General features: G+C 35.8%; 2 protein-coding genes and 1 pseudogene across 2 annotated transcripts; 2 read left to right on the top strand and 1 right to left on the bottom strand.

Annotated features, from left to right (window-relative positions):
* Positions 1 to 3,780: 3,780 nt before the first annotated feature.
* Positions 3,781 to 5,337, bottom strand: LOC103566415 (olfactory receptor 2W1). Its single transcript, XM_008542831.2, has one exon. The coding sequence runs from the start codon at positions 5,321 to 5,323 to the stop codon at positions 4,370 to 4,372; it is 954 nt and encodes a 317-aa protein (XP_008541053.2). The 5' UTR covers positions 5,324 to 5,337; the 3' UTR covers positions 3,781 to 4,369.
* A 35,645-nt stretch (positions 5,338 to 40,982) lies between these two features.
* On the top strand, positions 40,983 to 41,921 carry LOC103566416 (olfactory receptor 2J3-like). The gene has a single exon (XM_070583872.1). It carries the CDS (start codon positions 40,983 to 40,985, stop codon positions 41,919 to 41,921), a length of 939 nt encoding a protein of 312 aa, XP_070439973.1.
* A 14,392-nt stretch (positions 41,922 to 56,313) lies between these two features.
* Positions 56,314 to 57,250, top strand: LOC103566410 (olfactory receptor 2J3-like; annotated as a pseudogene).
* Positions 57,251 to 72,089: the final 14,839 nt, after the last annotated feature.

Below are 72,089 nucleotides of genomic sequence, written 5' to 3' on the forward strand. Positions count from 1 at the left end.
ATGCCATTGTTTCCCTTGGTTCTCAGGCTTTTCATCTGGGACTGGAAGCACACCGGTGGCTTTCCTGGGTCTCCAGCATGCAGAGGGCAGATCTTGGGACTTCTCATCCTTCATAATCATGTGAGGCAATTCCTCATAATAAATCTCTTTCTATATGTCTACGTATAGCCTTTGGTTCTGTTCCTCTGGGAAACCCTCACTAATGGGTAAACTTTAGTTACTTCTGTGGTATTTTATATCTACTCATAGTGGGTCCATGAATTTTAGATTATTTTTCTCATGTTAAAATGCTGACTATCACCATAAGAAGATGGCATTTTCCTTTAGGTTTAGCCAACTTTTCCCAAGGTCTGTATTTCTTGGTATGTGCCAGAAGAGTTAGGGTATGAGTTGCCTTTTATTTTTCAGATTTTGATAGCTCAATACATGTGATAACATGTATATGTTTTCCTTTCTCAACTGTTTCAATGGCAAAAAGTTCACTGAGGGATTTACAGTAGGGAACTGGGAAGTTCTTGCAAGCCACTCTATGAGAAAGAATTCTTCTTAGGGCATCTACAGTTTCTCTACATTGAGCACATAATATATTATTGTCATTTCAAAAATTTTTAGATTTTTATCATCATCATTTATTAAGAAGACTTAAGCCCCATTTACCCGATGACATATATCTGAGATAAAACTGAAGAGATTGTACAGATTTCTTCATATTTTTAAGTCTTCTACTAATTGGGAATGATTTAGAAGAAATTTTTCTTGAAATTTATATTTTCAGTCTGTCATGATGTCTGAAATGTTCAATATTTGGCACTTAATTTATTGGAAATTTAACATGTCTGAATATTTTGGTGCTTCATCATTGTAATATACACTTTCTAAGAAATATATCTACTAGCCAGATATGCTTGACTTTCTTTGCAAAGACAAAATAGCAGTTATGCCTGGAAATTTATGTCAGTCTAGCAGTTTGTTTATTTACATAATGTCAATTACATAAAATGAATTTCACATTGATTTTTGGATTCAATGTTATTGAAAGGCCATTGATTTAATTGTTTTCTTTTTTGGACTCATTTTCAGCCATAGCTACTTGGTTAGGGAATGATGGTAGTAGAAGGAGTATTGAGTAATATATTTCTTTCTTTATGATATTCCCTTGCTAAAGCGAAACAGTGGTTCCCAAATGTTAGCCATATAAGATTCAAACACATGAGGTGATTTGTCGTAGGGCTTCCACACAGTAGGCATTTCATATATATTTACTTATTGATTGTTCAAGCTGGTCTCCGTTTAGCAACCTACTTTTATTTCCTGAGGCTATTTACTTTTACTCTTTCTTCTAAAACCCATTCATGCTGGGTTTTAACCTCTGTGGCTTTGCCATACTCTTTTTACCTGGATATTCTCTGGCAAATTCAGATCTTAGAGAATCTTTAAAGTTCAACTCAAATGCCATATACTTCATGAATATGTTTTCAATTCCTCCAAATCAGGCTTATCCATTACTTTTCTGAAGAGCTTTTGCACTTATTACTAGAGCTAAGTAATTTAGCAATCAATGTTAGGTAGTTTTGGAGTAGATGCTCTCTAATTATATTATGTGATATTGTTTTTCCAAAAAGATAAAAAGCTATCACATTTGCTTGTATTTATAGTCCTCCATTTTCTTTATCATACACGGATCAGAAAGCACAAAATTAATTTAATTTTATCAATCAGAGTCATCATTTGCTTACCTTAAGATGTCTTTTGACTTCAAGTGAGAGCCTGGTATCCCACCACTATCCCATTGAAGAATGTCTCCCCCACCCCTCACAGCAAGAGATATCTTTTATTGTTTTTTTCTGGGAGGTTTTAGCCCATGTGAAAGAAAATATTAAGATAGTGAAGCTGAATTTAGTGAATCAGTGAAAGAGTTAACAGTAAAATAGGGAGTTCAGTTTTCCCGTTCGCCACCCCTCTTTCCACTAATCTCTTCTCTTTGTCCATGTGTTTGTTTATCTTCCACATATGAGTGGAGTCATACAGAGTTTGTCTTTCTCTATCTGGCTTATTTCGCTTAACGTAATACCCTCAAGTCCATCCATGTTGTTGTGAGTGGGGTGATTTTATCCTTTTTTATGGCTGAGTAGTATTCCATTGTATATGTATATACCATATCCTCTTTATCCAGTCCTCAGTTGATGGGCACTTAGGCTGCTTCCATGTCTTGGCTGTTGTGAATAATGCTGCAATGAACATGGGGTACATGAGTCTCTGAGAATTGCTGATTTCAAGTTCCTTGGATAAATACTCAGTAGTGGGATGGCTGGGCCATATGGTATTTCTATTTTTAATTTTTTGAGAAATCTAATAGGGACTTCATTTTAATAATCCATTTTAAATTTGAGATAACACAGGTTTAGAAATATTAAGTGATTGTTTCCTATAGGTAAATTTGAGATTCAAATTCTGGTCCTCTGAGTCCTAGTCTAATGTTTCTTTCTTACTTTTTTTCTCCTTTAACCATTTTATATATCTTCATGAATATTGACCCTGTCTTAGATGAGCTAGAGCATGAGCAGTAAATTCTCATGAATGTTAGTGTGAGACATTGGTCAGAAAAGCAACCTCTCTTTAATGAGAAAATTAGATTTAATTTTTATTATTATTACTTATCACTTACCTTTTCAAGTCACATATTATTCCACAATTCTGAGGTTAGGCTGACAAGCTTATAGAAGTACTGATTAGCTTATAGAAATTCAAGGTATTTTAAAGACTTACTATAATTTAATATAATGGTCTGAGTATATACATTTATTTTGGAGAAACAAAAGGGAGATTAAGTATTTAAAATGTTTGTTTAATTTGCGACCCTAATGTAAAGGAGATTTAAACCAAAGAAAAAATAAAACTAGAGTTATACAGGAAAACAAACAATTATAGGTATAAAATGTAATGTTCTCCCAAAAGTCTATTGCTATTGTATTTTTGGTGTACTTATTATTGAAGTTAGCAAATAACTTTATGTATCTTCTAATGTTATTAGTTATAGATTCTTGCCAAGTGTAAGAACAAACTTTTCAAATATAAGGGTGGAGTGGCTAGACTACGTACATCAGAACCACAGAATTTATGTTCTCTCTGTGGACATTGTTTGTAGGCTGGTGAGCTGTTCCTGAAGGCAACTGTAAAAGAGGTATTATGTGGACAATAGGATATTGACGATATCCTGTATCATATAAAATATATTTTATGTGAGTCATTACTGTGTTGTTCTGACTGGGAAAGTAAAAATTATCCAGTGGCTATTCCTCTTCACATTTCAAGAATTATGAAATGATAGAGGAGAAATTATTATACATCTAGATTGATTACAATTTGAAATAATGAAGTCTTTTAGAGAAAGGTATGGGATTATAGAAAATATCAAAGTTTAATACAAAAGTCATCCTATTTTCCCATAAAATATAAATACTATATCATGATAAATGGAAATAAAAAAATTTATTCATTTTATGAAATTCCACTACATAAAAATTCACAAATCTGCATTTCTAAAAATTCTTGTAAATTCCATGATTCCATAGATCTATATCAAAAGCCTAACTAATCTCAAACTAGTCATATTCTCCCTCCACTGAGATGAGACAATCATAGAATAAATGTTTCATGAATGAATAAGTAAAGAAGACTGCATTGTCACCTTTAAAACCCTTTAACTTGTGCCTTCTCACTCCCCTGCACCATGATAAAGAAGTAATAGACTTAAATAACGAATACCTTTTACATTGATACCAAATTTTATTGAACAAAGAGTGAATTGTTTCAGGTGGTACTTATGACAATTACTGTCTTATAGATTGCATTGTCTGCACCAAACATGCAGAAATGTTGGAACGGCATCACAAGAGATTTAGTGTATAAAATCATTGTTTGTATATTATTATTTAATATATAAGCTATAATATATTTGAAACCATTCATTCGGGTCTATATTTCTGACGATCCAAGCATTAGCATTGAAAATACAACGCTAGATAACCAAAACAGTTTTTACGGGGCTTAGAATAAACGAAATGCATTCAAGTTTATGTTTACATCCCCTTTGTGTTATATTACATGTAAAAAGAAGAAGTCCTGTAATCTGTTTTCCCTGAAGATATGCAATGATTAGAAGCATAGCAGAGCTAAGTATTATGGTTATAATGTTGTTTGCATCCACAAAATGTTTGTTTACAAGAATTATTATATCAATTGATTTCTATGATCTAAGAATTACTTGCCTTAATAAAAATGAAAGACAACTGGATAACCTATGTCACTGTCTTATCAAACTATAAAACATATTTCATTGCCTTATCCACTTGAATATTTTTATATGACTTCAAGTTCCCCTTTGATTTTGTAGTTTCATGGTCAACCTTACCATCTTCTTCAGTGCATCCTTCATGTCCTTATTCCTTAAGGTGTAAATGAGAGGGTTGAGACTTGGAGTGATGATGGTGTAAAAGAGGGTGAGGAACTTGCCCTGGTCTTTGGAGGCACTGTTACCTGGTTGCAGGTACATGTAAATAATAGTTCCGTAGAAGATGGACACCACAGTGAGATGAGAACCACAGGTATTAATTGCTTTTCGTTGTCCTGCTTTTGACTTCATTCTCAGCACAGCTTTGGCAATGTAGCCATAGGATATAAGAATAAGGCTGAGGGGTGTAAGGACGATGACAATGCCTAAAGCAAAGACAGACATTTCCACTGTTGTGGTGTCTATGCAAGCTATCTTGACCATAGCTGGCAACTCACACAAGAAGTGATCCAGAAGTTTGTTTCCACATCTAGGCAGATTCAGGGTGAGTGTACATAATACTACAGAGTTGGCCAAACTAATACTCCAGACCATGAGAATCATCTTGAGACACAGATGTGGGTTCATGATTATCAAATAATGCAAAGGCTTACAAATAGCTGTAAAACGATCATAGGACATAACAGCCAGGAGAAGACACTCAATGGAGCCCAACCACATATAAACATAGAGTTGAATGACACAGCCCACATAGCTGATGGTCTTATCAGGTCCCCACAAGTTAACCATCATCTGAGGGATGATGCTGGTTGTGAAACATAGATCCAGGAGAGATAAATTCCTGAGGAAAAAGTACATTGGTGTGTGGAGACGGGAATCCAGGAGAGATGCAAGAATGATGGCTGTGTTACCCACCAATGTAATTAGGTAGAAGATGGTGACAACTCCTGACAGGACCACCTCCAGTTTGGGATGGTCAGAGAAGCCAAGCAGAATAAAACCATGTAGAGAAGTATAATTGCTTTGGTCCATAGTCCTTCAATGCCCAAATCCTAGAATGATAAGAGTAGGAGGAAAGGAGGGGAAGGAGGATGAGGATGAAGATATGGAGGAGGAGCAGAAGGAGGAGGAGGAGGAGAAATTTGTCAACACAGACTTTCTAATTAATTTGATGAAATGCAGAACTAAACAAAAGAAGAGAATTTGTGTTAATAATTAAAAAAGCAATGAATAAAAGTAAAAAATACAGCCAAGTAATCTGATATTTGTTGTAGATTCCTTTATGGTATGAGTTTATTATTATATTTTTATCTAAGTGACCTTGGGGAGTTCACTCTTTAACTTAAGGTCTGAATTTTATCACCTGTAAATTTGGCAGTTAGGAATAGGTCAGATTCTAAAATGATGTGACTCTATGATTCTCTGTAAAGCTCGCTGGCTTGATGTAGTGAATTATTCTTGTACTTGGTCAGTGAATTCACCTAAAAAATATAATTATTTGGCTAATATCAGAATGAGAAAAAGAGTGTTCCTCTTTTTCCATATCTTAGTGAATAGCACCTTTGGTCTCCCAGTTTGTTATGTGTAGGATATCTGGCATTTATCCTTGGCACCTTTTTTTATTTTTTTATTTTTTTATTTTTTCCTTTTTCTCCCCAAACCCCCCCGGTACATAGTTGTGTATTCTTCGTTGTGGGTTCTTCTAGTTGTGGCATGTGGGACGCTGCCTCAGCGTGGTCTGACGAGCAGTGCCATGTCCGCGCCCAGGATTCGAACCAACGAAACACTGGGCCACCTGCAGCGGAGCGCGCGAACTTAACCACTCGGCCACGGGGCCAGCCCCTATCCTTGGCACCTTTATCTCTTTTATCCCCAACACCTAACTTATAACTAAAACTGGTAAATTTGAGTGCAAAGATACATTTTAACCATTCTCTCACTTTTAAATAATTTCCATCATCACTAGCCTAATCCAAACCACTATCATCTCTTTTCTAGATTCTAGCAGTAGTCTTCTCTCTTTACATCTAGTCTTATGCCTTTACATTGTTATAAAATTAATACAATCACATTATTCATGTGCTTGAAACTTGTCGTTTGTTTCCATTACATTTAAGAAGTATTCTAATGCTTTAAGATGTCCCGAATGGACCTGCACGAGGCCTCATTCTCATCTCACAAATCTCTTTACACGTATTGACTACTAGGCTTTCTCCTAGTTTGACATGTCAAACTCATTCTCATCTAAACCCCTTTGGAAACCTTGCTCTCCTTTTTGGGACTCCTACTCATTCAGCAACTCCTACTCATTCTGCAACACCTGCTCATTCTTTTAATCACCTCTTAAATGTTTCTTGCTTAAAGAGGGATTCCCTGAACTCATAATCTGTTTTTGTTTGATGTCTTATGTGATGCATACAGAGAGCTATAGAGGGCCAGTATAGTGTGGAGTCTAAGAGCACAAGCAGAGAGCTTTTGTTCATGTCTCTGCAAGTTATTTAGCTGTGTGATCCTAGACAAGTTACAGAACACTTTTGGGCTGTTTCCCATCTGTAAAAATGGGGACAATAACATTGCTTAGAGTTGGTGTGAAGATTAAATGAGTAATAAATGTAAGGTGCTTAGAACAATGCTTGGAACATAGCACATCTCAAAAATTATTAGTTACCACATTAATATAAGAAGAAATTATAATCATGTACTATGTAAGTAAATGTTTAACATGCCCCTCCCCAAAGTAGTCTACAGACTTTAAGAAAGCAGATGAGATGTTTATTGCTCTTCACTCTATCCATAATACCTAAAGCATTCCCACAATATATATATAATCTCCCATATGTATACATAATGTTTGAATAAAAGAAGAGTTGTCACACTATGAATAATGGTGAAAAATCACTTAAAGTTGTTTGTTAGCATTTTTTTCCATTAAAAACTTAGGCTGGTATTTTGTGAAGTTACCTAAATGGGATGATAGATGATGGCAGATGCAAGAAAAGATTGTGGTTTAATCTGTATAGTAACAATAACAGATTTATTCAGTTTGGTGAAAAATAATTTAAAACATTACTTTCTGTTGAAAGGGATAATAAACTTAGCATTATTCAGTAGTGTGGTACGGAAGAGTTCCTCTAGAGATGCGTGAGCATATCAGAGCTGCCAAATGTTTTAACAATTGAACAGATTATCAATAGTCCACCTCCAGAGTTTCCTATCACTGAGTATGAAAACATAATTTCTTACCACCTGAAGCCAAAATAACAACCAGAAAGCTTCCATTAAAAAATAATTAAGGGAAAATACATGATAAAAAAATAACAGTTAAATATCTCCCTGGTGCCTCTCTCTTCTGTAGAGTTCAAAAAGTTGTGATTTTTGCTTGTTATTCTACTTTAAATTGTGTTTCCTGAATATTGGGAGGAAATAACTTCAAACTGCAGCCATGATTCAAAAGTGGACTCTTTTAGAAGAGTAACTGAATATACTGTTTGAGATAGTTGTTTTGACAGAGTCATTTGGTGATTTCCTCAGAATTAGCTTTTCAAGAATCATGATTTGAGCCTGGGTTCTGCCATTGGCCAAATTGAATAGGAAGAAAAAAAAATAACTCTCTGAAATGTATTGCAATTTGTCACGCACCATTAGAGTTCCATAATGTCTCACCAGAAAGATGAATAAGTAATACTATTTTGATGGACATGTTGGTGTGTGTAATTGTGTCTAACTTCTAAAAAAGACAGAGCTTCAGTTAAAATTATATGAAAAAAAGAAACTTCTTTTAATATTAAAGTCAATATCACGCTGTTAATTCCTTACCTATTTCCATTATCACTGTAGCCTCCAAAGATTAATTCAGGAAGGGAAAAAAATCCTTGTGTCTACAAAATCCTGACATAGGAAATCTTCAAGTGATTTTTAATGTATTTTATGAGATTTAGAAAGGGATCAAAAAAATGTGACTCCTTTCTAGCTTCACAGTCTTCATGAATAAAATATTATATTTCAGTTCTGCATTTTCAATTTAGTCTACATTTCCTTCTTTTATTTCTGCTGGATCAAAATGTCTGAAATCACAAATTGAGACATAGCTTCATGTCCTCCTCTTATAATAGAGAATAAATTAATCTTTCCCTCATAGCATAGATACGGGAATGTCTCTGCAGAGATTTACAATATTTATTTATTCTAAGAATTCTGAAAAAAAAGCAGAAAAATCAGTCTGTATAAATCTAAGTTCCCTTTTTTTTTTCACTTCCCACAAGTTGTTTTACCAACCCAGGCATGCTATTTTCCAAGTGATATTAAAGATTAACATTACTGTGATCCAGAGAGTTCCCTTGATGTTCTGCTTCTTGGCCAGTGTGGAGCCGACGCTGTGGAAAATAGATCCTGTTAGGCATTTGCTCTCCAGGGCTGCAGCTCTCTCATGTTTCCCCTGCAATGTCACTGTGAATTCTGCTTTTCCCAAAGTGTGCTAAGATACTGATTCTTGACACGACTCCTCCTTCTTGACCATGTGACTTTAGGTAAGGAGAGGGAACTTGTCAGAAATTCTTACTACTTGTTCTGACTTTAAATCAACCTGCAAATAGGTCTTGATCCAAGAGATACATTATGAAAAGAACCATTAATTCAGAATAAGAATTGAACAAAATCTCCCAATGTTACCTGAAAACCCAGATCACCAAGAAAGGTTTTCTAAACCATCTATACTATATCCAATTGACTTCAGTAAAGTGCCATGGAAAAAGCCTGTAAATAAAACAGCTGGAGAATTAGACCATATACTGACATTTCACCAGGAGCAACTTAATAGATGCAAAAATTATCCAATATGAAGGAAAGCTATAGGACGGGGAAATGAGAAAAAGCATTTTCAGAATTTTTTTGTCTAGTTAGGGAATATATTACAAATAAAATTTGCTATTACGTAATATGGATTTCAACATTAGAATTATAGCATGAGTTAACTCTATAAAATAATCCTGCTGTTAATAGTACGCATATTGTTTTTGAAATAAATTTGCTCTGAGAAGACGTCATTTAAATGTTATCTCTAATAGTTATCTTTGATATTCAAGGTCAAAACAGTTCTCTGTGAAAGAGAAGATGTTTAGTCTCCAATGCCCTAAACAGAAAGTTGAGCATCCTAAGATTTATATTGTTTTCAGTCCTAAAGTGCCTTTGTTTGATACCACAATAGGTAATTCAAATACCTGTGTCAATGACAGTTAATTTCGTTTGTTATCTCAGAGGTCACTATTTAAACCCTATGTCCTGGAGGGAGTACTTATCTGAAGATTTTTAAGAGTTGTTTTATTATCATAAGTTATGAGTTCCCTTGAATTAAAAGTACATACCACTAATAATTGCTTTAATAAAATACATAAGCACAAATTGCCTTATGATACACGTTTGATTTGATGACTTCCATCACTGAGCAATAAAACCATTTTAGCTATCTGCTTCTGTATGATAATAATCATTGTATTCTACATTGGAGATATAATGTAGTGTGCACATTACATGGACAGTTTATAGGGCTAGACGTTCTAGGCTGAAATCCCAGTGGTTCCAGTTATCGGCTGTGTGAACTTGGGAAAATTACTTAACTTTTTGGGGTCTCAGATTTCTTATCTACAATGGGGAGATAGTAATAATATATATTAAAGGGTTAGTATGAGAATTAAATAGATTTAACATATGTAAAATATTACAATACTGGTTGGCACACAGTAAGCATTAGCTATTACTGTTTCAATCAATTCAGGGGGTCTGTATCCTATAAAAATATTCATTTTTGTCAATTTTTTGAGTTTGTACTGGTATTTGATAAAACATCTGGTAAACACTTTCCCTCTTCAACCACTTCTTTTAGGATTATATATATGTTGTAAATGTATATTTGGGCATGTATTCTCTCTGTATATCGTTTTTATTGATGATGATAAGAAATATAAAATCAATTAATGACTTTTTTTGTTGATCAACATTCTAAACATATGAATACTCGAAAATATTCACTTTGATTAAAGACCTCAATTTCTTTTTTTAAAAATTTTTATTGAGTTAATGATAGATTACAATCTTGTGAAATTTCAGTTGTACATTATTGTCTGTCAGTCGTGTTGTAGGTACAACCCTTCACCCTTTGTGCCCACTCACCACTCCCCCTTTCCCCTGGTAGCCACTAATCTGTTCTCTTTGTCCACATGTGTAAATTCCTCATATGAGTGGAGACATACAGAGATTGTCCTTGTCTATCTGGCTTGTTTCACTTAACATAATTCCCTCAGGGTCCATCCATGTTGTTGTGAATGGGACGATTTTGTTCTTTTTTACGGCTGAGTAGTATTCCATTGTATATATATACCACATCTTTTTTATCCAATCATCTGTTGATGGGCACTTAGGTTGCTTCCACATCTTGGCTATTGTAAATAATGCTGCAATGAACATTGGGGTGCATGGGACTTTTGGAATTGCTGACTTCAAGCTCTTTGGATAGATACCCAGTAGTGGGATAGCTGGATCGTGTATGGTGGTTCTATTTTTAATTTTTTGAGGAATCTCCATACTGTTTTCCATAGTGGCTGCACCAGTTTGCATTCCCACCAGCAGTGTATGAGGGTTCCTTTTTCTCCATAACCTCTCCAACATTTGTTACTATTTGTTTTAGTTATTTTTGTCATTCTAATGGGTGTAAGGTGATATCTTAGTGTAGTTTTGATTTGCATTTCCCTGATGATCAGCGATGATGAGCATCTTTTCATGTGCCTATTGGCCATCTGTATATGTTCTTTGGAGAAATGTCTGTTCATGTCTCCAGCCCATTTTTCATTGGGTTGTTTGATGTTTTGTGGTTGAGTTGTGAGAGTTCTTTATATATTATGGATATTAAGCCTTTGTCAGATATATGACTTGCAAATATTTTTTCCCAGTTAGTGGGTTGTTTTTTTGTTTCAATCCTGTTTTCATTTGCCTTGAAGAAGCTCTTTAGTCTGATGAAGTCCCACTTGTTTATTCTTTCTATTGTTTCCCTTCTCTGAGAAGGCATGGTGTCCAAAAAGATCCTTTTAATACTGATGTCAAAGAGTGTACTGCCTACGTTTTCTTCCAGAAGCCTTATGGTTTCAGGTCTCAGCTTTGGGTCTTTAATCCATTTTGAGTTTATTTTGGTGAATGGTGAAAAAGAATGGTCAATTTTCATTCTTTTACATGTGGCTTTCCAGTTTTCTCAGCACCATTTGTTGAAAAGACTTTCTTTTCTCCATTGTATGCCCTCAGCTCCTTTGTCAAAGATAAGCTGTCCATAGATGTGTGGTTTTATTTCTGGGCTTTCAATTTTGTTCCATTGATCTGTGCACCTGTTTTTGTACCAGTACCATGCTGTTTTGATTACTGTAGCTTTGTAGTATGTTTTGAAGTCAGGGATTGTGATGCCTCCCGTTTTGTTCTTTTTTCTCAGGATTGCTTTAGAAATTCGGGGTCTTTTGTTGCCCCATAGGAATTTTAGGATTCTTTGTTCTAATTCTGTAAAGAATGTCATTGGGATTCTGATTGGGATGGCGTTGAATCTGTAGATTGCTTTAGGTAGAATGGACATTTTAACTATGTTTATTCTTCCAATCCATGTACATGGAATGTCTTTCCATCTCCTTATGTCGTCATCCAATTCTCTCAGAAAGGCCTTGTAATTTTCATTATATAGGTCCTTCACTTCCTTAGTTAAATTTACCCCAAGGTATTTTATTCTTTTTGTTGCGATTGTGAATGGTATTGTATTCTTGAGTTCTTTTTCTGTTGGTTCATTACTGGAGTATAGAAATGCTACTGATTTATGCAAATTGATTTTATACCCTGCAACTTTGCTGTAGTTGTTGATTACTTCTAACAGTTTTCCAATGGATTCTTTGGGGTTTTCTGTATCTAAGATCATGTCGTCTGCAAACAGTGAGAGTTTCACTTCTTCCCTCCCTATTTGGATTCCTTTTATTCCTTTTTCTTGCCTGATTGCTCTGGGCAGGACCTCCAGTACTATGTTAAATAAGAGTGGTGATAGAGGGCATCCTTGTCTCGTTCCTGTTTTCAAGGGGATGGGGTTCAGTTTTTGCCCATTGAGTATGATGTTGGCTATGGGTTTGTCGTATATGGCCTTTATTATGTTGAGGTAGTTTCCTTCCATGCCCATTTTGTTCAGAGTTTTTATCATAAATGGCTGTTGGATCTTGTCAAATGCCTTCTCTGCATCTATTGAGATGATCATGTGGTTTTTATTCCTCAGTTTGTTGATGTGGTATATCACGTTGATTGATTTGCGGATGTTGAACCATCCCTGTGTCCCTGGTATGAATCCCACCTGATCCTGATGTATGATTCTTTTGATGAATTGCTGAATTCTGGTTGCCAAAATTTTGTTTAGAATTTTTGCATCTATGTTCATCAGTGATATTGGCCTGTAGCTCTCTTTTTTCATGGTGTCCTTGAGGTTTTGGTATCAGCGTGATGTCGGCCTCATAGAATGTGTTAGGAAGTGTTCCATCTTCCCTAATTTTTTGGAATAGCTTGAAAAGGATGGGTATTAAATCCTCTCTGAAAGTTTGGTAGAATTCCCCAGGAAATCCATCTGGTCCTGGGGTTTTATTCTTTGGGATGTTTTTGATTGCTGTTTCAATCTCTTTCCTTGTGATTGGTCTGTTCAAATTGTCTGCCTCTTCTTGAGTGAGCTTTGGGAGACTGTAGGAGTCCAAGAATTTATCCATTTCCTCTAGGTTATCCATTCTGTTGGCATATAGTTTTTTGTAGTATTCTCTTATAATCTGTTGTATTTCTGCAGAGTCTGTTGTTATTTCTCCTCGCTCATTTCTGATTTTGTTTATTTGAGCTTTCTCCCTTTTTTTCTTTGTAAGTCTGGCTAGTGGTTTGTCAATTTTATTTACCTTCTCAAAAAACCAGCTCTTTGTCTCATTGATCCTTTCTACTGCCTTTTTCGTTTCAATAGTATTTATTTCTGCTCTGATTTTTATTATTTCTCTCCTTCTGCTGACTTTGGGCTTCATTTGTTCTTTTTTCTCTAGTTCAGTTAGGTGTGCTTTAAGGTTGCTTATTTGGGATTTTTCTTGTTTGTTAAGATGTGCCTGTATTGCGATGAATTTTCCTCTTAATACAGCTTTTGCTGTATCCCATATGAGTTGGTATGGCATGCTATCATTTTCATCTGTTTCTTAACTTTAAAGTTCTTAACTTTAATGTATATTTATCAATCTTTTCTTTTATGATTGGTACTTTTTGAGTTCTACCTAAGAAATACTTGCCTATCTCGAGGTCATGAGGATACTAGTGTTTGTGTTTTTTTGGGATACTGGATTGTTTCATATTTGGCTCTATGATCCATCTAGAATTAATTTTTATGTATTGTGTGTGGAAGAGGTTCAGGTTTCATTTTTTTCATGTGGATACCCAGTTGATCTAGCACCTTATTTTGAAAATACCATTTTTTCTCTGCTGACTTGCATTGAAGACTTTTGACTTAAATTAGGTGAATCTATTGCTAGATTAATCTATTTTACTTTATTTGTCTCTCTTTGTGTCACCGACTAACTGCCCTGAGGAACTCAAGGATGGATTTGGCAGCATTTAATTGTTTTTCCAAATTGTTTTTTTTCCTTTTGTTATGTTAAGGAGATGCAATCACCAATCACCCTGAACCAGACCAAGCCTCACCACAAGAGCTACACCTATGACCTTTGCCTTATTTTTAACGCTCAGATCTCTCTAGCAGGAGCTTATGCTTTATTACTGTAACCTGCAGTATATGTGGAAGCATGTTTACCAGCTGAGCCTGTACAAACAAATACCCTCTTCTCCCTTTTGAATACTCGTTCCCCATCTGAAATAAGTGTCCTTGATTCCCTTTATTCTGGGAAACCATGACTTTGGAAATGATTTTGCATGGTCTGGTATTTGCTGCAAATACACTTTACTTTGTGAGACAACTACTCCTGGTAGAGAGTCTTATTTAACTCGCAAAGAGGCGAATCCACTTTGGTTTTGGTAACATTTGCAATAGCTCAGTTAGTATAGCTTCATAGTAAGTGTTGACATCTGGTAATGTATTTCCTCCAGGTTTGCCGTTTTCCTCCTCTCTTTCCCCTATTCTTCTTTCTCATCCTCTATATAGTCTGAATGTTTGTGTCCCCCCAAAATTTATATATTGAAATTCTAAACCTCAAAGATGATGGCATTAGAAAGTGGGGCCTTGGGGAAGTACTTAGGTCATGAGGGCCTTGCCTTCATGGGATTAATGCCTTATAAAGGAGGCTCCAAGGAGATTCTTGGTCCCTTCTACCTTGTGAGGACACCACAGGAATGTGGTGGCTTTGAACCAGAAAGAAGACTCTCATGAGAATGGGGCCATGCTGGCAGCTTGATCTTGGATTTCCATCCTCCAGAACTGTGAGAAATAAATTTCTGTTGTTTACAAGGTACTCAGTCTGTGGTATTTTGTTATTGCAGCTGACAAATAAAAATGGCAAGCAATAGAATATATTGGAGAATATGAGGAAGCCATTTGGTATAAACCTAATTCAGCCTGACCTTGTCTTTCCAAGAGGGCCTGACCATGGCTGTTGAGCATGCATTGTATATCTGCTTTAGATATTCCCTATGGCAAGAACAAAGGCCCTTGAGATAAAGGTGCAACTTCCCTCCCCCTCCTAACGTTGGCATCTCCTTAAGGATTAAGCATCTTTCCTTAGGCTAGAAACTGATTGCTGTGCTCACCTGTGACAGCCCAGTTCGAGACAATGGACTTGCCTCCACCAAGATAGCAGACCGACTACCTGCTGTGTCCATCAAACGCTGTGCTGACAGGGCAATCTTGTGACTATTGTGGGAGGGACATTTCAATCATATGTGAAACACCCTGTTTGGGGGTATATAACCACTCTGTGCACCCCACTTCTTCGGTGACCTTTCTTCCTCTGGCAAGAAAGGCCCCGGGCCATGGTCCTCAGATTTCAGCTCAGAATAAACTCACCCAAATTTTCATTTATAGATTGGTTATGGATTATTTTCGTCGACACGTTATTGGAAACTGGAGGAAAGGTAATTTTTGTTATAAAGTGGCAAAGAGCTTGGCTGAACTGTTTTTGTGTCCTAGTGTTTTATGGAAAGTAGAATTTGTGAGTGATGAAATTGGATATTTGGCTGAAGCTATTTCTAATCAAAGTGTTGAAAGTGCAGCTTGGTTTCCCTTGACTGTTGATAACAAAATGTGAGAAGAGAGAGATGACTTAAAGACAGAATTGTTAATCAAAAGGGAAACAGAAATTAAAAATTTGGAAAATTCTCAGCCTATCTATAGTGAAAGAAATAAGGAAATGTGTTTGGGAGAGAACAAGGGTGTGGCCCAAGGACTAATTGAGATTAGTTAGCCATCTAAATAGAAGCCAGGACCTATTGTCCTAGACAATGAAAGAATGGCACCCAAAGGCATTTTGAAGATCAGTAGTGCTTGTTCTCCCATCACAGGTCTAGAGTGCAAGGGCCTGTTGGGCCTAACAATTTCAAAAGAGGAGGTTACTGCTACCCAAAGCCACCTCATATCTGGGACTGGCCTCCCAGAATTCTAGCACTCCATTCCTCAACTGTCCTGGTGAGGCATAGGCTCTTGGGTAAATCTTGGTGGTGGGCAGAGTGCACAAGATGTGGGGGTGTGACTACCTTCACTTAGATTTCATAAGGCATCCCAGAGAGCCTTGGGGCCCAGGCAGGGAGCCCCACCCAGGGTAATGCCTAGTGGAGCTGTTGGGGCAGGGCTACCCTCATGACCCCAGACAAGTAGAATGGCCAGTTTGCCATTCCAACCCCAACTCTGGAGCAAAGGGCTCCAGCTTGTGAGAGTAGAAGTGTGGGCTGTGCCCAGCAGAGCCGTGTATGGGGGCGGGTACAGCAGCTCCAATGGGTTCACAAGGTGGGGTTTCAAGTCAAGAGGATTGTTATTGAAACTTGGAGTTTAGTGTTGTTTGCCTTGTTAGATTTTGGACTTACCTTGGACCTGTTACCGTTTTCTTCTTTTCTATTTCTTCCTTTTGGAATGGGAGTATTTATCTTATGCATGTCCCACCAGTGTGTTTTGGAAGCACATAACTTGTTTGATTTCACATACTCATGGCTGGGTAGCGATTTGCTTTAAGATGAAAGGTATCTTGAGTCTTACCCATATCTGGTTTAGATGATATTTAGGTGAGACTTTGGACTTTAATGCTGATGCTGGGGAGTTAAGACTTTTCAGACTGTTAGGACGGAATGAATGTATTTGCATGTGAGAAAGACATGAATTTTGGGGAGCCAGGGGCAGAATGCTGTGGTCCAAATATCTGTCTTACTCCAAAATTCGTATGTTGAAATCCTAACTTCCAAAGGTGATGGTAATGGGGGTGGGGCGGTTTTGGGAGGTGATTAGGTCGTGAGCCCTCATGAATGAGATTAGTGCTCTTGTAATAAAAGAGATCTCACAGAGCTCCCTATCCCCATCCACCAGATGAGGATACAAGAATCCACCACTTAGAAGAAGAGGGCCCTCATCTGACCCTGTTAGCATGATGATCTTGGACTTCCAAACTCCAGAACGATGAGTAATAAATTTATGTTGTTATAAGCTCCCCAGTCTCCGGTATTTTGTTATAGCAGCCCAAACAGACTAAGACATCCTCCTTCTTCTTTAATGTTGTCTTGGCTATCCTTGGTCCTTTACATTTGTCAATTACAGCTTGTCAGTTCCCATAGAAACTCTTCTTGAATGTTGATTGAGATTGCATTGAATCAATTGGTAGACCTTGGGAGAATTAATACTTACCAATATTGAATCTTCCAATCCATAAACATACAACTGTCCTTCATTTATCTGGGTCTCTCATATTTTTCTAAGAATTATTTTAGTTTCAACCATAGACATCTTACACCTCTCTTGGTAAATTTATTCCTAGATATTCGATTTTTTTGATGCTACTGTAAATGTTATTTAAAAAGATTCACTTCCATTCTATTTGCTAGCATATAGAAATATAGTTGCTTTTTGATTATGGACATTGTTTCCAGAATTTTTAGTAAATTTGCTAAATTTGCTATTTATTTAAAATCGTTTCAGGTTTTTTTTTTTTTTGGATTTTCTATGTATGTGCCAAATTATTTCCCATCTGCAAATGATCACAGTTTTATTTCTTCTTTTCCAGTCTTAATATACATTATTTCATTTTCCTTCCTTATTGCCTTGGCTAGTAATTCAATATACAGGTATACCTTATTTTATTGCTCTTTACAGATATTGCATTTTTTACAAACTGAAGATTTGTGACAACCTCCATAGAGGAAATTTATTGATGCTATTTTTCCAACAGCATTTGCACACTTTATGTCTCTGTCACGTTTTGATAATTCTCACAATATTTCAAAACTTTTCATTATTATTATATTTGTTATGATGATATGTGATCAGTGATCTCTGATGTTGCTACTCTAATTGTTTTGAGGCACCACTAAATATGCCCATACAAGATAGCAAACTTAATTGATAAATGTTGTGTGTGTTCCAACTGCTCCACTGACTGGCCACATTGTCTCCCTTTCCTCAGGCCTCCTTATTCCCTGAGACACAACAATGTTGCAGTTAGGCCAATTAATACCCCTACAATAGCGTCTAAGTGTTCAAGTGAAAGTAAGTTGCGTGTCTCTCACTTTAAATCAAAAGCTAGAATTGATTAAGCTTAGTCAGGAAGGCATGTCAAAATCCAAAATAGACCCAAAGCTAGGCCTGTTGTGCCAAACAGTTAGCCAAGTTGTGAATGCAAAGGAAAAGTTATTGAAGGAAATTAAAAATGCTACTCCAGTGAACACATGAAGGATAAGAAAGCAAAACAGCCTTATTGCTGATGTGGAGAAAGTTTCAGTGGTCTGGATAGAAGATCAAACCAGTCACAATATTCCCTTAAGCCAAATCCTAAACTAGAGCAAGGGCCTAACTCTCTCCAATTCTGTGAAGGCTGAGAGAGTGGAGGAAGCCGCAGAGGAAAAGTTTGAAGCTAGCAGAGGTTGGTTCATGAGATTTAAGGAAAGAAGCCATCTCCATAATATAAAAGTGCAAGGTGAAGCAGCAAGTACTGATGAAGAAGCTGCAGCAAGTTATCCGGAAGATTTAGCTAAGATAATTAATGACAGCGGCTACACTAAACAACAGAGTTTCAATGTAGATAAAACAGCCTTCTATTGGAAGATGCCATCTTCCATAGGACTTCCATAGATGTCTCTCTTCTAGAGAGGAGATGTCAATGCCTGGCTTCAAAGCATCAAAGGGCAGCCTGCTTCTTTTGTTAGGGGCTAGTGCATCTGTTGACTTTAAGTTGAAACCAATGCTCATTTATCATTCTGAAAATTCTAAATCCCTTAAGAATTATGCTAAATCTACTATGCCTGTGCTCTATAAATGGGGAAACAAAGCCTCGATGACAGCACATCTGTTTACAACTTGGTTAACTGAATATTTTAAGCACGCTATTGAGAACTGCTGCTCATGAAAAAAGATTCCTTTCAAAATGATTACTTCTCATTGACAATGCATCTGGTCACCCAAGAGCTCTGATGGAGATGTACCATGAGATTAATGTTGTTTTCAAGGCTGCTAACACAACATTCATTCTGCAGGCTATGAGTTAAGGAGTAATTTTAACTTTTAAGTCTTATTATTTAAGAAATACATTTCGTAAGGCTATGGCTGCCATAGAAAGTGATTCCTCTGATGGATCTGGGCAAAGTAAATTGAAAAGTCTTCTGGAAGGGATTCACTTTAGATGCCATTATGGATATTTGTGATTCATGGAAAGAGGTCAATATATCAACATTAATAGGAGTTTGGAAGAAGTTGATTCCAACCCTCATGGATGACTCTGAGGGGTTCAAGATTTCAATGGAGGAAGTAAGCTGACGTGGTGGAAACAGGAAGAGAACTAGAATTAGAAGTGGAGCCTGAAGATGTGACTGAATTGCTGCAATCTCATGATAAAACTTTGATGGATGGGAGGTACTTCTTATGGATGAGCAAAGAAAGCAGTTTCTCGAGATGAAAACTACTCCTGGTGAAGATGCTGTGAAGTTTGTCGAAATGACAGCAAAGGCTTTAGAATATCACATAAACTTAGTTGATAAAGCAGCAGCAGGGTTTGACAGGATTGACTCCAATTTTGAAAGAAGTTCTACTGTGGGTAAAATGCTATCAAATGGCATCACATGCTGGAGAAATCATTCATGAAAGGAAGAGTCAATTGATGCAGCAAACTTCATTGTTGTCTTATTTTAAGAAATTGCCACAGCCACCCCAATACTCAACAACCACCACCCTGATCAGTGAGAAGCCATCAACCTTGAGGCAAGACTCTCCACCAGCAAAAAGATTATGATTTGCTGAAGGCTCAGATGATGGTTAGCATTTTTAGCAATAAAGTATTTTTTTAATTAAGATATATATATTGTTTTTTTAGTCATAATGCTATTGAACACTTAATAGACTACAATATAGTGTAAATATAACTTTTATATGCACTGAGAAACCAAAAAATCTATGTGATTTGTTTTAATGCTATATTCTCTTTATTGTGGTGGTCTGGAACCAAACCTGCAGTATCTTCAAGGTATGCCTGTAACGTTGAATAGAAGTTGTAGTAGTGGACATCCTTGTCTTGTTTTGATAAATTTAGTTTTGGCTCCTGATTGTTTCCCATATTCCTGAATGCATATTCAAACTCAGCAATTTGCAAAATCTCCATACCTCACCCATTGAGTGGGAGCTATTATGGCAAGAAGGTTAATTAAAAACCTTGGAATGGCCTTTCCATGTGAAATAGTGAGTCAAAGTGATACCAAGTTCTTGAAGGGATCCCAGAAATTAGTACCACCATTGAGACTGGAAAAATGCAGGATAATGATTTCTATCACGTTCTCATTCAACTAACCTATTTGGCCTTTTTATAGGAGAGATCTTGAAGAATGTCTATTATTGTAATTTATTCAGATAACCCCAATTGCTGCTAATGTTTCAGATATGGTATCTTTGGTGGAGTATTCAACACACACCCTTGTACTTAGTAAGCAGTTTTTGATTGAGTGAATGTTTTTTCCTCTGTACCTTTTAGAAAACAACAGACCACCAAAGTAGTTTACTTTCATTTGGCAGGAACAGTGGTATACTGGCACTGCCTAAATTCAGCGCGCTGCTTTCAGTCATGATATAGCTTGCAGAGATCTCAACATTTCATCATTCTACAATGCTGGTCCGCTATATTGAAAAGATCTTTTAATTAGACTTCTTAAGCAGCAAGTAGTTAATACAGAAGTTCATGGACCTGCCATTTTGGTGATGTTTCCATGGGTCCATTAATCCCTTACAAGGTGAGGCGTAAGCTACTGCATTGGCACTAGCTACCACTGAGAAAGAAGCACAACATCCAGTGGGTCTTTTTGGATTTGAGGACACCATTCCACACTTGGGCATGCTCCTCTGATCTAGTTACTAAGTACCCGAAAGACTTCCACTTATAAAAGTCTTAGAGCCAGAGATGGCTTTGCAATAAGTTCTGGCTGCCAAGCAAGATGCTCTGTCCCTTGGGCCATATGACCAGCTGATGCAATGGTGCTCGAAGCATCTGCTATACACTTGTATGGATCCTGTACAGAGACTCTGGCTGCTCAAATAGAAGAATCACAGCATGTACACTTAGGAATTTGGAGTAATTCTTTTCTATTTGGAGTAATTTCTTTTGAAAATAACTATTTTTTCTTTTGAAAATCAGGTTCTGGTTTGCTAATGGAACCTAGTAGAGAATCATTGCTTGGCCCTGGTTTACCAAATTACTATGTATCTGAGCAGCCCTGCATGTACTGGGTATCATCTGACTACAAAAGCATAAATGCTGGTGGACACAGTGTGTATTTTCAGGTTTAATGGTTTGCCACAGAATTTTCCAAAATAGTTATATCAATTTATATTCACATGTACAGTGTATGAGAGTGACCATTGTTCTACATGGCTTGTACTATGTCCTTGACAATATTTCCTCTCAGTCTTTTTTACTTTAGATATTCTGGTGGCTGTATAATGGATATCAGAGTAGTTTAGAGTTTGTTTCCCTAATAACTAATGAGGCTGAACATTTTTTTTCCAACTTTATTGACTTTTTGGATAGTCTTTTTAGTGAAGATCCTGTTTGAGTTCCTTACCCATTTTTTAATTGGGTTGTCTTTTATTCCTTTGTAAGAACTCTATGTATATTCTTGATAAGAGCCCTTTTCAAATCATATATGTAGCAAAATCTTATCATACTCCATGGTTTGATAAAAAGAACTTCTTCATGTTAATATAATCCAACTTTATGTATACTTTTTATGGCCAGCACTTTTTAATGTCTATTTAAGAAAGCAATCCTATTATGAAGATATACTTCCATGTTACTCTTCTAGAAGCTTTATCTTTTAATTTATATCTGTAATTGAATTTATTTTGTGTATGGTGTATATCAGGTGTCAAGTCTTGTTTTCTTCCTATATTGATATTCAATGGCCTCAGCATCATTTTAAAAAGACTGATTTATCACTGCTTAGGAGTGTGCCACTTTTAAAATAGATCATATGTCCACATATGCATATGACATTTTTTGGACTCTGTATTCTGTTATACCTGTCTTTCTTTTGTTTAGCTACCACACCATCTTAGTTTCTGTAAATTTATGTTAAGCCTTGTTATCTGGTGAAGTATTTTTGCCTCGTTTTTCTTTAAGAGAGTCTTGTCTGTTCTAGGTCTTTGGAATTTTAATGCAAATTTCAGAATCAGCTTTGCAACTTCAACAGAAGATATCTAAGGGGATTGTGATTAGGATTGCTTTGACTCTATAGGTCACTGTGGAAAGAATAATACTGAGCCTTTCCTTCCATGAAAATGGCAGATTTCTGTATTTATTTTGGTCTTCTTTATTTATTCTCAATAATACTTTATAAAATTCTTTATAGAGGTTTTGTGTGTTGTTTGTTAGGTGAATTCCAAGATAGTTTATATTGTGATGCTATTTTAAATTAGCTTTAAAATTTTATAATTGTTTTTGGAACAATGCTTAAATGATAATTCATTCCAGAAGACTTGAAAACTTAGAACCTACACTTTTACATTAAAATGTCAATGTTTACTATTGGTGGTGAACATGATGCAGTCTATACAGAAACTAATACATAATAATGTACACCAGAATATATTTTTAAAATACTTTTTTTTGTTAGATTAAGGAAGTTCCTTCCAGTTCCTAATCTGATAATATCTCTTCTTTTTTAAAAATCATAAATTGCTGTTGTACTGTATCAATGCATATTCTACATCTATTGTTTGTCCCCTAGTAATTTTTTATTTCTGCATTGATTTCTTCAATGATCCAATGGTTGTTCAGTAGCATGTTGTTTAGTATCCACATCTTTGTGACTTTCCCAGTCTTTTTCTTGCGGTTGATTTCTAGTTTCATAGCATTGTTTTCAGAAAAGATGCTTGATAAAATTCCAATCTTCTTAAATTTATTGAGGCTTACCTTGTTCTCCAGCACATAGTCTATCTTTGAGAATGTTCCATGTGCACTTGAGAAGAATGTGTATTCTGCTGTTTTTGGGTGACATGTTCTATGTACATTTATTAAGTCCATTTGGTCTAGTGTTTCATTTAAGGCTACTGTTTCCTTGTCGACTTTCTGTCTGGATGCTCTGTCCAGTGATGTAAGTTGGGTGTTGACATCCCCTACTATTATTGCATTGCTGTCAATTTCTCCCTTTAGGTCTATTAACAGTTGCTTTATATACTTTGGTGCTCCTGTCTTAGCTGCATATATAATATATATTCATAAATGTTCATGTCTTCTTGGTGGAATGTCCCTTTTATCATTATATAATGCCCATATTTGTCTCTCATTATCTTTTTTATCTTGAAGTCTGATTTGTCTAAATGTGGCTACACCTGCTTTCTTTTGCTTGTCATTTCCTTGGAGTACCATCTTCCATCCCTTCACTCTGAGCCTTTATGTGAGTGACTATTTTTTAATGCCTCCTCCATTTTACACTTGTAAAAAGTAAACTATTTATTAGTTGTTTACATTGATATATAATAGTATGTATAATAATATAAGTATACATATAGTAACTAAGTTATTTATCAAATTATTGTCCCTAGAATAACTAAAATGCAGAAGATTTCTTAGATACAACTGGTTGGTGAGTTTGTAGAGTCAAAATGAAAAATCACAAGCCCTTGCTGCAGATTAAGCAAGAGATGAAAGACAGGTAAAGAATGGTGTGGGTTGAAGGTGTCACCCCAAAATTCATGTCTATCTAGAACCTCAGTGTAATCATATTTGGAAATAAGGTATTTGCATATATAATTAAGTTGTAAGTTAGGATGAGATAATAGTAGGTTAAGGTGGTCCCTAAATTCAATCACTGATGTCATTATAAGAAGAGACACAGAAACACGTAAGAGACATCAGAAACATAGAGAAAGAAGGTAGCCATGTGAAGACACATAGAGATCTATAGGGAGAACTCCATGTGACAATAGAGGCAGAGATTGGAGTGATGCATCTACAAACCAAGAAACACCAAAGATTGCCAGGAGCCAACAGAAGTTAGGAAGAGATAAGGAAAGATTCTTCCTTAGAGACAGAGAGAGAATGAACCTGCCAATGCCTGCATTTCAGGCTTCTGGCCTCCAGAACTATGAGAGAATAAATTTCTGCTGGTTTAAGCCACCAAGTTTGTGGTAATTTATAATGGCAGCCCTAGGAAACGAATATAGAAACTATTAACATATTTTATAATGTTGCTTAGGGATGACCATCACCCTACATTTATAATTTTTTCTACCTTCAAAGTTATTTTATCTGGATTCTAGGCTTACAGTAGTTGTATAAATTCTAAAGTTGGGCATAATTGGGCAAGTTAAAATATTAAATGCAATTCTTCATCTTAAAGATTTCATGAAGGATAATTCCTGAAGAATGTTGTATAAAATGACTATCCATAAAAAGGCAAAGCAAATCCACATATTGAATGTGTCTTGCTAATCATCTGCCAGAAATTCTGAGAATATAAATAGGAGGAGAAGCCATTTATCATACTGCCAGATACATAACCAAATTATGCAGAAGCACATAATAAGAATAGAAACATAAAAATCAGCCAATTTAAATCACTGACTAGAGAAATACCATATGAAGCTGTGTGCTTAAGATAAAATTATAATTAAATTTCACGGAAAAAAATGTACCTAGCATTATTATCACCTATGCTCTCCAATTTCTTTATTATTTTTACTTTTAACTGGAATATTTGCTATCATACAGAATTAATTTTTGCCCGTACAGTTTGTAAATGACCATTCTCTATCCTTTCCATTATGTCAGTGATTCTCAGAACCAGATGATTCTTTCGCATTAACAGAAAATTTCAATTTTGTTAGAAAGAACCCAGTGATTCTACATTGCTGTGAAGATTAAACATGATATTCTTTATTCTTATTCCCCAAAACATTAAACTTATTGTAATCAGTTACTAACCTGGTTTCTGGAGCCCAAGATTTTGTCTTTGTCACTGGCCCCACTGATTCCCTAATGTTTTAACTGCCTAGCAACTCAGGTTTCTTATTTCAAATCAACACGGCCACAGAACTGAACACATTGCTCCACTAATTTGTCACAAGAGTTAAAGAATTTAGTAGGTCACAAAAAATAATGCCCCTTTATAACAACATTTAAACAAAAATAACTGAAATGCCTTTTAAAGATCAAGCGCCAAAACTTTTGGTGGAGCTGGATCCAAATAATAACGGCACTGATAAAATCCAGGATAGTTTCCATTAGGTTACTTGGCTCCATGTACTGTCTTTGAGATAGTAACTTGGCACTACCCAGTGTTTCCTCACACACACAAGATAATGGTCTGTTGAAAAGTCAATCTATTTTTTTTTATGCTTGCCACCTTAAAAGTGCATAGTTTTAGATTTAGAAGACAGAGTAGATAAAAAATACATGGATATTTAAGTGTTCAGATAATGCCTTATGTGATTGATGGATGAATGAATCTAATCAATCAAAACAGGATTCCAGGGTTTTGGTCATTTGTATGTTTCTTGCCTTTTCCCTATCCTCTAAGTGAAAAGGAAACAGAGTTTATTTCTTAATGCCCTGAATAATTACCTTATTTACCCTTATGGCAGTTATGTTCTGGATGGGCATGGAGGAGTGACTGTGGCACTGTGGTTTGACTTATTGATTGTGGTCCTCACTATTTTCTGTGAAATTAGAGCCCTACTGCATTTGCTCATTCAATGTCCCAGAATGAGTGTGGACATCTTTCCAGACTGGGATAAAGAGCAATGCTTGTTGCTTAAAAGGAGAAAAGTAGTTAGGGAGGCTTTCAAAGTATTAATTTCTTTCTAAATAGGAGGGGGCACCCTTGGGATCTCATTAATGAGCTGCTGGGTACAGCGACTGATAGTGATGAGCTCATTTTCTCCAAGTCCCTATGGATTCTGTCACACTTGGAAGAGTGGAACTGATGAGATGTGTTTTATCCCCATGCTCCGTGCAGCGATTTAAAAGCTTCCAATGTTTCCTCTTAGTTAACATAGTGACATAATCTCTGGGTTGTCTTTTTTAGAGGAGAAAGAGACAATTAAGGAACTGTTCATTGTAGAAGGCTAAAGTGAGTCAGAAATCTTATGCCATGAACTCTTCCATTTGTAGACACCACTCAGAGCTATGATGCAGCACTGGGCCGTCACCTCAATATTGTTTTCACCTTCAATCCTCAAACATTTTTAGCACAATCAGCATCATCATTTCACGCCCTCAGAATGGCAAACACGTGAAGGATTGTTAGGAACGTCTGTGAGAAGTAGACCTTAAAAGGGGCATTTTGTTTTCGTACATTCCAGAAATAAAGATCACAATGATCTTTAATGCATAGTTATTCTGCTTAACAGGGGCTTGAAAAGACAAGATGCAGATGAATACATATAACATAATGCCATTCACTTTAAGTTTAAATATCTATAAAATTTTATTTAAATTATGTAAGGATACATTAATGTGTAATGGAATATAAATAAATAATAAGGACAAAACAAAATTCATCATAGTGATCACCTCTGAGAAGGAGGAATATGATTGAGTAGGAGTAAACATGGGCCTTCAAATGTGTTGATAATACTGTGCTATGTTTCTTAAGTTGAGTAGTGGGTAGGTGAATGTTCAAAAAGAATAAAATGGTGGTGGAGTCAAACCTCAGATTCAGTTAACAGTTCACTTCTGTGCAGACTCAATTTCAGCTTTTTACTTCTTTGTTAACTTGTCATAGAGAAATCCCCACGCCATGGGGCTCTTCCCATGAGCCTATATGTGTTGATGGAGGGAGAAGGGGTAAATCTGTAGGAGCAGATACCACAGGAGAGTGAGTTACTGGCACGTGTAATTTACTTGTATCTAAGAAATGGGTTGGAACGTCACACCCAAATGAATTATATATTGCCTCTGTCCTGCTCAGTCCTGGTCTGTGTATGATGTTTATATTTAAAAATTAAATGTGGCATTGTATGTCCAATTTATGATTTTGGTAGATCAGATAATACTATTTCGTCAGAGGCAACTCAAGTCATCTAATTACTTGGTGGCCAATCACGTTTTTAGTCTGACCAGAGATGTACAGCAAGCTAGAAACTCCTTTTCAAGTAGAAAATGGTTGTTAGCATGAACTCCAGTTCTCCACTGGAGCTTGCCAGAAGCTCCATATAGCATTCTTACTTTCCACAGACATTTCGTGTGCCTTGGATCTTTTAGGTGACCATATAATTTATCAGCTAAATAGGACTCTTTTGAGAGTACAAGGGAATATTATTGACAATTATCTATAAACTGGGACAAATATGGTCACCCTAGTCATACCACTCATATGGTGGGTCACCTTGTACTACAGCCTGGACTATTGTAGAGTCTTCTCTTGCTCCATTTCCCCCTGCTCCTACCATTCAATACTGACAGTCTTATGGGTTACCTAAAAATGAGTTGGCGCATCATATTCAAATTAGGAATTCATAAGATGCCTACCAAACGTGCCAATTATTTTTTAGTGTGATTTGTACAAAGGTAAGTGAACACACATTCTGATTTGCTTGGAACAGTAATCAAAACTATATAACTTTATAGTATCGTTGAAATCAGTAAGTGTGAGGCCTCCACCTTTGTTCTTTCTCAGGACTGCTTTGGCTACTCATGGTCTTCTGTGGTTCCATACAAATTTTAGCATTTTTTTCATGTCTGTTAAAAATGCCATTGGAATTTTGACAGTGATTTCATTAAAACTATACATGGCTTTGGGTAGCATGGACATTTTAACAATATTAATTTTTCCAATCCATGAACGTGGGATATTTTCCTTTTATTTGTATCTCCAATTTCTTTCACCAATGTCATAGTTTTCAGCATACTGAGAGATCATTTACTTCCTTGGTTAAATTTATTTCTAAGCATTTTATTGTTTTTGATGCTATTGGTATATGGTATTTTCTTTATTTGTTTTTCAGACAATTTGTTGTTAGTGTACAGAATTTCAGCTGATATTTGTATGTTGACTTTGTATTTCACAACTTGACAATTTGTTTATTCTAAATTTATTTTGGTGGAACCTGTAGGATTGTCTATATACATGATCATGTCATCTGCAAATAGGCAATTGTACTTCTTCCTTTCTGATTTGGATGCCTTTTATTTCTTTTTCTTGCCTGATTCTTCTGGCTAGAACTTCCAGTCATGTTATTGGTCCATTCAGATATTCTATTTCTTCATGATTCAGTCCTGGTAGGTTCTATATTTCTAGCAGTTTATCTATTTCTTCTAGGTTGTCCAGTTTGTTGGCATATAATTTTTCATACTAGTCTTTTACAATCCTTTACATTTTTGCGGCATCAGTTATAATGTCTCCTCTTTGACTTATAATTTTATTTATTTGGATCCTTTCTCTTTTTTTATTGGTTAGTCGAGTTAAATGTTTGTCAATTTTGTTTATCTTTTCAAAGAATACTGTTAGTTTAGTTTCTCTTTTCCGTTATTTTTCTGTTTTCTATTTGATTTATTTCTGCTCTGATATTTATTGTTTTCTTCTTTTTGCTAACTCTAGGCTTAGTTTGTTCTTCTTTTTCTAGTTCCTTGAAGTGTAAAGTTAGGTTATCTGAGATTTTTCTTTTTTCTTGATGTATGCATTTATTGCTATAATCTTCTCTCTTACTGTTACAGGCTCTTAGCATCAGCCCTGATATCAGTTCCCCCACATTGAACCCAGCATATAGGGGGTTAAAACTAAAACCCACCACCCCCTTTCCTGCTTCTCTAGCTCCACTCACATGTAAATACCTGTTTCTTTAAACTTTGACTCCTTGAGCTTTACAACTAAATGGGAGTCACAAATTGTTAAAAGTCCAGGTGGCCCGGAGTTGGAGGCACTCTGAAGTTTGGCTAATCATGTGTCCTTGAAGTTTGCCAGGAAAGCTGCTGTCTCAAGAATATCAAGGAGCGGAGGCTTCCCAGACCTCAACTCCTCACTCCCGGCGCTCCAACCCACCTCACACAGAAAGAAGAGACAACGGTGAAGGACGCCCACCTGCCATCCTCCTATCTCACCCTCCCCCCGCCTTGCTGCAAGCAGCCTCTCAAGGCCAAACCAGGCTGGTGGGAAAACGCCAGCCTGCACAGCTACATGCGCCCCCTCCCCTACCCAAAACCCCCAATAAAAATCCCTACCCATTCCTCATGGGGAGCTAGCAATTTTTGAGGCATGAGCCCTTGCTTTGCTCCCTGTGCCTGACATAGTAAAAAACTTTCCTTTTCCACTCAAGACTCTGTTCTCATTATTTGGATTGGCATCAGGTTCAGAGACCGAACAAACTTGTGGTTACATTACAACTGCTTTAGCTGTATCCCATAAGGTTTGGTATGCACATTTCCATTTTCATTTACATCAAAGTATTTTTTTAATTTCCTTTTGATTTCTTCTTTGATCCATTTGTTATTCAACAGTGTGTTGTTTAATTTCCATGTATTTGTGAAATTTTCAGCTTTCCTATTGTTATTGATTTCTATGTTTACACCATAGTGGCCAGTAAATATACTTGATATAATTACTGTCTCCTTAAATTTGTAAAGTCTTGTGGCCTACCATAGATCTATCGTAGAAAAAGTTCCATGTACACTTGGAAGAATATATATTCTGCCACTGTTGGAATGAATGTTCCGTGTACGTCTGTTAGGTCCATTTGGTCTATAGTGTTGTTCAAATCTGTTTCCTTATTGATTCTCTGTCTGGATAATCTAAACATTGCTGAGAATGGGGAATTAAGGTCCCGAACTATTATTGCATTGCTGTTTATTTCTTCTTTTAGTTCTGTTAGTATTTGCTTTATATATATAGGTGCTCCAATGTTGTCTGCAGAAATATTTACAGTTGTTATATCTTCTTGACGGATTGACCCCTTTATCATTATATAATAAACTTCTTTGTCTTTTTTTGACCATTTTTAGTTTAGTCTATTTTTTCTGATATACATATAGCTACGCTTGCTTTCTTTTGGTTACCTTTTGCTTAAAATATCCTTTTCCATTCCTTCACTCTCAGTCTATGTGTATTCTTAAAGCCGAAGAGAGTCTGTTGTAGACAGCATTTCATTGTATCCTGTTTTTTATTCATTCAACCATTCTATATCTTTTGATTGGAGAATTTAATACATTTACATTTAAAGTAATTATTGATAGGTAAAGACTTGTTATTGCCATTTCGTGAATTGTTTTCTGACTGTTTTGTAGATCCTTTGTTCATCGTATCCCCTGTTACTGTCTTCCTTTGCACTCTAATGGCTTTTTGTGGATGTATGTTTTAATGCCTTTATCATGATCTTTTGTGTATCTACTACAGATTTTTACTTTGTGGTTACCATGAGGCTTACATAAAATATTTCATATATGCAACATCCTGTTTTAATCTGATAACAATTTCAGTAGAATACTTTATACTTTCACTTCTCCTCCCTCTCATTTTTGGTTATTAATATTACAACTTACATCATTTTTGTGTCATGTATCCAGTAACAAATTATTGTAGTTACTATTATTTTTAATACATTTGTTTTCTAACTTTTAAACTGGAGTTGTAAGTGAATTATGCACCACCATTGCCATATTGGGCTATCTGACTTTGACTATATATTTACCATTACAGTCAGTTTTAAGCATTCATATATTTTTCCAGTGTTAATTAGCATCCTTTTCTTTCCACTTTAAGAATACCTTTTAGCATTCCTTGCAAAGCAGTCCTTGTGGTGATGAACTCCTTCCAATTTTGTTTGCTCAGGAAAGTCTTTATCTCTCTTTCATTTCTGAAGGAGAGCTTTTTTAGGTATGGTATCTGGCTTGACAGTTTTTCTCTTTCAGTATTTTGAATATATCATTCTATTTATTCCTTGCCTGTAAAGTTTCTGTTGCGATATCCTCTGAAAGCCATATGGAGTCTTGCTTATAGGTGATGAGTTGCTTTCTCTTGTTTCTTTCAAAATTTTACTTTTGTCTTTTTTGGCAATTTAATTACAATGTTTCTTGGTGGAGCCCTTTTCAGACTTAACCCTTTTGGGATCTTTGGGCTTTCTCCTCAAGTTTGGGATGTTTTCAACTAGTATTGCTTTAAACAGACTTTCTGTCCTTTTTTCTTTCTCCTCTCCTTCTGGGATTATGCATATATTGTTTCACATGATGGCATCCTATTAGTCCAATAAATTTTCTTCACTCTTTCATTCTTTTTTTATTTTTGCTCCTCTAACTGGTGATACCAAAAGACCTATCTTCTAGTTTACTGATTCTTTTTTCTGCCTGGTCCAGTCTGCTGTTGACAGTCTTTAATGAATTCTTCAGTTAAGTCATTGTATTCTGATGGTCTAGGACTTCTGTTCATTTGTTTGTTTTTTGATGGTTTCCATTTCTTTGTTGAACTTCTCATTATGTTCATGTATTGTTTTCCTAATCTAGCTTAGTTGTTTTTCTGTGTCCTTATAGTTCATGAATTTCTTTGAGTATTAATAAGATTCTTTATCAGACAGTTCTTGGATCTCCATTTCTTTTGCGTTAGTTATTGAAGTTCTATTAGTTTCTTTTCATGGTACCATATTTACCTGATTCTGCATGATCTCTCATTCCTTTTGTTGGCATCTGTGCTTTTGGGTAAGTGCTCTCCTTTCCAAGACATTATAGGTTTGTATCAGCAGGGAAAGATCTTGACCAGTTAGGTCAGCTTGGGGTAGAGGATAAGTCAGCTGGTAGTGTCGTGGGCAGCTGGGGCTTACTATTGGGTTCTTCAATTGGGCAAAGCCTCTGATTGTGCTCTGAGGCTATTATGAGTCTGCTGGCTGGAGTCCACACTCAAGTGGGACCCCTGGGTGGGATTCCTGATTGGCCAGGGCTTCTGGCTTTGTTCTGTAATCAATAGGACCACTAGCTGGGCTCTGCAGTCACCTCTGGTGAGGCAAGGTTCAGGCTGTGTTCCATGATAGGTTGGTGCCACTGGTTTGACTCTGTGATTAGCAGGGCTATGGGCTGGGCTCCGCAATCACTCCAGATTGGGTGGTGCCTTACCCTGTGCTCCCTGAAAGGATGATGCCACTGGCTGGACTGTAGTTTTCTTTTCTCGTAGTATTCTTTCCTAGCCTTAGTATCAGGGCAAAGCTGGCCTTATAAAATGAGTTTGTGAGTGTTCCCTCTTCTTCAAATTTTTGGAAACTTTTGAGAAGGATTTGTGTTAATTTTTCTTTAAATGTTTGATAGTTTTCACCAGTAATGCTATCTGGTCCTAAGCTCTTCTCTGTTGAGAGGTTTGTGATTACTTCTTCAATCTCCTCACTCATTATTGATCTGTTCAGATTTTCTATTTCTTCATCATCAGCTTTAGTAGGTTGTATGTCTCTAGGAATTTTTCCTTTTCTTCTAGGTTATCCAATTTATTTGCATATATTTGATCATAGAAGTCTGTTATGATGCTATATATCTCCATGTTATCAGTTGTAATCTCTTTCATTTCTGATTTTATTTATTTGAGTAGTCTGTCTTTTTTCCTTAGTCTAACTAAATGTTTATCAATTTAGTTTATTTTTTCAAAAACCAATTCTTAGCTTTGTTGATCTTTTCTATTGTTTTTCTGGTCTCTATTTCATTTATTCATGCTTTGATCTTTGTTATTTACTTTCTTCTGATAACTTTGTTTTTTTCCTATTTCCTTGAGGTGTAGAATTAGGTTGTTTATTTAAGATCTTTCATTTTTCTTAGTATAAGCGTTTATCACTATAAATGTCCCTTTAAAACTTCTTTTGCAGCATCATATAGTTTTTGGTATGCTATGTTTCAATTTGGACTTGTTTCAAGAGATTTTTAATTTCCCTGTTGATTTATTCTTGACCCATTGGTTGTTCAGGAGTGTGTTGTTAACTTCCACATATTTAAAATTTTTCCAGCTTTCCTCCTGTTACTGATTTCTAGTTTCATATCATTGTGATCAGAAAAAGTTACTTGCTATGATTTCAATCTTCTTAAATTTATTAAGACATGTGTGTGACCTATCATATAATATACCTGAAGAATGTTCCATGCATGCTTGACAAGAATATGTGTTCTGCTGCTTTTGGAAGAAATATTTGCCTGTTAGATCCATTCAGTCTAAAGTATGATTTGTGTCCAGTGTTTCCTTATTGCTTCCTTCCGGATGATCTATTTATTATTGAATGTAGGGTATTGAAGTCTCCTAATATTATTGTATTGTACTGTCTGTTAATCATTACTTAATATATTAAGGTGCTCCAATGGTGGTGCATATATATTTATGATTGTTATTTTCTTGATGGATTGACCCCTTTATCATTATATAATGACCTTCTTTGCCTCTTGTTACTGTTTTTGGCTTAAAGTCTATTTTGGCTGATATAAGTATAGATACTCTGCACTCTTTTGCTTTCCAGTTGCATGTGATAGTTTTTTAGATATGTGTACTTTGAACATATGTGTGTCCTTAGAGCTGAAGTGAGTCTCTTGTAGGCAGCATATTGTTGGGTCCTTCATTTTTATCCATCCAACCACTCTATGACTTTTGATTGGAGGGTTTAATCCATTTACATTTAAAGTATTTATTGATAGGTAATAGCATACTAATTCTATCTTCTTAATTGTTTTCTGGCTGTTTTGTAGTTTCCTTGTTCCTTTCTTCCTCTCTTGCTGCCTTCCTTTGTGAATAGGTGATTTTCTGTAGTGATATGCTCTGATTCACTTCTTTTTATCTATTGGGAATCTACTAAAGATTTTTGCTTTGTGGTTACCATGTTTCTTGCATAAATTATCTTATATACATAGCATTACATTTTACATTGATAGCAACTTAACTTTGATTGCATATAAAAACTCTATGCTTTTCCTCACCTTTTTGTATTTTTAATGTCACAAATTGCCTCATTCTATAGTGTATATTTATTAACAAGTTACAGTAATTGTAGTTATTTTTAATACTCCTGTTTTTTAAACTTTATATTATAGTTAAATGGTTAATACTCCACTATATTACAGTATTAGAGTATTCTGGATTTTTGTACATACTTGCATTTATCAGTGTGTTGCATATTTCCATATTTTTTCATGTTGCTAATTAGTGTTCTTTCATTTCAGCTTGAAGAACTCCTTTCAGCATTTCTTGTAAGGCAGGTCTAGCAGTGATGAGTTCTTTCAACTTTCATCTGTCTGGGAGTCTTTATTTCTCCTTCGTTTCTGAAAGATAACTTTGCCAGATAGAGTATTCCTGGTTGGCAGGGTTTTATTTTCAGCACTTTGAATATATTGCTCCACTCTCTCCTTGCCTGTAGGCTTGCTACTGAGAAATCCACTGATAGCCTCATTGTAGGTTACAATCTTTTTTTTCTCTTGCTGATTCTATGATTTTCTCTTTGTCTTTGATTTTATCTTTTTTGGTGAGGAAGATTGGCCCTGAACTAACATCTGTTGCTAATTTTCCTCCTTTTGCTTGAGGAAGATTGTCACTGAGCTAACATCTGTGCCAATCTTCCTCTATTTTGTATGTGGGATGCTGCCACAGCATGGCTTGATGAGTGGTGTGTAGGTCCATGTCCAGGATCCAAACCCATAAATCACAGGATGCTGAAGTGGAGTGCGTGAACTTCACCACTGTGCCACAGGGATGGCCCCACTTTGTCTTTGAGTTTTGACAGTATTATTATGATATGTCTTGGAGAAGATAGTTTTGGATTGAAATTATTGGGTGACTTATTAGCCTCATGAATTTGTGTGTCCAAATCTCTCCCCAAGGTTGGGAATTTCTCAGCCATTCCTTCTTTAAATAAGCTTTCTACTCCCTTCTCCCTCTCTTGTTCTTCTATAACTCCATTAATTCACCCATTGTTTCTTTAGATGGTATCCCATAGATCATGTCAGCTTTCTTTCATTTTCATTCTATTTTCTTTGTTGTACTCTAACTGAATAATTTCAAACTTTGTATCTTCTAGCTCACAGATTTTTTCTTCTGTTTGATCTATTCTGATGTTGAAACTCTCTGTTGCATTTTTCATTTCATTTGTTGTATTCTTCATTTCCAAGATTTGTTTTGTTCTTTTATAGATAGCTATCTGTTTGATAATCTCACTTTGTTCATATGTTGTTTTCCTGATTTTGTTGATTTATCTCTCTGTGTTTTCTTGTAGCTCATTGAATTTTCTTAAAACATCTATTTTGAATTCTTTATCTGGTAAATCATAGCTCTCCATTTCTATGGGTTTGGTTACTGGAAGATTAGTGTGACCTTTTGGTCCTGTCATGTCTCCTTGATTTTTCATGCTCCTTGAAGTTTTGCATTGCTTTCTTTGCGGTTGACGTAGTAGTCACCTCTTCTAATCTTTACTATCATCCTTTAGGTGAGATATCTTCTGTTAGCCCTATTAGAGATTCTGAGGCTTTCTCAGACCTTATATGGATACACCTGCTCCACACATCTGTCCCCTCTTGTGGCAGATTTCTTCAGATTTCACATCTTCTCTTGATCCTGCTATGCACTAGCCCAGCTGCTGATAGCCTCTCTTTTGTTTTCCTGAAGGTGGCTACCACAACTCTCATAGAGGCAGTTTTGTTCATGGATGGATGCCATATTTCATTGTTGAAGGGGGTACAAAAATGAGGGATGTCTTTTACTACTACGAAGCTGACATCACTTGCCCTAAATTTCTATTCTTGAAGATCTATTCCTTATAACCATTTCTGTTACAAAATATAAATTTATTCAGGGTTTAGTGCATATATGAAAAGACATCTTAAAGAAAAAGAGACATAATGTTGAAAATTAACTCATTACAAAAGCAAAGGAAGGAATAGAAGAAAAAGCTCTAGGCTAGGTTTCCTCTGTAGAGCTGATCTGTCAGGAGAGTTACTCCTCACAGGAATAGTAAGGTTAACATCAGGTTTACTGATTCAAGAACATATTGCTCTGGTTGCAATCTGTTAATCAGGAAGCCAAGATTAGCACACCAATGTAGAACATTTCCGCAAAGTGGAAGCTCATGGAATGCAAGCTTTATTTGGCACACCTAAGGAAACAACCAAAAGAGAATGTTCTTCACAAGATAGAATAAAGCATAAAATCAAGTAACGCAGAATGCTACAGAGGATAAATAGGAAAAGATTTCACAGGATGATGATGAAGGGAGCTTCCAGGATGGGACCTATGTCCAGTATGGTGGAGTCATTAGAGGAGAGAGTAAGTGTGCTTGCTAATTACAGGGTATATAAAAGAGAAAAAAAATGATAAACTTTCTCATGTTAGATTTGTAGAATCCAACAAAAGAAGAATGAGCAGTTTAAGTATATTATTAAGAAATATATAGTTAATTCTTAAAGGAACAGCCAAAACATTTCAAAGTGGGTGATTATTTATAAAAGGTATCAAGGATGGAGAAGAACAGAAGAGGTGACTGTTTCACAGGTGATCCAGTGAAGTTATTATATAATGTTAATTTTATATATATGTAATGTTTACATTATACTATATAATATTTATATATATACATTTTATAATGTTTATATGTTACTTTATAGTGTTTATGTAATATATATAATGTTATATATGTGTATAAAACTATATAAAACATTTATTAAATTTTAAATTAACGTAAAAACAAGTACAAAGGGGCAAAGCATGTCCCAAATCTGGTTTAATTTTGTCTATAATATTTTAGAATACGTTTTACCCAATCAGCCTCAGAAACCAACTGAAAGAAGAAAAATGTTTTAAGATTAATAGTGGGTAATCTTAGTAGTACACAGGAGAAAATGTTTTGCACTTTTCTATCCTTATAGAAACAGAATATTGCAGCCTTTTCTCCTGAAAATCAGAGACTTTAATAGTTTACATAAATAGAACATGGATTTGCTTGGCAGTGGTTTACCTTTAACATATATTTGCAAAATGTGTGTGGTTGAGGTTCAAGAGGATGTCAGAGTGACAAAAACCTCCAACCTTGGAGCCAGAATATCTGGGTTCAAATCCTGCCTCCACCACTGAGTAACATTGTGGCAATGGATGAGTGAGTGGCTTAACTTCTCTGTGCCCCAATTTCCTCATCTGTAGAGGCTGGATAATAAGACTAGTCTACCTTATAGGGTTATGGTAGGAATAAAAAGATCAATATAGGTAATGTTTAAAATAGTGCCCAACTCATACTAAGTGCATTAAAATTGTTTGCTATTATTATTAGGGAGGGAATGTCAGACCCAGTGTAAAATCAGAAGCCAGTATGTAAAACCAAATGGACCCAGACAAAGATTTCAGATGGGAAAGGCAAGTGAGATGAATTTGGCTCACTTTTAGAACCAAAGCACTGCTGAGGTTTGGAATGGAAATAAGGGACATTCAAGCTTAAGACTTTTTTTTAAATATCCTTTTTTTTTTGGTGAGGAAGGTTGGCTCTAAGCTAGCATTTGTTGCCAGTCTTCCTCTGTTTTTTTTTTCTCCCCAAAGCCCCAGTACATAGTTGTATATACTAGTTGTAAGTCTTCTGGTTCTTCTGTGTGGGATGCCACCACAGCATGGTTTGATGAGCAGTGTGCAGGTCCATGCCCAGGATCCGAACCAGCGAAGTCTGGGCTGCCAAAGTGGAGCTCAGGAACTTAACCACTACACCACCGGGCCAGCCCCAAGACTTTCTAATTAATGTCTGTGGCTCCTGCTAGACTCAGATGAACACATATGCAATACAAAAAACAGGCTGCAGCATCAGCTGTGTGATTAGGATTTGGAAACAAAAATCTCACCCTGACAAGGAGATTTTAATGGAAAGGCAAGGGAAGTTGTTAATGGAAGATTTTTGACATAATAAACAAAATTGGTAGAGATCATCTAAATGTTCAGTATAAAAGGTTTGAGTGATACTTGGATAATTTTCTAAACTTTTGCAGGCATAAATTTGGAATTTACTCTAAAAGATAATTAGGAAGAGATAAATGGTGAAAGTAGGCTCAAAAAGAGCTCCATGTTAATAAGGAAAAGTTTAGTTTTAATGTGTTCCACTTTTTCTGTTTCCTAGCTCCCCAGATTCCTCTATGTCTAACCACTTGTCTTGTAAATTTGAGCCTTAGCCCCATGAGGAGCTGTGGAAAAAAAATCAGGTGACTCAGTACAACCTATACTTTTCATTGTCAGTACAACTCAAGCAACTTTTTCCATGTTGGTTGGTGATAAATTCATTGTCATTTCAGTACTAGTACAACATCATGCTGAAGGCATTCCTGTGAAAAGTTTTATCTTGTGAACATTATGCCATTGTAACCAGGACAGCTCCTTGAAGGGCATTAATTACAACTTTGGGATTTATCCTCCTATGGCTCTAGTCAAGGAAGTCACTTTATTCTTTTTGTTCTCATAAAGGCCCTATTTGCTCAGGGGTCCATCCCCTGATACCTTAAATGCCCTAAGGAGTTCCCAAGTTCTGCTAAAAGCAAATCTATTATTGGACAAACCTAGGCTCTCTCTCCCATAACAATGATAATCATAGCTATTTTCAGACTCTGCTTTCCGTAGTTAGATTTCATACATTAGCAAAGATGGTAAAGGAGGACTATTACGTTAATGTTCTCAGGTCACATGGCAACCAGTGAGTCCCATATCAGTTTAGACATGATGAGGACATAGACCAGGAAGAGAACGACAGGGAAGGTGGATAAACACAGGAAGGTTGGTACTGAAAGAAGTTGATGGAGCACCACTTAAGAACCAGGTTTGGTATAAAAGAGCGAATATGACAAGAATTAGAAAAACGTCTGTTAGTAAACATGGGGTTTAGAAGAGAGTGCTAAGCCACTCACTTCCCTGATAATGTTTGACATAAAGGAAGAGAGAAGATATTTTATTCCACAGTCCATAAAAGCTACCTTTGGTAGAGTCATTTCCCTCTTTTCCACTAAGAAGAAAGTCAAACCATAAAGCTCCAAACTTTTGTTTTCATTAATTCTGTGGTTTTTTTTAGTCCCTTTTCTCCTATCTCTTTTTACTTTTAGAAGAATGTTGAAAGACAGGTTATACAACAGTTAAAGAAATATCACACAACTGCCATTTTCTTTTAATTAATGTTGTAAGGAATTCAGGCAGCTTTATAAGGGAAGAAATTATGTCTGCATCAGAAAATGTACCCACAGTATTTGACTTCAAATATCTTGTGGTGTATTACTTTTTATTCTAGGGAAATTTAAAAATATCCTGTGGAATTTTCCATCATGACTCAAAAGGTTAATGATCATTTACATTACTAGTAATACTAAATTTGTATGGATATCTTTATGCCTGTCTGAATCATTCTGAGCCACGTTCAATGTTCTTAGCTCTTTAGCTGTAATACAACCAATTGGGCATCCCTTATATTTTTTAAGAGTCAAGATTACACTATTTGAGGGGCCAGCCCCATTGCCAGTAGTTAAGTTCCCACACTCCACTCAGCAGCCCAGGGTTTCACTGGTTGGATCCTAGGCATGGACCTAGCACTGCTCATCAAGCCATGCTGAGGTGGCGTCCCACATAGCAGAACTAGAAGGACCTACAACTAGAATGTACAACTATGTAATAGGGGGCTTTGGGGAAAAAAGAAAAAAAAAAGATTACAGTATTTGAGCCAGTAAAATTCCCTCAAATGTTTGTGGGTGGATCTGTTCTGGTTGAATTTCTCTTTTGCCTTGTTCTATCAGAGAGTATGAGAGGAACAGAAGTGGCAGGGTTATTTAGGAATATTTAAATGGTTGGTTACTATGTTTATGGCAATAACTATATAATAAAAGAGTGTTTATCTTTTCTCCTGAAAAGGAAAGATTGATAAGGCACAAGAGAAAATAAGCAACTGGAAATCAAACTAGTAGTACATACTTGAATTTCTTAACTTTATGTTTTACAAAAGAACAACCACAAGATGAACTTGTCATTGGATTCTATGCAATATCCACATATCTTTGTGTATTAAAAGTTAGTGAATTTTCTATTCAGAAGTTCCATTCCAAATTGTAGGAAATCTAAAACATAAGATGTAATTATAAATTATGATTCAATTTAAATTATATCTTAGCTATTGTTTTGAAGTAAATTAAATTTTGTGGAAACTATCTTTAAGCCCCATTGTCCAGGTCTCACAGCCCTGTGATATATACCCTTTCAATTCCAAGTACCACAGAGTTCCTCATCTCTTTCCTGATCCAAACACCCTCCCTTTTTGTCTGGCTCCCTCTCTACAGTTTTCGTAGACTCTGTAATTGCTTTTGTCTTTCAAAATTATTTGTATTCTCATTTATGTTTCGAAGCATTCCATCACTGAATACCCCAACCTATTTTAATTCTCAATTAATCAGGACTGAGACCTTCAGCTCAGTTCATATTGTGAATATTCATAAGTTGGTGTGTGCACGTGCATGTGTCTTTGTTTATACCTCTATTTGTGTGTTCTCTTGTCTGGAAATAAGCTGGTGGCATAAATCAACAAGAATATTCTGATCTTTCTATAATCATATTCGACTGAATTTTGTTTTTTCACCCAATATTAACGTTTTAAAGTTACTGCTGAATTGCTTTTCATCTCACGATAAACTCATGTATGTGTAAGATTATTAAGACTGCAGATGTTCCGTTCTCTGTAATTGAAAAATTAGAAATAGCCAAAAAATGCAGAAAAAGTGAATAAGTTTAAAATGTTTTTGTAAAAAAAAGATGATTTTTCATGAAAATTGTCTTTTTGGCTATGGAATATCTTTAACCTTCATTTATTCAAATGTAAACTTCAGGATGCATAGAAAGAAGTTATTGATTTTATTCACTTGAGAAGTTATGGATTTTATCTACAACAGGACAAATGTCTGAATGAAACATAAAAATAAAGCTATCAAAAATTCTACTGTCCTAATGGCAGTATTTGGAAATGGCATAGAGTTTTCCCCAATTATTTGCAATCAGTTGACAGTGAGTGGGCAGCCTTTGAGTTTATGTGATTCTTTCTTTAGGGGCAGAAAAAATATGTATGATGAAGGAAAAAAATGCAAGTTCTGAAGGCTACTTTGTTCTGCTGGGTTTTTCTAATTGGCCTCATTTGGAAGTAGTTCTCTTTGTGGTTATCTTGATGTTCTACTTGATGACATTGATAGGCAACCTGTTCATCATTATCTTGTCACACCTGGACTCCCACCTCCACACTCCCATGTACTTCTTCCTCTCAAACCTCTCTTTTCTGGATCTCTGCTACACCACCAGCTCCATCCCTCAGTTGCTGGTCAACCTCTGGGGCCCAGAGAAAACCATCTCTCATGCTGGTTGCATGATTCAACTTTACTTTGTCCTTGCACTGGCAACCACAGAGTGTGTGCTACTGGTGGTGATGTCTTATGACCGTTATGCAGCTGTATGTAGACCTTTGCATTACACCATTCTCATGCACCCTCGTTTCTGCCGTCTGTTGGCTCTGGCTTCTTGGGTAAGTGGCTTTACTAACTCAGCCCTTCATTCCTCCTTTACCTTCTGGATACCCCTCTGTGGACATCACCAAGTGGATCACTTCTTCTGTGAAGTTCCAGCACTACTGCGACTGTCATGTGTTGATACTCATGCTAATGAGCTGACCCTCATGGTCACCAGCTCTATTTTTGTTCTCATACCTCTCATCCTCATTCTCAGCTCCTATGGTGCCATTGCCAGGGCTGTGCTGAGGATGCAGTCAACAACTGGCCTTCAGAAAGTCTTCGGGACCTGTGGAGCCCATCTTCTGGTTGTTTCCCTCTTTTTCGTTCCAGGCATGTGCATATATCTCCAGCCACCATCGGGAAATTCTCAAGATCAAGGCAAGTTCATTGCCCTCTTTTATACCGTTGTCACCCCTAGCCTCAACCCTCTAATCTACACCCTAAGAAACAAAGATGTAAGAGGGGCAGTAAAGAGACTAATGGGGTGGGAGTGGGAGATGTGACAAAGAGATTATCTGTCCTGTAACTTTTGTTCAGAGAGTCTTATCCATCTTGAAGTTTGGTTTCACCGCTCTTTTGATATTTATTTGTTCTATAAACCACCAAGCATAGAAGAAAGGTTATTTTTATTGGTTAATTCTGAAATATTATCTAGAGATAACCTTTTTGATTTGTACCACTTTAGCCTTTAATTATTCCACATTTAGTGTCCATAGAAATTAGGGACTTGGTTTTAAAATTAATATGCTAAGTTTTGACTGAGCATTAATATCTATAGAAAGAAAGGGGAACCTAGAAATAATTTAGACTAAAGGACTTTTTGGTCATTGCCCAAATTAAATTTAGCTAAATGGTAAAAAGATTTATGACAATTCTTTGACTGAGACACACTTTTTTCAAGATACTAAATTATATGAGTGTTTTGTCCCGTATATACTTGTCACATGCTTGTCTATATGCTTGTCACATTCAACAGTATAAAGAAATACCTGTTCCAAATGGTTCATTCATCCATCCATCCATTTATTCATCTACTTGTTCATTTCTTTTCTTCATTAGCTAAATCACTCGTAGACTGAGGAGGTCTTGGTAGCATAGATGAATAAAACACCCTTTTTGCCTCAATAGAATTCATTCTCTAGTGGAGGAGATGACAATGTAAGATAGAACATGAAGTATCTCTATATGACTTAATTTGTCACTGACACGAGGCTAATACATTAAGGTAGGTTGTTAAAATCTAAAACAAAACAAAAAGTTTGGCCAAAAACTTGAAAATATATACCAAGTGGTAATTCCTATTGGAAGATGATGCTAGTAAATGAAATAAAACCAAATAAAAGTATAAGAGTATGTGGTTTCTTTTCTTAGGAAGATTAGCCCTGAGCTAACATCTACCAATCTTCCTCTGTTCTGTGTGTGGGTTGCCTGCCTCAGCACGGCTGACAAGTGGTGTAAGTCTGCGCCTGGGATCTGAAGCTATGAAACCAGGCAGCGAAAGCAGAGCATGCAAAACTTTAACCACTAGGCCACCAGGCCTGCCCCCATAGTATGTGTTTAATTTGCTTTAGTTGGCTTAGTTAATGACATATTGAAGATATCTTAAAACCTTTCTTTTATAAACATCTTTTCTCTTTGCTGTGTAGTATTAGTTTTTAATGTTGAAAGGAAAATTGGTCTATATCCTTTAGTTTGCCACTCTTAGTGATAGATAATAAGATTAATGAATCACAGCTGGGAGAGACTCAAGTAACAGCAGAAGTAGGCTTCTCTTCTCCCTCCACTTTTTTTAAGGAAGTTAAATGTGTATATAGATAGGGAATAACTTCTAAGGTTGTGATTTAAAGACTGTCAACTAATGAGAATTCATAAACTGGGAACAATTAGGAGCAGTAGTAGTAGATCATCTAATATCTGAAGCAGATGGAACTAGGCTCTGAAAATAACTTGATTCATCCAACAGCTGTCTTAATGAATATCCTGAATAAATTATCCATAAAAGTAATTGACTTGTACATGTTAATTTATTTTGCTTTTAAAACTTAATTTAGTATGAATATTTGCCATTAGTAAGGATATTATAAAAATAAATATCTATGATATTTTTTCCAGCTAAGGGACTACATCTTCTGATAATCACTTGAATAGGTGATTTATTATACATATCACTCCCACCATCACCATTTGAAATAAATCTACTTTGCAAGTGGAAGATATGTTCAATTGAAGCTGTTGGCTTATAAGCAGGAATAATGGTCTAAGGACAGTTTATTTGAAAGTATCATTGGCCAACTCATTCCTTTTGTAGCTGTAATCCAGATGTTAGTTTAGTTTTCCACCCCTTTAAAGATCTCCTATTGAATGGATTATAAAACTAAGAAAACAACTCTCTGGGATTTCCCCTAAGTTCCTGAGTGTATTACCATTACATGGTCTGCTGTGCTTGGATTCCTCCTCTCTGGCGAATTTGTTTTCTTCTCTCTTCATTTTCTTAATCTCTCCCAAGACATGAATATTAATACAGGATACAATCCCATGTCCTTGAACCCATCTCCCAACCAAAGCTTCTGTATGTAACAGGATTTTTACTAAGTAATTGGGGCTACATGATGAGGTCACTTCACATATCATACAACCTTCACACAATTTGAAAACATAGACTCCTCCTGCCTTCGTGGAAATCTTACCATTTGGAATACCTCATGTAGCACTTCAGCCTTTCAACATATAAATGAGTCTCTTTTTCAAGTCTATTGAAGTATAATTTACATATAATAAATTCACTCAATTAAAATGTACGGTTGATGAATTTTGACAAATTATCACCACAATCAAGACATAGAACATTTCCATCATTCCCAAAAGAACTCTGTACTTTTGTGGTCAATGCTCTTCCTCCATCCGCAGTCTCAAGCAAACATTGATTTTCTGTCACTACGGTTTTGCATTTTTGTTTTGTAGAATTTCACATAAATACAATTAAACAGTGTGCAATCTTTGAGTTTGGCTTCTTTCACTTAGCATCACGTTTTTGAAATGTACGCATGTACCAGTAGCTCCTTCCTTTTAACTGACTGATTAGAATTCCATTGTATGAATATGGCACAAAATATCCATTTATTTTTTTTTTCCATTTATCTAATAAGGGGTTTTTGGGAATATTTACTTTTTGCCTGTCATGAACAATGCTGTTATGGAAATTAGTGGGTAAGTGTTGTGTGGGCAAGTGTTTTCATTTAACTTGGTACATCTTTAGCCGTGGGATTGATGGATCATATGCTAAGTATATGTTTACCTTTATTAGAAACTATCAAAATGTTTCCAAAGTGGCTGTACCATTTTCACTCCAAACAGCAGTGTATGAGAGTTCCAACTGCCCCACGTTCTCCATAATACTTGATACTGTCAATCTTTATATTTTTAGCCTTTCAAGTGAATTTATAATTATATCTCATTAATTTTCATTTCCTTGAGGATTGGTGATGTTGACTTTCTTTTCATGTACTTAATATATCTTATATTGTGGAGTTTCTGTTCCAATATTTTACCCATTTTTATTAGGTCATTCATCTTAACATTGAGTTTTAACTGTTATTTATATATTCTTGACTCAAGTCTTTTGTCAGATAAATGTTTTGTAAATATTTTCTCCCAGTCTGTGGTATGCCTTTTATTTTTTAGTATTGTCTTTCAAAGAGCAAATTTTTAACTCTAGTGAAATGAAATGTATTATTTCTGTAAAAAAAACCCTGCTGAAACTGGTGCAGCCACTATGGAAAACAGTATGGAGATTTCTCAAAAAATTAAAAATAGAAATACCATATGACCCAGCCATCCCACTACTGGGTATCTATCCAAAGAACTTGAAATCAGCAATTCCAAAAGGCCCATGCACCCCTGTGTTCATTGCAGCAGTATTTACAATAGCCAAGACGTGGAAGCAACCTAAGTGCCCATCAACTGATGATTGGATAAAGAAGATATGGTATATATATACAATGGAATACAGCCATAAAAAAGATAAGTCCCGTTCACAACAACATGGATGGACCTTGAGGGTATTATGTTAAGTGAAGTAAGCCAGATAGAGAAAGACAATCTCTGTATGACTCCACTCCTATGTGGAAGTTAAACATGTAGACAAAGAGAACAGATTAGTGGCTACTAGGGGAAAGGGGGGATGGGGGGTAAGCACAAAGGATGAAGGGGTGCACCTACAACATGACTGACAAACAATAATGTACAACTGAAATTTCACAAGGTTGTAAACTATCATAATCTTAATAAAAAGTAAAAAAAAAAACCCAACCCTGAATTTATAGACCAATTTGGGAAGAACTGACATCTTGGCAATATTGAATCTTCTGATCCAGGAACATTGTATATATCTCCATTTATTTACATCTTCTGAATTTCTTTCAGACGCATTTGAAGAGTTTTATTGTACAGATCTTGAACATATTTTTCTCAATTCATCCCCAAGTATTCCGTTTTTGGATGCCATTGTAAATGGCATAGATATACAACTGATTTTTGCAATATTGACCATGTATCCTGAGACTGTGCTAAATGCATATTTTATTTATGGTAGCTTTTAAATAGATTCCTTAGGATTTTCTAAGTACATAATCATGTCATCCACAAATAAAAAGTTTTATTTCTACCTCTCTAGTTGTTATGCTTTTATTTCCCTTCCTTGCCTTTTGCACTGGCTATGATTTCCAGGTTAACATTGAATGGAAGAATTGGGAGCAGAAATCCTTGCCTTCCCAATCTTAAGGGAAAAGTTCTGTCTTTTTCCGCTAAGTAAGGCATTAGCAATTTTTTTTTTTTAAAGATTTTATTTTTTCCTTTTTGTCCCCAAAGCCCCCCGGTACATAGTTGTGTATTCTTCGTTGCGGGTTCCTCTAGTTGTGGCATGTGGGACACTGCCTCAGCGTGGTCTGAGGAGCAGTGCCACGTCCGTGCCCAGGATTCGAACCGACAAAACACTGGGCCGCCTGCAGCGGAGCGCGCGAACTTAACCACTAGGCCACGGGGCCAGCCCCAGCATTAGCAATTTTTTGTTGGTATCCTCTACCAGGTTTAAGGAGTTTCCTTCAAGTCTTGGTTTGCTGAGAGTGTTTATTATGGAAGGATGTGGAATTTTGTCCAACGCTTTTTCTGCATTTCTTGAGATGATCTGATGGCGTCTCTTCTTTATTCTATTAATATGGTGAATTTCACTGATTGACTTTCACAAGTTAAACTAGCTTTGCCTCCTGGGAAAAAAAACTCAACTTGATCATGATGTATTGTCCTTTTAAAATCATGCTGGATTTCATTTGCTAATCTTTTGGTAAGATGTTTTGTGTCTATAATCATGAGTGATATTAAACAGTATTTTTCTTGTCTTGTGATATTTTCGTCTGATTTCTGTACCGATTTAATGCTGGCTTCATTACATAACTTGGGAACTATTCTATTCTATTCTATTTTCTGAAAGACTTTGTTTAGCGTTGGTATTATTTCTTCTTAAATGTTCAATAGAATTCACCAGTGTAGACCTGAGGGCCTATAGTTCTCTTTGTGGGAAAATTTTAAATTAAAATTCACTTTCATTGGTACACACTATTAAGATTTTCTATTTCTTTTTGAATCTGTTTGGTTATTTGTATCTTTCAAAGCATCTATCAATTTCACATTAGCTGTCGAATTTATTGTTCATAATCTTCTGTTATCTTCCTTTTATATCTATAATGTCTATACTGACTGACTTTCATTTCTGATCTAGTAGTTTGTATGTCTCTCATTTTTTAATTTTCAGTAAGCTAGAGATTAGTCAGTGTGTTGATCTTTCCAAAATACCAACATTTGTTTTCAGATTTTATTCTTAATAATTTTGTATTTCATAATCTACTTTTATAATTATTCTTTACTTTTTTCTACTAACTTTTAGTTTAATTTGATTTTCCTTCTTTATCCTTTCTGGTGGAAGCTTTGATCATAGATATTAGACTTTTTCCTTTTTAAAAAACATATGCATTTAAAGCTGTAAATTTCTCTCTAAGCACTGATTTTGCTGCATGCCATACATTTTGACATTTTGCATTTTCATTTTGTTTCATATATTTTCTAATTTCTTTTGTGATTCCTTCATTGACTGAAGGGAGTGACACAGTGGGTGCTATCATAAAAGATTGATAAGAAAACAGATATGGGAGTATAGGGGCACCAGTTGAAGTGAGAACTTCAGATAAATCTGGAAATATTTTATTATGGTACATCATTTCTATCTTCTCTGTGGCATTTATATCATTCACACAAGTTTAAAGAATTTGCCTTAAGAGCAGAGTTGAAGCAGAAAAATCTAGTGTTTACTGTAAAGGCAAATCTTTTACTAGGCGTGTCATTGCAATATTTAGAACTAGAATCCTTTATGATCAATGGGTGATTAGAGTCCTTCTAAGTAGGCATGAGGGACAACCAACTCAGAAATACTATACTTCTTGTAAAGGATAAGGATCTCATTACATGTCTCATTAAGGACCCTTTTGATCTGCCAATCCTAGAACTATCTTTATCATGATAAATCTGGTAATATGTATAGTTGATGGGTTAAAGAATGGTTCTCAAAATAGACACCTACCCCTTCTCAAGCATTGTCTTCATAGACACCTCCACATCCTTGTTTCTCAAGGTATTGATGAAGGTATTGACACTGAGAGTGACAATTACATAGAAGACAGTAAGGAACTTGGATGGGTCTTGGCAATAAAAGTTTGTTTGCTGGAGAGATACCTATGTCTATAATCTGCTATATTGCCATCTATCTATCTATCTGTCTATCTAAACTATTTCTCTATCTTGTGATTGCATAAGAGAGACACATGATAGGGAAATGTAAATGTTGAAGGTTTTCTTTCCTCTGGAGGGTGACTTAATGAAAGATCGAGTCACCACATGCAATGTCCCTATAGGAGGTGATGGTTACAATGAGGGACACAAGGACAATAAGGTTGTAAAGACAAAAGCCTTAAGGGCCAAAGTATATACACAGTCGAGCAGCATGTGGGTCTAGGATATCAATATGAGAACGCTGCCAATTATATGGGTATAGAATGCCAGTTAGTGCAGGGTTTTGCAGACTGCAATGTATTTGTCATATGTCTTGACAGTCAGGAAGGATACATTTCACCATTCCCAGTGTCAGGACAAAACAGTGCTGGATGGCCAGCCTAGTTAGGTTATAGTCTTACCTGCACCCCAGATAAGAGTATACAACATTGGAGACATGGAGCCTATGGTGAAACATACATGTAATAGTGAAAAGTTGACTCCCTGAAACGACATTGGTATGAGGAGCTGAAAATCTAGAGGTGAAAACAAGAAAATATTGACGTTTTCCAGGAGAGTTTACAGGTAGTATGTGAGGAAAATGGCAAAGAGAATTAGCTCTAGCCCAGGGATAGTAAGAGAAATCCACCAGGATACAGCTTTCTAAAGATCTAATAATGTTCTTTTTCATTCCCTGGAGCTTTGCTTTATGTCTTGGGAGGAAGATGGGTGTCTGTGAAATGGACACAGTCAACAACTCCAAAATGCAGTGATCCTAGGGGAGAGGTAAAAATTTGGCTAGAAGTTTCAGCAAAGAGACATTAAACCATTGTGAGATGTGAGACGCACAAAATTTGGGGGGGGGGGCTGATTGTTTTAAGAGTTGACTATGAATAATTACTAATATGTCCTGTCTTTTGTCAGGTGTATAAAATGCATTTTCAAAATCTGAACATGTACAAGGGGAAGAAAACTCAATATTCTCCATCTTTTTTTAATAATTGGGATTGATTCAGATTTTTCATTTTTCCACTCACATGGAATCCAAAAAATGTCTCCCTATAGGCCTTTGTCATTCTGACTTTTATCTTTGGATCAGGGAAACCACGATGACTTTAACGATTAATTTAAATAAATAATTAATTATTGTAAACTTGACATTAAAGGATCTAGTTCCTATGTGAAGGCAATAAGCTTCTAAGTGATCAGACAATACCTTAGAAGGCAGATGATGGGATTATTTTTGATATACCCTTCTAATTCCATCTATTCTTTTTAATACTATGTGTAACATTTGTCCTGATAGGATGAGAGTGAACATCTTCTTCTGGCATCTCAGTAATCCTAAGCCCTATTCTACCCCAGCCACGGAGGTTTCATCATATTTTACTTCATTGGTGAGTGGTCTCACCCTTGGACTATGTAGGTTTTCTGACAGCTGATGAAGATGAAAGGATTGGGGAAGAATAGGAAATCATACCCAGCAATAACTAAATACCAAAGCTGGAACTCATCTCTAGCTTAAGTTCCATCCATGATGTTTTAATAGTTTATAATCTACTCTAATTCACATTCTTCTCAAAGAAAACTCTCAATTTACCAGAAGTCTACAAAGGTGAATTAATGTTATTTGTCCCATGTGAGCCCCCATACATGACTTGTGCCTTATGGTCTGTGATAATCTTACAATTAAAATGGTTTGCATTGGTTTCATGTCTTTAAGGTTGAGTATGGAATCTGAAAACTACCCAAACTCAGGGTCCATGTTTCTTCCATAAAGCACTTTGAAAGTCACATACTTTCAATGTGTTTTATCTCTAAAATGTGTTGTAGGAAAAGAAAAAACTGAGAGGTGTTGCTTTAGAAATACTTTGCTGTAATTAAACCTTTTTATGCCATCCATGTTTTCCCAACAACAGATTCATAATATGGCACATAGAAACTTTTAACATTTGTTAGCACCCAGTAGCTTGGCAGAGGCTAAACTTTCTCTTACGAATCTAGTGACTCCAGCATAAAGAATATTGGAACTTGGTACAATCTGCTACAGCCCAGGTTGTCAGACATTTCCGAGATTTTGATAACTGAATGAATTCTGCTAAAAGCTTATCACTGGTTAAATACTTCCTCAATAAAACAAAAAAATTGTAACTATAAATACTATTTAATAATATTAATATTTAAATTTAAATATTTATTTAAAAAATAACATTTAGTATATATTAAAGTGAACTGGGATGATATATACCAAGCTCATAATATTGGTTGTCTCTGGTGTGGGTGTTGGGTCAGAGAATGGTAGTTATAGGGGACATGGGCTTTTTATCTGTGATATTTTATGTGCTAAAAAATCCTGGAAATAAACATGCAAAAGTAATAGTTGATGTGGCTGGCCTGGTGGCATGGTGGTTAAGTTTGCATATTCTGCTTCGGCGGTCTGGGGTTGGCCGGTTGGGATCCTGACTGCGGATCTACACACCATTTGTCAAGCCATGCTGTGGCAGGTGTCCCACATATAAAAGGAAGGAAGGTTGGCACAGATGTTAGCTCAGGGCCAATCTTCCTCAGCAAAAGAAAAAAAAAGAAAGAAGGAAAAAGAGGAGAATTAGTGGCAGATGTTAGCTCAGGGCTAATCTTCCCTTCTCCCCCCCAAAAAGTGGTAGTTGATGATTCTGAGTTGTGGGAACACAGGTGTTTTATTTTTAATATCTAAAATAAAGAATAACAAAGAAATGAAGTAGAATTGTTTGTTAAAATATGAGTTCAAATTAAAATTCAGTCTGATATATGATAACATGTATTGAATAATTATGTACCAAACACTGTGGAAAATATTTATATATATTTTTCTTATTGAGTTCTCACAATAATCAAGACCACTGAAACATAAAGACTATTTTGTGGTACTTCTCTTAAATAGAATGGAAAATACCTGATTACTCTGTTAAAATTACAAGTTTTAGAGTCAGCCCGAGTGGCCTAGCAGTTAAGTTCAGCACACTCCATTTTGGAGGCCCGAGTTCGGTTCCTGGTGTGGAACTATGCCACTTGTTGGTGGCCATGCTGTGGCGGCAGCCCACGTACAAGCTAGAGGAAGATCTGCCTCACACGTTAGTCCAGGGAAAATCTTCCTTGAGCAAAAAGAGAAGGATTGGTGACAAATGTTAGCTCAGGGCAAATGTTTCTCAGCAAAAAAAAAAAAAGATACAATCTTTAAAGTGTAATCTTAGTATAAAATTATTTCCATACCAAGATTTTCTTTACTATGAATGGAATGTATTAGCTAGAAACAATTTAAAAATGTTAACATTAACTCATGATATGTTTTTCTTTTAAGTAAGTCAATTATTGGATGTAGACTAGCAATCTCAGCTAGTTTCCTTAGTTTATATGATATAGTATGGGAAAGCTCCTGGCAAGATGCTAAGGTAAATTATTGATGCAAATTTTTTGGAAATTTTAAATGGTTTTGTTAAGTTTTCTGACTTTTGGTAGTTAACTTCTAAGGGATAGCTTGAATCATCTTCGAAAATTAGTTTTAATCTTTTTGCAGAGCTAAACTTGGCCTTAAATTTTAGATGTGTCAGGCAAACACAATTAAATCAATTAATAAGGCAAAGATATACAATTTACTCTTTATGTATTCCATTTTTAAATATGTTTCACGCTTCCCCCCCCCCCCCCCCAAGTTAGACTACCTCTGACAAGTTATTCTTCAAATTTGGCCCTTAGCATGATGAGGAATTGGGGAAGAAATTTCAGGTAATTCAGGACAACACCTTCACTTCCCTATAGACACAGCTTATCATATTTTTGTCAGTGATGGTTGGTCTATAGATTCATTGTTATTCTGGTATGGCAGTGTGGTACCATGTTGAAGGTATTCTTCCGAAACTGTTGTGACTAGGTTAACTCCTTGCAGGACAATAATTGCCGCTTTGGGATTTACTCTCCCAATCGCCCCACTCAAGGGAAGCAAGTCACATTATTCTTTTGTTTCCATAAAGTTTCTATTTGCTCTAGGAAAGGAGTCCATCTCCTGATACACTGAATGCTCTAATGAGTTCCTCCTTCCAGCTAAAGCAAATCTTTTTGGTACACACAGGATTCTCTCTTCTGTAGCAAAGATGATCATAGTAATTTTCAGACTCTACTTTTCTAATTTGATGTAGTAGATTAGCATATATGGTGTAGGCAGCCGTGTATGTTGGTGATTTCAAGGAGATGACAACCAGAGATCAGATTGGTCTACACGTAATAAGAACATAGATCAGAAAGACAAACACTACAGGAAATGTGAATAGACACAGGAAGGACAGAAGTAAAAGGAGTTATTTGATTTCTAATTAAGTAGTAGGTAAGAGCATAAAGGGACTAATATAAGAAAAATTTAAGTTGGCCAGTGATATGAGGATAAGGAAAAGAGAATCGTGTCCACCGCTTTTTCCTCTGTAATGCTTTATTTCAAGAACAAGAAGAAAGCCCATGAAAGCAACCATTGATAAGGCTTTTACTGCCCTCTCTTCCAACAAAAGAGAATGAAACTATGAAGTCCGTACCTTTTCTCCACTTAAATCTGGTATTTTTTATTTTTGGCCCTGTGTCTTGTATTCCTTTCTAACTTTCATAAGAATGTTGAAGGGTGAGTTATGGAACAGAGTTATGGAACATATCCCACAGCTGCCACTTTTAAGTTAACTTATTAAGTTATTCAGGCAACTGTATAAGGAAGAAGAAAATTGTATCTGCATCAGAGGAAGCAATGACAACATCTGGATTCATATCTCTCAAGAGGTATTATGTCCTATTCTAGGGAAATAAAAAAGATCTCGGGATTTCTTCATCATCTTTCAAATGACTGTGACCTGTTGGTGAAATAATCTTTATGATTTACTATTTGATTGTTCATAATTTTTGATTCTGCCCACGGTGAACTTCTTCACCAATCAGTGGGCTGTAAACACACCTTCTTTGTTGAGATCTGAACCCTAGCCTTGAGGAGGAAGCCCTATTCCAAGTTTATTCTTTCCTCGATTCTGCCCCTTGGCCCAAGATATACTGTAGAGTTCTCTTTACATCTTTATAGTTACTCTCCTTCCACAGTTTAATAATTCTTTATATTAAACTTCTGTTTATTACAGAAAACTTTCTTTTTAAGCAATGCATTATCTGATGATCCTGAATGGTTTCTGAGCTGTAGAAACTAGTCGAGATTAGTGTCACAACTAGTTAATGATTAAGAGTTAATGATTAAGAGTTAAGACTGAATCAGTCCTCAGTTAGTTTGGTCCCCAGTCTTGGGGCCAAACCAGCTCTTTCTAACTTTCCTGCTGAAACTCAACCTATTAGCTACTACTAACATCTTTTTCAGTAGTTGCACTCATAGAATGTGAATAATTAAGAGACCCCAAAAGAGGTAACCACAGGTGGCTGTGCTGTCATTTCTTTCTTTTTCCTTCTTGCTATAACTTATTAGGAAGTGTGAGAGAAAGAACTGGTTGTGGAAGGAGGGAAGCAGAAGTGATGTGGCAAAGCGGAACAGGCAAAGCATTCACAGAGAGAAGGAGGATAATGAAATGGTGGGTTACTATGCATTGTCACGGTAGCTGTAACACAAAAGATGGTATTAATCTTTCCTATGAATGTTCGAAAACCTACAAGAGAAAAGGATCACCCAAGAGTTATAACTATGTACACAATGTACTTATTTTTTTTTTTTAAAAATAGAAACATGAGCTCACTTGGCACAATATATTAAATGATATACAGCCATTTAATGGCTTCAATAAATATTAAGAATTCTTCTCTAAGTTGGAGAATGAAAATATAGTAGAAATTATAAATTATGCTGATAATTTAAATACTATCTCAGATATTGTCCTAGAGAAAAAGAAATAATATGGAAACCTTCTTCACGGCCTGTGTTTCAAGCTTCTCAGCCCTGCGATATACATATACACACTCTCAACTTTAAGCACCATAGTTAGGTTACTCTCCATTTTCCTCCATCCTCACTTTCTTCCTTTCTTATTTGTTCTCCCAATGAATTTATATCTTTTCAAATTCAGTTATATTCACACGTACTTTAGGAAGGATTCTATCATTGCTCTCCCCAGTCTATTTCAGAGATCTATTCAACTTAATTAAGGTTTTCAGCTTTGTTCATAGCATGAATATCCATTAGTTGATGTGTAATCGTCGGTGTGTCTCTTTTTTGGTATCTCTATTTGCATCATAGTTTCAGTTTAGAAAGAAGCTGTGAGCTCAAGTAAACAAATCAGAAGATTGGGTTCTTTCTATAAGAATATTTAATTGAAGTTCAGTATTTTTCACCTTATATAAACATTTTGAAATGACTAATAAATTTGTCATTGTTCATCATGTCTTTTCATCTATAGGTAAGATTAATGGAATTGCAATTATTATGTTTTCTATAATCATATACATGAAGGATGGAAACCACAAACATGGAAATTCCCTTAAAATGCTTAAAAGAGAACTAATACTATTTGTTAACAAAAACATCATTTATTCCATGGGAATTTTCTTCTGTAGCTATGTTAGGAATTTTTCAAGTTGCTATTTACCCTGATGTCACTCTGGGATGAATGAGAAGATCTCGACAGTCAAAAAGTTATTTTTCTACAGGGGCAAATATCTTGATGAAATATAAAAGTGAAAAAAATTATTTTATATTTACTTCTTGTAACTTTGTTTACTTATTTATTTTGGTGAATAAGACTGGCTCTGAGCTAATATCCATTGCCAATCTTCCTCTTTTTGCTTGAGGAAGATTGTCTCTGAGCTACCATCTCTGCCAATCTTCCTCCATTTTGTATGTGGGATGCTGCCACAGCATGGCTTGATGAGCAGTGTTTACGTCCGTGCTGGATCTGATCCTGTGAACCCCGGGCTGCCAAAGTAGAGCATGCATGCTTAACCACTACTCTACTGGGCCAGCTCCCTCTTGCAACTTTTTATTCTGATAAAATTCAAAATTTACAAAAAAGTTGCAAAAGTGGTACAAAGAACAACCATTGACACTTTAACCAGATTCAACAATTGTTTACTTTGTGCCTTAACAGTTTCAGTCTGTCATTTATCTATCTATCTAATCTTCTATCATCTTGTTTTCTGGACTATTTGAGAGTAAGGTGGAGATGTTATGTCTCTTTAAGTGTTTATTTCCTAAGAACAAGGGCTTTAAATTACATAATCACTGTAGAGTTAACAAAATCAGAAAGTTTAATATGGATACAATATTATTATCTAATCCATTGTCTATATTCACATTTCTCCAAGTGTCTCAATAATGTTGTTAATAACTATTGTTTTCCCAAAGATCCCTCATTTAGTTATCACGTCTCTTTTATTTCCTTTAATATGAATCAGTTCCTTAGCCTTTATTTGTCTTCATTGAACTTGATATTTTTGGAGAATACAGGCCAGATATTTGGTCAAACTTGTCTCAATTTGAGTTTGTCTCATGTTTCCTTTAGTAGAATCAGGCTGTGCATTTTTGGCAGGACTATCACTGATGTAACATTATGTCCTGGTCAGAACGTCATATTAATAGGCACATAATGTTGGTTTGTCTCAACATTGGTGATGTTAACATTGATTACTTGGCCATGGTGATGTCCACCAGGTTTTTCTATTGTAAAGTGTACTATTTTTCATTTTGTAATTAACAAGTAATTTGTGGGTAGGTTTTTTAAACTGTAAACATCCTTTTATTAATCATATTTTCACTCACTAGTTTTTAGCATCCATTTATGTTTTTCTAACTCCACCATTCCTTCTACATTTAGTAATTAACATCCTACCAAGAAAACTAACTTTTCTTCTCTACTATTTATATATTCTTTCTTTTTTTTAATGTCAATATGATCTTGTATATTCTTATTTCTTTCAAGTCGTTAGTATTATAGTTGCTCTTAATGCCCAAATTACCCTAGGATTGAATAGTGGTAGACCCTTCAGACTGGTTTCTGTTTCTTTTTCGTGTGTCCCTGTGATTCTTTTAGCATGTCCTCACTTCTTTTGAGTGTATAATATTCTTTCCTCAGGTAACAAGAAATGAATGATGATGGAAAAAATCAATGCAAGTTCAGAAAGCTACTTTGTTCTACTGGGTTTTTCTAATTGGCCTCATTTGGAAGTAGTTCTCTTTGTGGTTATCTTGATGTTCTACTCAATGACATTGATAGGCAACCTATTTATTATTATCTTGTCATACCTGGACTCCCATCTCCACACTCCCATGTACTTCTTCCTCTCAAACCTCTCTTTTCTGGATCTCTCCTACACCACCAGTGCCATCCCCCAGTTTCTGGTTAACCTCTGGGGCCTAGAGAAAACCATCTCTTATGCTGGTTGCATGATACAACTTTACTTTTCCCTTGCACTGGGAACCACAGAATGTGTATTACTGGTGGTGATGTCCTATGACCGTTATGTAGCTGTATGTAGACCTTTGCATTACACTGTCCTCATGCACCCTCGTTTCTGCCATCTGCTGGCTGTGGCTTCTTGGGTAAGTGGGTTTACTAACTCAGCTGTTCACTCCTCCTTTACATTCTGGGTACCCCTGTGTGGAAATCGTCAAGTGGACCACTTCTTCTGTGAAGTTCCAGCACTGCTACGACTGTCATGTGTTGATACCCATGCTAATGAGCTGACCCTCATGGTCACGAGCTCTATTTTTGTTCTCATACCTCTCATCCTCATTCTCATGTCCTATGGTGCCATTGCCAGGGCTGTGCTGAGGATGCAGTCAACAACTGGCCTTCAGAAAGTCTTTGGGACCTGTGGAGCCCATCTTCTGGTTGTATCCCTCTTTTTCATTCCAGGTATGTGCATATATCTCCAGCCACCATCAGGAAATTCTCAAGATCAAGGCAAGTTCATTGCCCTCTTTTATACTGTTGTCACCCCTAGCCTCAACCCTTTAATCTACACCCTCAGAAACAAAGATGTAAGAGAGGCAGTGAAAAGACTAATTGGTTGGGACTGACCCCATTTACCTGTTGGCAGTAATAGTATCATCACCAATGGTTCATTCACCCATCCATTCCTCAACCGCTCTTCCATTCCCTCACTTTTTCAGCACTTATTGAGCATGTGCTCTCACTAGGGCACAGAATTTTTGGTAACATATGAAATAAACAAGATTGCCTAAATACTAATCACTCTCTAATGGAGGAAACAGCCATATAAAATCAAGATCAAACATCAATCTCAAATTTTTTAAGTGGCATAAACCTAATGAAAAAAAGGGCATCTTTTTCTTAATTTAAAACGAGGCGTAGAATCTGTTGTAAATATTGATAAAAGAGGAGGTATAATTCCCATTGATAGATAGTATTAATTTAAAAAAACCCTACAATTTGTCCTTTAATTTCTTGCTTTTAAGGCAGAAATTCATCATAAATTTTGCCTTCCATCTTTGGTTTAGTTAAATACATAGTGAAATATCTTAAGTCTTTACTCCAACAGTTATTCTTTTTTTGAATAGTCGAAATATTGAGAGAAATTTTAGTCTGCATTCTTTGATATCCTATTATCAATAGTAAGAAAATAAGTTTCACAAATCTTAGCAAGAAAGTCTCTGAAGTAATTTAACACAAGTAAGCATCTCATATTTCTCTTTATTTTCAAGGCAATGAGAAGTGTCCATACTTCTCACTGTAGGTTAGAGTATGGAAATGTAGGAAAGGAGTGTAGGAGAGGTGGAAATAGCTTGTGAAACTGTGATATGTAGCTTGTAAAGTAATGGACATTATAGGCTTGGTGTAGCTAGGTAAATTAAATGCTTGGAGCACCTGCGTCACCTAAAGAACAATAAAGAATATCTGAGGCAGATGGAGTGCTGGGCTCTAAAAGGACTTGATGAATCCAATAGGTGTTTGAAAGAATTACTGGAAAATATTTGGGAAAAATTTTATGATAAAAGCTGTCTGGAAAATGTTAATTTTTTTTTAAGCTTCAGTAATTTGAATATTTAATATTATAAAGTACTTTATGAAAATCAACTTATTTATTTTCTAAATACAGAAGTATATTTTTTATAAAGGTAATAGTTTTGTTATATATAGTATTGCCAACCATTTCCATCAAAATAAGTGTACTATGTATATAACACTGTAAACTGGAGGAATATTCAGCTAGTGTGGGATAATGGATAAAGGAAAATTCAATAGAAAATGAAATCTTGGCAATATCTGAGTTTTGTATGGTAACCCGAATGTCAGTAGTAGTTTTTGAGGCCTTTAATATTTAGATATGATTGACTCTAACCCTATTTCCTAAATTATTAAAATGGAAGACACATCTCAAAACTTCCCCTCAATTTCCTGTGTGGCTTGCAATTACATTGATTCTGCTGATTTTATTTTATCCTTTATGTGTCCGTGATTCTTCCTTTATTTGCATAAAGGCATAAACAACAGTGTGCGGTACACTCCCTTGCCCTTAATCTACTGTCCAAGAAATGAAGAACCAAGAATCACATGTATAAAAGAATTTTTAGTAAACAATTGGGACCACATATAGTGTGCCATCACAGAGCAAAAAAATTTATAAAAACTTAGAACACATAGCTTAGTTCTTTGAATCATCTTGTACTATGGAAGTCTTATTTGGAACAACTCACATAGTACCCTAGTCTCTCACTATCTAACTTTAAAAAAATTTTTTTAAAATTTCGCATTCTCTTTTCTTCTTGAAAATCATATACATATTCTTGTATATGTGTAGACTATGTTTTGGAATACTATAATTATAGCATACATGGTGTTAATTCCTAGCCACATTAGCTTAATATTCTATTTAATTTGTAATCTAAAACAAAGATCAGTTACCAGGAATTCCTCCACGCATAAACACAGGTATTATTGTTTTATTGTGTTGTACTTTTCAAACCACTTACATGAAGCTTATGAAATTTGATCACAGGCAGGATGATAATTATAAGTTTTTTCTCACTTTGTAAGTGGGGAAACTGCAATGAAGAAAATATGTGACTTACCTAAGCTTAAACAACTTGTAAGGGGTGATGTCAACCTCATGGCATAGAGAGTTACTCCCTTTGTCTCTCCCCTGCAAGTTACAACCAGTAGGACATCCACAGACCAACAAAGGATCCTCTGCACAGCATGCCAGAACACCTGAGACATCCATACATCTATATATATGAAGGTGGGTGGATTGGACCTGGTGGAGTGGTAGAATCAGGGGAGAAGTGGTGGCAGCTCCTAAGACTGGAGGCTCCCAGAACTGCAGTAAAACCCATGAACAGAACTAGGCAACCTATGCTCCTGGAGGCTGTAGGAACCACTGTAGCACCTGTGTCCCAGTCGCCACCTACTCCCTTGGTGGTGGCTCCTCTGACCTTGGCCTTCCCAGTAGTGGAGGCTTCATTCAAAACCCTAGTACCTTTGGCAGTGGCATCAGTGCCCATGACCAGAAGTTCCAGGAACTGTGACAGTACCTGAGACCAGAGGATCTAGAAACCACAATGGCATTCGTTACTCAGCCCCTCCACTTCTCCCAGCAGTGGTGGGTGGCTCCCATGACACAGCCTTCAAGAACTTCTGTGACACCTGAGACTAGAGGCTCCAGTGACTACAATGGTGCCTGTGACCCAGTCCCTTACCCTCTGCCCTAGGTGTGGTACCTCTGATGATGGCCCCTTCAGCAGTGGGGGCTGCATCCAATCCTAGTGCCCCCAGCGGCATTGGCAGTGACCATAACCTGAGGTTCTAGGAAACTCACAGCGGCCCAAGACCAGAAGCTCCAGGAATTGTGGTGGTGCCTGTGACCCAGTCACCATCCTCCCATGGCAGTAGTGATGGCACCTGTGAACCCAACCCACCTGGCTGCAGTGGTGACACCTGAAAACCAAGTGCCCAAGCAGCAGTGATGCCAGCATCGCTGGAAAACCTAGGAGAAGCAGCACAGGTGATGCATGTGGCAGCAGTGCCTCAGGCCATGAAGAGTGTGGAAACAGTGACAGCAGAGCCTATGAACCTGGTCTCCCCCAGCTTCTGTGATGCCTGTGGTCTTGCCATCCCACTCATGGCAGTGGCACCTCAGACCCAACAAACCTGGTTGTGGCAGAGGTACTTGTGACCCTCACTCCTGCCTCCTTCCCCTCCTCTCAGTTCACTGTGGGAACCTGGGACCCAGGTGACCCCAGAAGCAGCAGTGGTGCTCATCAGCCCAGTGACCCCTGTGGTGATGCTCATGACTGAAGTGACATCGTAAGCAGCAAGGCACCAGCAGCACTGGAGGCACAAACAACGCATCGAAGGCATGGACTACACCTCTGGCAGAGGCAGTGGAGGGTGGAAAGTACAGGCTTTAAAATGAAACCAGAAACAGCTCTGAATCAAAGTAAACAAAGCCTTATCTAATTAAGAAAGGAATTTGCTATTCCAAATGCACTGGCAGAAGAGCAAGTCATTGAACACCATGAAAAACTATGGTAACATGTTATCACAAAAACAAAGTGACAATTCTACAGAAACTAAACTTGAAGTCATAGAAGTTTATGATACAACTGATAGAGAATTCAACATAGTTGTTATGAAGAAACTCAACAAAGTACAGGAAAACTCAAAAAGACAGTTCAATGAGCTCAGAATAAAATTAATGAAGAGAAGGGGTGCTTCACCAAAGTGATAGAACATCTAAAAAAGAACCAAACAGAAATTCTGGAGCTGAATAATTCAATCAATGAGATAAAAAAGAAAGTAGAAAGCATTGGAAATAGAGAAGACCTTATGGAAGAGAGATTAACAAGCTCGAAGAAAGAAATCTAGAAATGATTCAGGTGGAAGAGGGAGAGAACTAAGATTTTAAACAAATTAAGAAATGCTATGAGAAATATCTGACTCATTTAAGAAAGGCAACCTAAGGATAATGTGTATCCCAGAAGGAGAAGAGAAGGAGAAAGGAACAAAGAACTTATTTAGAGAAATAATATCTGAGAACTTCCCAAACCTGGGGAAAGAACTGGATACACAAGTACATGAAGATAATAGAACACGTAATTATCTCAACACAAAAAGACCTTCTCCAAGGCATATTATATTAAAATTATCAAAGTCAATGGCAAAGGAAGATATTAGGGGCCAGAGGAAAAAAGCAGTAACCTACAAAGGAACCCTCATTAGGCTATCAGCAGATTTCTTACAGGAAGCTCTACAGGCCAGGAGAGAGTGGAATGACATATGCAAAATATTGAAAGATAACAAGTCAGCCAAGAATACTCTATCCAGCAAAGTTATCTTTTAAATATGAAGGAGGAATAAAGGCTTTTCTGGACAAGCAAAAGCTGAGAGCATTCATCACTCTAGACATACCTTACAAGAAATCTTGCAAAGAGCTTTCCTACCTGAAACAAAAAGTCAAAGGTATACAAAGCTTTAAGCAAGTGATAAGCAGACAGAATCTGAAAATTGTAACTGTGTATCAGAATAGATTAGTAAACACTTAATTATAGCATAAGGTTAAAGGGAAAGAAAACATTAAAAATGACTATAACAGCTTCAATTTGGTAACAAATTCACAATAAAAAAAGGGATAATTTGTAACAACAAAAACAGAAGGGGAAGAGGAAAAGGATGGAAACCACATAGGCAAGTAAAGATAAGATGCCATCAGCAGAAACAGCACTATCTCATTTATGGGATATTTTATGCAAACCTCTTGGTAACCACAAAACAAAAATTCAGAGTTGAGTCATGAACCAAAAAAAAGAGGAAACTGAGAAACACATCATAGAAAACCGCCAAACTGAAATATTAGACAGAATCACAAGGAAAAAGAAATATGGGAAATATAGAGTAACCAGACAATAAAAGACAAAATAGGGGTATTAAGTCCTCATGTATCAATAATCACCCAAAATGCAAATGGATCGAATTCACCACTGAAAAGACACAGAGTGGCTAGATGGACAAAAAGACAAGACTCAACAAAATGCTGCCTACAGCAGACCTATCTCTGTTCTAGAGACAAACATAGACTCCAAGTGAAGGGATGGAAGATTATACTCCAAGCAAATGGTGACCAAAAAAAGCAAGTGTAGCCATATTTATATTAGACAAAATAGACTTCAAGCCAAAATGATAACAAAAGACAAGATGGGCATTATATAATGATAAAGGTGCCAATCCATCAGGTAGTCTTAACATTTATTAATATATATGCACCTAACATAGTAACACTAAAGTATACAAAGCAACTGTTAACAGACCTAAAAAAGAGAAACTGACAGTAACACAATGATGGTAGGGGACATTAATACTCTACTTACATCAATGGATAGATCACCCAGACAGAAAGTCAACAGGGAAATATTGGCCTTCAATGACACATTACACTAGTTGAACTTACTATATAAAGACCACTCCATTTAAAAGCAGTGGAATATACATTCTTCTCAAGTGCACATGGAACATTCTCAAATATAGACCATATGTTGAGAAACAAAACAAGTCTCAATAAATTTAAGAAGAGTGAAATCATATCAAGCATCTTTTCTGACCACAATGGGATGAAACTAGAAATCAACTACAAGAAGAAAGCCGGAAAAGTCATGAATACGTGGAGACTAAACAACATACTACTGAACAACTATTGGATCAATGAAAAATCAAAGGAGAAATGAAGAAATATCTGCCGAAAATTGAAAGTGAACATACCAAAACCTATGGGATGCGGCAAAAGCAGTTCTAAGAGGGAAGTATATAGCAATGCAGGCCTACTTTAAGAAACAAAAAATGTCTCAAATATATAGTCTAACAGTATACCTAAAATAACTAGGAGAAAAAAAGCAAATGGAGCCTGAAGTCAGTAGAATTAAGGAAATAATGACAATCAGAGCAGAAATAAATGAAATAGAGACCAAAAAAAAAAAAGAAAAAAGAAAAAATTAATGAAACCAAGAGCTGGTTCTTTGAAAAGATAAACAAAATTGGCAAACCCTTAGCTAGACTCACAAAGAAAAAAAGAGAGAGGGCTCAAGTAAATAAAATCAGAAATGATAGAGGAGAAATTACAATGGACACCTCAGAAATACAAAAGATAAGAGAATACTATGACAAGCTATATCCCAACAAATTAGATAATATGGAAGAAATGGATAAATTAGTAGAAACATACAACCTTCCAAAACTGGACCAAGAAGAAGCAGAGAATTTGAATAGACCGATGATCAGTAAGGAGGTCGAAACAGCAATCAAAAACCTCCCCCAAAATAAGTCCAGGACCAGATGGCTTCCCTGGTGAATTCTACCAAAAATTCAAAGAAGACTTAATACCTATCCTTCTCAAACTCTTCCAAAAAATTGAAGAGGAGGAGAGGCTTCCTAACTCATTATATGAAGCCAACATTATCCTGATACCAAAACCAGGCAAGGACAACACCAAAAAAGAAAATTACAGGCCAATATCACTGATGAACATTGATGCAAAAATCTTCAAAAAAATACTAGCAAATGGAATATATTATACAACAATCAAAATACTATCAAATCAAATACAATAATACATTGAAAATATCATACATCATTCCAGGGGTTCAGTGATGGTTCAGCATCTGCAAATCTATCAATGTGATACACCACATTAACAAAATGAAGAATAAAAATCACATGATCATCTCAATAGATGCAGAGAAAGCATTTGACAAGATACTGCATCTATTTATGATAAAAACTAAATAAAATGAGTATAGAAGGAAAACACCTCAACATAATAAAGGCCATATATGACAAATCCACAGCAAATATCATTCTCAATGGAGAGAAACGGAAAGCTATCCCTCTAAGAACAGGAATGAGACAAGGATGCTCACTGTCACCACTCTTATTTAACATAGTATTGGAAGTCCTAGCCAGAGCAATCAGGCAAGAAAAGGAAATAAAAGGGATGCATATTGGAAAAGAAGAGGTGAAAGTGTCACTCTTGGCAGACGACATGATTTTATATATAGAAAACCCTAAAGAATCCAGTAAAAAACTTTTAGAAATAATAAATGAATACAGTCAAGTTGCAGGATACAAAATCAACATACAAAAATTGGTTGTGTTTCTATATACTAACAACAAAGTAGCAGAAAGAGAAATTAAGAATACAATCTCATTTACAATTGCAACAAAAAGAATAAAATACCTAGGAATACACTTAACCAAAGAGGTGAAAGATCTGTACACCAAAAACTAAATGGTGCTGGGAAAACCAGACAGCCACCTGTAAAATAATGATACTAGACGACTATCTTACCCCTTACACAAAAATTACCTCAAAATGGATTAAAGACTTGAATATGACCTGAAACCCTAAAACTTTTGTGAGAAAACAGAGGCACAGCAGTCTTTGACATTGATCTTAGCAATGTCTTCTTAAATAGGTTTCCTCAGGCAAGGGAAACAAAATAAAAAATAAACAAATAGGACTACATCAAACAAAAAAACTTGTGCATGGCAAAGGAAACCATCAACAAAACCAAAAGACAACCTATCAATTGGGGGAAGATATTCACAAATCGTATATTTGCTAAGGGATTAATATCCAAAAGCTGTAAAGAACTGATGCAACTCAACAACAAAAAAGCAAGCAACGCAAGTCAAAAATGGTCAGAGGATCTGAATAGACATTTTTCCATAGAAGGTATACAGATGGCCAGCAGGCACATGAAAAGTTGTTTAGCATCAGTAATTTTTAGGGAAATTCAAATAAAAACCATGTGGAATAAAGCAAAGCTTCGTACACTGCTGGTGTGAATGTAAATTGGTGAAGCCACTATGAAAAACAGTATGCAGATTCCTCAAAAAATTAAAAATGCTATTGTATGATACATTTATTCCATTTCTCGATATTTATCCAAAGCATATGAAATCAATAATTCAAGAAGATATATACACCCCTATGATCATTGCAACATTATTCATTATAGCCAAAACTTGGAAGCAACCTAAGTGCCCATTGACAGATCAATGGATACAGAAGATGTGGTATATATATATATATACAATGGAATACTACTCAGCCATAAAAAGATAAAGTCTTGCCATTTGCGACAACATGGTTGGACCTTGAGGGTATTACGCTAAGTGAAAAAAGTCAGAGGGAGAAAGACAAATACCATATGATTTCTCTCATATGTGGCAGATAAACAAACAAACATATAGATACAGAGAGCAGATTGGTGGTTACCATAGGGGAAAGAGGTAGGGGGAAGGTGAGAGGGGTAATGGGGCACATATGTATGTTGATAGATGGGAACTAGACCTTTGGTGTTGAACATGATGTACTCTATACAGAAGTTGAAAAATAATCATGTACACTTGAAATTTATATAATGTTATAATCACTGTTACCTCAACAAAAAGCAAAAAAACAATACAAAGAAAACAAAAAAACCCAACTTGTATGTGACAAAATCATCAGGGTAATGACAATTGATTTTTAGCTCTGATGTCCTTTTTTTTTTTTTGAGGAAGATTGGCCCTGAGCTAACATCTGTGCCCATCTTCCTCTATTTCATATGTGGGATGCCTGCCACAGCATGACTTGATGAGTGGTGCTAGGTTCACGCCCGGGATCTGAATCAGTGAATCTCAGTCCGCCAAACTGGAGCTTGCAAACTTAACCGCTGTGCCACCGGGCGGCCCCCTGATAACCTTTCTTATAGTCAACAACACCCAAGGTAAGCTAGAAGCTCTGAGGTCCTCCCATTGCCAGCCTACACCTCAGACCAACATTTGGTGAATTGGCATTTACTCAACACACGTGAATTTGAGCGACAGGCAACTTTTCTGAAAGGCTAACAATGAAGACAGCCTTTTTGCAGCTGAGAATGGAGGCTAAATGCATTGAAGCACCAGCTGCTTCTTTACTTCAGTAAAATTCTCCTTCTCATTCAGACAGATGTCTCTCAATCTTTATCTGCTTCATCTTATGCTTAGTCCTGTGCAGCATCCCTACACACATGCTTGGTTATCTCTTCCTATTGTGTCTCAGCAGGACAGGATTATCAGCACAAATACGTCATCCAGGTAATCACAGAAACTAGCTCTGGCTTCCAGCCCAGACACGCTCATTCTCTGCTCTTCTATTGGCTTCAGGTTCACTTCTTGTATCTCTGTTTTACAAATGTGGGACTGGAACGTCACTAATTATCACACATTATGACAATATCAAGTGATTTCAAACATAATAAATTTTCAAATTCAAACCCACCATGTTCCAGTTATAATTGGGCAACAACAAAAAAACTTACAGAAGAGAAAAATAGTACAAAGACTCACCATAGACCTTCAGCATATTTCACACTTGTTAACATTTACCATGGCTGCTTTCATTGTCTGTCTATAATGATATGTTTACGTGCATTGAAATATTTTTCTAAAATATTACAGAATATAATACACACCTACCCCCAAGTGCTCCTGTGGATATATCCTAAAGAAAAGATCTGATCTATGATCCCAAATTGGATTTAGGTTTTATGTCTCTTAGTGTCCCTTAATCTGGAACCATTTCTCAGTCTTTGTCTTTAATGAGCTTAACAGTGTTGAAGAATATAGGCCATTCATTACGTATAATTATCTTTCAATTTAGGTTTGCCTTATATTTATGCTTAATTACATTGTTCATTTTTTACAGTAATGCCACAGAAGTAATATTGTGTCCTCTTGAGTGCATCTTGTTAGAAGATATATAGTATTTATTTATTCCGTTACTGGTGATATTAACTTTGATCACTTGGTTAACCTGATGTCTGCCATGCTTCTTGACTATAATCTTACTATGTTTCCCTTGGTAGTTCATAAGCACCTTTGTTGAAATTAGGTAGAATTCTATTTTTCCCTTTACTTTCACCCACTAGTTTTATTTATTTATATTTTTATTTTTCCTTCAACTTTATTGAGATAATATTGTTATATAACATATATAAGTTTAAGGTATACAATCTGATGATTTATGCACATATATGTTGCAAAATGATTACCACTATAAGGTTAACACATCCATCCCCTCACATAATTGCAATTTTTTTTGGTGATGAATACATTTAAAATTTTCTCCCTTAACAACTTTCAAGTGTATTATACTTGAAAGTGTATATAATCACCATGTGCAAATCAGATCTCCAGAATTTATTCCACTTATAGCTGGGAGTTTACACCCTTTGACCAACATCTCCTCATTTCTCCCAATCCTAGCCCCTGGCAACCTCCATTCTACTTGTTATTTCTATGAGTTTGGCCTTTTTGATTCCACATAAAAGTGAGAGCATCCAGTATTTGTCTTTTTCTATCTGACTTATTTCACTAAGCATAATGCCTTCAAGGCCTGTCCATGTTGCAAAACTCATTTCCCTCTTTTCAAGGCTGAATAATATTCCATTATATATATATATATTCTTTGTCCATTCATCTGTAGGTGGACAGCCAAGTTGTTTCCATGTCTTGACTATTGTGAATAATGCTGTAATGAACATGGGATGTATATATCTTTGACATCCTATTTTCATTTCCTTCTGATATATACCACATGCCATTATATATACTAGTACACCAACTTCTCTCTCACCTTGACACCCCATATCCTTTCTAGAAAAGGAGTAAAGGGAGGTTGCCAGGGGGCTTGACATTTTTCTGGAAAAAATTTAAAAGCTGAAGCTTTGATTTCCAACCCACAATACTTGTGGACTGGTAAACTCAAAAGGGCTGGGGCCCTCCAATCCCAGCTTCCCCTCCCTCATCTCCCCCAGGCCCAAATCTTGATTTTGGATCCCCCATCCCACTTTTCCTGTGCTTCACCTCATGAATATTTTTTCATGAGGCAATTTGATATTTTTTTGATATTGGGAGTGGGTCCTGCTGCCCTCCCAAGCTGCACAGAAAACATTCTATTTGCCCTATCTCACGTCTCCTGCCCTGAACTCAGACCCCTGCTATAGCTATTTATCCCTTTCCTGGCTTCCAAAAGGCACTGATCTCTATTATGTATAAATAAATATATTATAAAAGATTTATTCATAATATTTATTTATATTCATTAAAAATTTAAATTCATAAGATTATAACTACAAAGAATATAATTTTTATTAATAGGAGTACTGCTAAAGAAAAATTGATATATCCATACAGTGAAATAACATGCAGTAATAAGTAAAACTATATACCGTCATGGAAGGTGCAACAGACATATTGAGGGACTATCTGGATGATATGGTAGTTTTATTTTTAGTTTTGGAGGGACTTCCATACTGTTTTCCATAGTGGCAGTGCCAATTTGTGTTTCCACCAACAGTATACAAGGGTTGCCTTTTCTCCAGATCCTCGCTGACACTTGTTATCTCTTGTCTTTTGATAATAGACATTCTAGCAGATGTGAGGCGATATGTCATTTTGATTTTGATTTTCAGTTCCATGATGATTATTGATCATCATGTTTTCATGTACCTGTTGGCCATTTGTATGTCTTCTTTAGAAAAATGTCTGCTCAAGTCCTTTGCCCATTTTTTAATCAGATTGCTTTTATGCTATTGAGTTGTATGAATTCTTTGTATATTTTGCATATTAATGCTTATCAGATCTATGATTTGTGAATATCTTCTCCCAAATGATATATTGCCTTTTCATTTTGTTAATGGTTTTGTTTGATGTTAGAAGCTTTTTAGTTTTATGTTGTCCCATTTGTTTATTTTTTCTTTTGTTTCTCTTACCTGAGGAGACATGTCTAAAAATTAAAGAGTGTACTGCCTATGTTTTCTTCTAAGATTTTTATGGGTTTCAGATCTTACATTAGTATCTTTAACCCATCTTGAAGTAATTTTTGTGCGTGACATAACACGGTGGTCTAATTTCATTCTTTTGCACGTGGCTGTCTGGTTTTCTCGACACCATTTATTGAAGAGAATTTCTCCTTTGAAATGGATGTTCAGTATGTTCTTGACTGTTTTGTAGAAAATTAGCTTTTCTTAAATGTGTAGGTTTACTCCTGGGCTCTCAATTCTGTTCCATTGATCTGACTATCTGTTTTTCTGCCTCTACCATGCTGTTTTGATTGTTATATTTTATTAGTATACTTTGAAATCAGGGAGTGAGACCTCCAGCTTTGTTCTTTTCTTCCTCAGGATTTCTTTGACTATTTGGGTCTTTTGTTGTTCTATATAAGTTTTAGGATTATTTGTTCTATTTCCATGAAAAATATTGTTGGAATTGATAGGAATTCAATTGCATTGAATCTGTAGATTGCTTGAGTAATATGGACATTTTAACTGTATTAATTCTTTCAATCCATGAGCATGGAATCTCTTTACATTTTTTTTATGTCTTCTTTGATTTCTTTGAAAAATGTCTTACAGTTTTCAGTGTATAGGTCTTTCCTTGGTTAAACTTATTCCTAGGTATTTTATTCTTTTTGTTGTGATTGAAAATGGGGTTGTATTCTTGATTTCTCTTTCCACTAGTTTGTTGTCAGCACATATAATTACGACTGGTATTTGTATGCTGATTTTGTACCCTGAAACTTTACTGTATTTGTTATTTCTAGCAGCTTTTTGTTCGATTCCTTAGGAGTTTATATAAAATCATGTCATCTGCAAATAGGAACAGTTTGCCTCTTCCTTTCCAATTTCCTAAACTTTTATTTCTTTTTCTCGTCTAATTGCTCTGGCTAGGACTTCCAATACTATGCTAAGAGTGGTGAAAGTGGTCATCCTTGTCTTGTTCCTTTTCTTAGAGGAACAGCTTTCATTTTTTCACCGTTGAGTATGATGTTACATAGAAACTATATATTAACAAAGAGGTTGATGTACATAGTTGAGCAGTCAAGATTAATTATTAAAAGCCCTATTAATGTGACCTTTCAGAAATGCCCTTTACCTATGACTCACTTAGAAAACTCAGTTAGCTTCAGTCATTAGTTTGCATTATCTGTTTCATGATAGTTTCCTGTGGAATGTAGAGAAAAATGCCTAGAAGATTTGCTGTGCTTAAGAATTTGCAATCTGAGATAATAAATCCCCTGAGAGTAGAAGGAGTTGAACTCTCCATGGTGTGGTTAACTCTACTATTTGCTTAGTGGGGAAATATTGAGATAATAGCAGGAAATTTCAGAAGCAAATTTTAAAGAAGTTTCTCTGCAGAGCATTTCAACACTCCTCTCCCCAGTGCCCACTTGGTCCTTCACTCCTCCTCACTATCCCAATACAGACATCATAGTACATACACAGAAAGAAACTTAAATCTGAGACTTATCGGTGTTTTTCATAAGTACTTTTATTTCACTCCAGAGACCTCTTCTGGGGGAATAGTGTTACAAACTTTCGGAGTTAGAAGTGTCTGCAGAAACTACTATTGTCCAACCTCCAATTTCCCAGTATTAATTCTTGTTAAAATATTTATCATATAATATATTAATTTATTGTATGCTTAAACCTTTTATCCCATGATATCATAATATAATTTTAAGTGCTTGGATTTCTTTAGTGTCTCCAAAAAAATAAATATTACAAAATTAACAAAAATTTTATCTTTTTAAACCTCTTCAGAATACCTATTTACTGTCTTTTTGCAATTGAATTCCATTTCTTTTCACAGGTAACTAATAAAACCTTTACTTACATCTTTCTTGGAATTCACCTCTAGTTTTTCTAGAATCCTTTTAAACTTCTGTGCTAAAAGTGTTTCACGATGTTAATCTCCTTGACAAAAACAACACCTCTTGCTCAGTCCTCAAGACTTAAAACATTACCATTAATTTGGGCTCATCTCTTTCCAGAAGAATTACATTCAATAAATTTCCAAGTCACCTGCTGCATCACTGTTTTAGGCTTTTCTCTTCTTTTTAATTTTACTGCTCTTATCCTAGTCAAGGACCTCCTTATCTGTTGCATAGATTGTTACAGGAGCCTTAACTGATCAAGTGCAGTGTGATGGAATCATTGCAGGAGACAGTAAGTGTGCTTGTTAATTACAGGGTGCATAAGGAAAAATAAGTTTTCTCTGGTTGGATTTGTAGATATTATCTAAAAAAAGAAGAATGAGCAATTTAAGTTTATTATTGTAAGTGTATAGTTAAACATCTAATGGAACAAAATATTTCAAAGTGGTTGATTGTTCATGAAAGGTATCTGGGATGGAGAGGAATGGAAGAGCTGACTGTTTCACAGGTGATCCAGTGAAGTTATTGTATAGTGTTTATTTTATATATATATAATTTTTATATATTGTCTAAAGTTTACATTTATATATATAATTATATATAATGTTTACACGTCATTATGTATACATATAAAAATTATATAATGTTTATATATTGTTTTCTAGTGTTTATGTAATATATAAAATGTTATATGTAATGTTATATATTATATAAAACTACATAAAACATTTATTAAATTTTAAATTAAAGTAAAAACAAGTACAAAGGGGCAAAACATCTGCCAATTCTGGTTTAACTTTTCCTATAATATTTTAGAATATTTTTTCCCCAATCAGTCTGAGAAATCAACTGAAAAAAGAAAATTGTTTTAAGATTAATATTGGGTGATCTTAATGTAATATACCTAAGAAAATGTTTTAGACTTTTCTATCCTTAAAGAAACAGACTATTACATCATTTTCTCTTAAAAATCAGAGGAGACTTTAATGGTTCATGTTAATGGAACATGGTTTTGCATGGCAGTGGTTTATCTCTCACATGTTTTTGTAAATGTGTGTGATTGAGCTCAACAGCATATCAGCGACAAAAAGTTCCAACTCTGGAGCCAGAATACCTGGGTTCAAATCCTGCCTCCACCACTAAGTAACATTGTGGCAATGGATAAG

Source organism: Equus przewalskii, chromosome 19 (genome assembly GCF_037783145.1).
Source record: "Equus przewalskii isolate Varuska chromosome 19, EquPr2, whole genome shotgun sequence".
Classification (NCBI taxonomy): Eukaryota; Metazoa; Chordata; class Mammalia; order Perissodactyla; family Equidae; genus Equus; species Equus przewalskii.

What these genes read in the sequence shown, in the direction of transcription:
- LOC103566416 (XM_070583872.1), top strand. Translation starts at nt 40,983, where the DNA reads ATGATGAAGGAAAAAAATGCAAGTTCTGAAGGCTACTTTGTTCTGCTG.
- LOC103566415 (XM_008542831.2), bottom strand. Translation starts at nt 5,323, where the DNA reads ATGGACCAAAGCAATTATACTTCTCTACATGGTTTTATTCTGCTTGGC.